The 64,569-nt window shown below is 34.2% G+C and overlaps 5 protein-coding genes across 7 annotated transcripts; 1 reads left to right on the top strand and 4 right to left on the bottom strand.

Moving 5' to 3' along the window:
• Positions 1 to 2,520: 2,520 nt before the first annotated feature.
• On the top strand, positions 2,521 to 7,131 carry LOC123913887 (putative disease resistance protein At3g14460). Of its 3 annotated transcripts, none has more exons than XM_045964786.1 (3): positions 2,521 to 2,781; positions 2,978 to 3,034; positions 3,485 to 7,131. In XM_045964786.1, the coding sequence occupies exon 3, from the start codon at positions 3,521 to 3,523 to the stop codon at positions 7,091 to 7,093; it is 3,573 nt and encodes a 1,190-aa protein (XP_045820742.1). In that variant the 5' UTR covers positions 2,521 to 2,781; positions 2,978 to 3,034; positions 3,485 to 3,520; the 3' UTR covers positions 7,094 to 7,131. The 3 variants fall into 3 exon arrangements, with proteins under 3 accessions (XP_045820742.1, XP_045820743.1, XP_045820744.1); XM_045964788.1 differs by having other exon boundaries at positions 2,590 to 2,867; positions 2,981 to 3,034; XM_045964787.1 differs by lacking the exon at positions 2,978 to 3,034.
• A 1,283-nt stretch (positions 7,132 to 8,414) lies between these two features.
• On the bottom strand, positions 8,415 to 10,047 carry LOC123913888 (blue copper protein-like). Its single transcript, XM_045964789.1, has 2 exons — positions 9,543 to 10,047; positions 8,415 to 9,060 (listed from the first exon to the last, which is right to left on the bottom strand). Exons 1-2 carry the CDS (start codon positions 9,712 to 9,714, stop codon positions 8,636 to 8,638), a joined length of 597 nt encoding a protein of 198 aa, XP_045820745.1. The 5' UTR covers positions 9,715 to 10,047; the 3' UTR covers positions 8,415 to 8,635.
• A 2,029-nt stretch (positions 10,048 to 12,076) lies between these two features.
• On the bottom strand, positions 12,077 to 14,573 carry LOC123916765 (28 kDa ribonucleoprotein, chloroplastic). The gene is made up of 5 exons (XM_045968295.1): positions 14,088 to 14,573; positions 13,898 to 13,996; positions 12,767 to 13,051; positions 12,435 to 12,609; positions 12,077 to 12,344 (listed from the first exon to the last, which is right to left on the bottom strand). The coding sequence occupies exons 1-4, from the start codon at positions 14,493 to 14,495 to the stop codon at positions 12,475 to 12,477; spliced, it is 927 nt and encodes a 308-aa protein (XP_045824251.1). The 5' UTR covers positions 14,496 to 14,573; the 3' UTR covers positions 12,077 to 12,344; positions 12,435 to 12,474.
• Positions 14,574 to 15,275: 702 nt separating this feature from the next.
• On the bottom strand, positions 15,276 to 18,762 carry LOC123916325. Its single transcript, XM_045967761.1, has 7 exons — positions 18,445 to 18,762; positions 18,084 to 18,353; positions 16,685 to 16,839; positions 16,397 to 16,502; positions 16,179 to 16,301; positions 15,867 to 15,971; positions 15,276 to 15,670 (listed from the first exon to the last, which is right to left on the bottom strand). The coding sequence occupies exons 1-7, from the start codon at positions 18,592 to 18,594 to the stop codon at positions 15,536 to 15,538; spliced, it is 1,044 nt and encodes a 347-aa protein (XP_045823717.1). The 5' UTR covers positions 18,595 to 18,762; the 3' UTR covers positions 15,276 to 15,535.
• An 18,475-nt stretch (positions 18,763 to 37,237) lies between these two features.
• Positions 37,238 to 40,037, bottom strand: LOC123919085 (transcription factor bHLH94-like). Its single transcript, XM_045971308.1, has 3 exons — positions 39,235 to 40,037; positions 38,115 to 38,513; positions 37,238 to 37,697 (listed from the first exon to the last, which is right to left on the bottom strand). The coding sequence occupies exons 1-3, from the start codon at positions 39,739 to 39,741 to the stop codon at positions 37,596 to 37,598; spliced, it is 1,008 nt and encodes a 335-aa protein (XP_045827264.1). The 5' UTR covers positions 39,742 to 40,037; the 3' UTR covers positions 37,238 to 37,595.
• Positions 40,038 to 64,569: the final 24,532 nt, after the last annotated feature.

Here is a 64,569-nt window from a genome sequence, read left to right on the forward strand (position 1 = left end):
TGCCAGAGTTTGCTTTATATGATTTTTAATTAATATTATATGATTGTGAATGCGGTCGATAATATTATTATTATTATCATGTTCTTATTGATAGTAATTGATGCTCGGAGATCTTTTATTTTGTTTTTTTCCTTATTGTTATTAGTGTTTAGGGTTTCGTTTCGTTCTTATAGCATAGTACTTTCACTCTCTGAGTCTTATTATTAAATATTATTACTATTACTATCATTCTTATTGTTAAATTAATTAATGTTGCTATGAATCATTACGGATCGATTATTCTGCTTTTCGGTTTTTTTTTTATTTCAACCTTGTTTAATGATTTTCCTCTATTATTTGGTAGTATATGTTTTATTTTGATGCAACATAAGATTCGTTTTTAATTTTATTCTAATTTTTTAATGGTTAGTTTGACTTGATTCAGTTCTAGATTCAATTTTTTCTCGTCAACTTTATCCATTAAAAATTCATAGATTCACAAATTATATGTCAACTATACATAAATGCTGAAATTGCTGGATTGAAATTTTTTTTACATCAACATCACTGTGATTGAGGTTTAAACTCTAACGATGATTTTAAAATCTAACGATAGTTGTCATTCTGTCTATCTAAGAAATATTCATTAACAAACAAATTGTTACTCTTACTTTTGATTTTTAAGTAATGTAAATGCTATTTTGAGTATGTGGTACACTGAGATGCATAACACCATTTTTTGGCGTCTTTTATGTCTATATAAGCATGTGTTAATTGAATATTTATAGTTTAAGATTAAATTATTGGCCGTCATAAAAAAGAAAAAAGATTAAATTATTGGTCATTTAATTTAAAATACTAGTAATAATTTACGATTATTTCTTTGGCTTTTCTAAAGCAAAAGAATGGATAGAGATACCTTTTGGCATTGTTGTCAAATTAGTGGGGAAGAGAGGTGGGGGTTGTCTTTTCAACAGGTGTCACAAGTCACAAGTAAAGACATGTTTTGTGGTCCTTTACATGTCACTAACGCATGTTTTTTTTTTTTTTGCTAGAATGTCACTAACGCATGTGATTCGCGACACATACTAGGAAAACATTATCTGCGTGTCTACTTTTTTTGCTACACAAAGCCAAAACACAAATCGTTTCTTATTCTCGAAGCTTTTTATTTTAGGTTTTTTTATTTCCTTTATGTAAATATCCCGTTTAGTACAATAAAAAGAAAGTGGAAGGAAAAATAATTACGCAAACCAATATATGAATTTAGACTAACTTTCGTCTAAATTTATGCATTGGTTTGCGTAATTTTCTTTCCTTCCATTTTCTTTCCATTATACCAAACGGAGGGTCCGTTTATTTGGAAGGAAAGAAAGTGGGAGGAAAAAAAAATTACGAAAATCGATGAAAGAACTTTGTATCCTAAAGCTGGTTAAGTTTAGTTGTTTATAAATCAATTTTACTTACAATGTTGTTTTCTATGAAATGTAATTGAGAATTTGAGATTAGGAAATATAACACTTGACTCATTCCAAGTTACTGGTGGTTATTATATTATGTATTTATTTTCTGAAATAGAATGCTATTGAGTTCACTTATACTTTGATGCACCTTGATTTAAATATAAATGAAAATGGTCTGATTTTGTTTGTGACTGCCCAGAAAACATGAGACTTGAGAAAAGAAGCAAATGGATAACTTGCATCCAACCAATTCTTATGCCGATTTCATGGTTTTGTTTTTTAGGCCATAATTTTTGTTTTTCCTGTTTCTCTTTTATTTTCGTTCCACACTGTACCAGAAAAGGGAAGTCCAGAGAACACCGTATTTTGCACAGCATTAACATCCGGAGAAGAAATCTTAGAAACATACTCAAGAGGATCAAGTCATATATCTGCATTTTGAATTTCCAGATGTAACACATAACCATTCTGCATTATTTTTTGAGAATAAGTTTGTTAATGATCATTGAATCAAAACGAGACATATTTGCAAGTACCAAAATCATATTTAAGCCTAAATTTTATTGATAACAACATTTCGATGCACAAAACTTCGAAGCTTTTTTGTGTTATGTGTCAAAATGAAGGACTGAAATGATAGGAATTTGATATTACATGGACAAATTGTAAGGATTTAATTTTTTAAGGACGAAAATCCAAAATCACTCACAATACAGGAATGAAAATCACATTTTTCCCTTAAAAATATCACTCTTACTCATATTTTTTTAGAAATTTGTGAAATAGTCAAATAAATCATTTGTTTTAGACTTGAGAAAGACTTGCCTCCATATTTTTTTGGTTTATAATGGAACTGTGGATCGAACTCACAACCTCTAACATATTTGCCACCATATTATATTTGCATATGATGTACTCTGTTCTGTCGATTATTTGAATTTGTCTTTCTTTTGATGTAACGGACTAATAATAATGCAATCAATAGGTATAAAGAAGTCTTACACACTTTCTACCAAAAAAAAAAAAAAAAGTCTTACACACTGCTAGCTGTGTTGTTAGTCAATGGTTTTTCTGGAAGGTTGATTTTTCAAACTTGGATGCTGGTTGTATGATAGAAAAGTTTTGACATATATCCATTCATTTATGTGGTGAAAAATAAAATTCCTGTTAATACTCGTTTAACAAATATCCACACGAATATATCATTCATTTTCAACTTCTTAATTCACTCAACTTCATCTTTGATATATATGTTGTTTTGTTTCCTCTAAGTCGTTCTTTGGAAGATCTATCTACAGCTTCAGTTTGTTTCTTTGTTTGTTCCACACAATATATTCAAGTAATTTTCCTCTCTACATATTAGTAAACCCATTTTACTCATATAGAGCTTCCTCTTTTCTGTTTTTAGTGGTTGGTACTCAAATTTCATATTTGACATTTTATATACTGCCTCTAAATCTTTAATTCTCTAATTTTTATAGTCTCTCTCTCTCTCTCTCTCTCTCTCTCTCTCTCTCTCTCTCTTTCTTTTACAGATATCAGTTTGTGTTTTTCTAACAAAGATCTCAGTTTGTTTGTTCTCATACTTTCAGGTAATCTCTTCTCTTCCTTTGTTAACAAAAGTTAATCTTTCAAATTATACTATTTGTATCAACCCAAAATTTATATCTTCTACTTCAAATTTATGATAACGATGAACACAAAAAGTTAATTGTAGGTAAAATAAATAGAATAGAGTTATGAAGAAACATAAAAGTCACATGATTTACAATTTTAGATATATAGGATTAGGTACAATGATATTCTTTTTTTTTTTTTTGACAAGTAGCCTAGTGGCTAGAAAATCCATCTTAAAGGTGAATAAGTGGAGTGTCCGGGGTTCGAACCCCGGCTCCTGCATATATAGTGCGATATTCCTACCAACTCAGCTAAGCTCACGGGGACGGAACACTGATATTCATTAGATGTTACTATTAAAGTTTATAATTCTTGTTGTTTCATTTAATGTTACTTGACAGAAAGAACACATTTCCATCTTGCAGAGACGCTTTAAGACTTGTGGCTTTAGATTCAATATCATGGCAGCAGAGTTGGTTGCTGGGGCATTTTTTTCTACTTGCTTTCAAGTGATTTTTGAAAAGTTGGGAGAATTGTGCTTCAGAGATTACTTAGGTGGTAATAAACTTGACGAGCTGAAGAAAAAACTTGATATTAAACTCAACACTATCAACCATGTCTTGGAAGAAGCAGAGATAAAGCAGTATGAAAGCACACATGTGAAGAACTGGGTTGATGAACTTAAACATGTTGTTTATGAGGCAGACCAAATTTTGGATGAGATTCATACTGATGCAATGCTGAATAAGATGAAAGCTGAATCTGAACCTGTTGTTACCACTAATGTATTGGGCTTCTTTTCATCTACAATGACAAATCCATATGAATATAGGATCAATGAACTACTGGAGAAACTTGAATTACTTGCAGATCAAACGAAAATGTTGGGATTGGAAGATGCACGTCTTTGTGGTAGTAAAGATGGCCTAGTCAGTTGGAAACCATCAAAAAGACCGTCAACTACAGCTCTTGTGGATGAGTCAAGGATATATGGTAGAGATGTTCATGAGGAAGAGCTTATCAAATTTTTACTTGAAGGCGGCGATGACAGTGGCAACCAAGTTCCAATAATCAGCATAGTTGGTTTAGGAGGGATGGGGAAAACCACCCTTGCTAAGCTTGTGTACAATGACAACAAGATAAAGGAGCATTTTGATCTTAAAGCATGGGTCTATGTTTCAGAATCTTTTAATGATGTTGGAGTCACCAAAGCAATTCTCGAATCATTTGAGTTTTCAGCAAATGGTGAAAACTTGAATCTACTTCAACATCAACTGCAACACAAACTAACAGGCAAAAAATACTTGCTTGTTTTAGACGATATTTGGAACGGGAATGCTGCATGTTGGGAGGACTTACTACGTCCATTTAATCATGGATCTTCTGGAAGTAGGATTATTGTGACAACACGTGAAAAAGAGGTAGCAAATGTCCTGAATTCAAAGTTATTTGATTTACCACAATTGGACAAAAGTGATTGTTGGAGTTTATTTGAGACACACGCATTTCAAGGCAGGAATAAGTGCGAATATCCAGAACTTGAATTAATTGGAAAGAAAATAGTGAACAAGTGTGGAGGGTTGCCTTTAGCTGTAAAAACATTGGGCCAACTCTTGCGAAGAAAATTCTCTGAATATGAATGGAGGAAGATGTTAGCGACTGATATGGGGCGATTATCAGATAAGAACAACAAAGTTAATGCAGTGTTGAGATTGAGTTACCACAGTCTCCCTTCCATTCAAAAGCGTTGTTTTGCTTATTGTTCTATATTTCCCAAAGGTTGGTGGTTTGACAAAGGTGAATTAATCAATTTTTGGATGGCAGAAGGTTTGTTGGACTGTGGAGAAGCAGACAAAAGTGAAGAAGAGTTGGGCAGTGAAATTTTCAACGATCTTGAGTCAATTTCATTTTTGCAACAATCACTTCGTCGTACAAAAGGTTTTACACATGCGCACTACTTTGTCATGCATGATCTTGTCATTGATTTAGCAAAATCAGTGTCAGGAGAATTTTGTAAGGAATTAGAGGGTGATAGGGTGGAAGGTAGCCTTGAAAGGACACGTCACATTTGGTGCTCTCTTCAATTAAATTGTGGTGATAAATTACTAGAGCCAATATGTGAAGTTAAGGGACTACGCAGTCTGATACTAAATGGCAACAGGACTATGTTGATAAGCAGCAAAGTGCAACATGATCTGTTTTCAAGTCTAACATGTTTGCGGATGTTATCATTTGCCTATTGTCATCTCTCAGAGCTAGTTGATGAGATAGGCAATTTAAAACTTTTGCGCTATCTAGACCTTTCTGACACGAAGATTACAAGCCTACCTGATACAATCTTTACGTTGTATAATTTGCAAACCCTCTTGTTGCAAGGGTGTGAGTTGACAGAGCTCCCTTCAAATTTTTCCAAGCTCATTAATTTACGTCATCTTGAACTCCCTTATTTAATGAAGATGCCAACGAATATGGGAAAGCTAAACAATTTTCAAACATTGACTTATTTTATTGTGGAGAAAATTGTTCTTAAAGGCTGGGGTAATGTCAATGATCATGTAGATGCTGCTGCAAAATCCAATTTGAAAGATAAGAAGTACTTAGAAGAATCATATATGATGTTTGATGGTAGAAGAGAAGAGATGGTTGATTCAATAGTTGAATTTGAAAGATATGTGTCTGCGTTGGAGGCTCTTCAACCAAATAGCAACTTCAAGAGGCTCACTGTTGAATACTACAAAGAGAATCATAAATCTTGTCCAAATTGGCTAGGGAGTTGTCCTTTACCCAACATAGTATTTCTTAAACTACAGAGCTGTGGACTAAGTTTTCATTTGCCGCCACTTGGTCAGCTTCCTTGGCTAAAAGATCTTTACATTTCTGGTTGTGATGGAATAAAGATCATTGGCGAAGAGTTTGTTTATGACAATAATAATAATAATTCAACAAGTCTTTCGTTCAGGTCTCTTGAAGTTTTGAGATTTGAGCAGATGGGCAATTGGGAGGAATGGTTATGTCTTGAAGGGTTTCCTTTACTTAAAGAGCTTTATATAAGTGAATGTCCCAAACTGAAAAGGGTTTCGCCTCAACACCATCCTTCTTTACAAATATTGGAGATAAGGGACTGCAACAAGTTGGAGGAATTTTTATGTCTTGAAGGATCTCCTTTGCTTAAACAGATTTCTATAAGTGAATGTGGCAAATTGAAAAGGGCTCCCTTGCCTCAACACCTTCCTTCTTTACAAGAGTTGAAGATTAGATTTTGTGAAATGCTGGAGGTATCAATTCCCAAGGGTGATAGTATCATAGAGTTAGATCTACAGAAATGTGATCGGATTTTGGTAAATGATCAATTGCCGACCAGCTTGAAAAGGCTTGTCCTTTGGGAAAATCAGTACACCGAGTTTGTCGTGGAGCAAAATTTAGGGAACAATACCATTCTTGAAGAGTTGAGGTTTAATTTTAAAGGCTTTGTAAACTGTCCCTCTTTGGATTTGCGTTGCCATAATTCTCTTCGTGGACTTGTAATAAAAGGCTGGTGCTCCTCCTCTCTTCTCTTTGAACTACATTTATTCACCAATCTTCAGTATCTATGGTTGTACGATTCCCCGCAGCTGGAATCACTTCCAAGGGGAGGTTTGCCTTCCAACTTGAGCGAACTTGTAATAAGCAATTGCCCTAAACTTATTGCTTCCAGAGAGGAGTGGGGTTTGTTCAAACTCAATTCTTTGAAAACATTGAGATTCAGTGATGAGTTTGAAAACGTGGAGTCCTTCCCAGAGGAGAATCTGCTGCCACCAACTCTTGAGTGTCTTCATATAAGAAATGGTTCAAAGCTAAGAATAATAAACTACAAGAGTTTTCTCCACCTCAATTCTCTCTACCAGCTATTTATTTGGAACTGCCCTAGTCTTGAGAGCTTGCCAAAGGAGGGTCTACCCAGCTCCCTTTATTTCTTGTGGATTAAAAATTGTCCATTAATAAAGGACAAGTACCAAAATGAGTATGGTCACATCCCTCATGTGACCATAGAATGATGAAATTGAGCTGCATAACTGAGATGTTGCCGCCGCAGGCAAGTACAACACATATGTTTATTTTTTGGCCATAATAAGACCGTGAATAGTAGCACGCGTTGATATGTGATCCTCATCACAAGTTTTGCAGCCAGAAAATACTAACAATAATTAGTATGCATATATTTTTTACAGCATGCTATTATATCTAATATGTTTGTCTGTGATTTTGTTTTTGTGTCTGCCCAGAAAACATGAGACTTGAGAAAAGAAGCAGCTGGATAACTTGCATTCAACCAATTCTTATGCCGATTTCATGGATAAAATAGGAGCAGCTCAAGATGAGAAGAGGGAGAATTTTGTGTCCAGGGAACACGTATTTTGCACAGCATTAACATCCGGAGAAGAAATCCTAGAAACATACTCAAGAGGATCAAGTTACATATCTGCATTTTTTGAGCTTCCAGATGTAACACATAACCATTCTGCATCATTTTTTGAGAACAAGTTTGTTAATGATCATTGAATCAAGGAATGTGTTAATTAGAGTGAATTACTTTTTCTGAGTTTGTGAAAAGATTTATCTATCTGCAGTCACTGTGCCAACATGAGTATATAATAAGTTCATATATAAATCATTGCAATTTGATTATTCAGATCAGAATTTCATCTCATGAATATATGAAGAATTGATTTACAGTTCTCTCATTTCTAGTAGATAAATTTCATCCAGGATAGTTTCCGATGTTTGTGATTTGTCCTAATTGACATGATAATTGTAGGATTCCATAACACAAGCAGGCTTCCTGTGATTTGTCTTAATTTGGCTGTTGGTAAAAACATAATTAGTTTTTGGTGTAAACAATAATTAAGTGATAATTTCTCAATTCTTTCTTGTGATGCAAGTGGAAATACTAATAATAATGGGGTCAATAAACTATATTGTATATGACAGATGCAATTACTTGGTCATGGGGTCCTTGATAAACTATACTCCAATAATTTGCTCAAAACTCTTTGTGGTCCATTACTTTGAGCTTTCTTGGAACTTGGAAGGTTGATTTTTTAAACTGATGCTCAGTTGTTTGATAGAAAAGATTGGACATAAACTCATAGATTTACTGTTGTCACTCTATCAGCTAAATTAAGAGTTAAAAAGATAAGAGATACTTTTAAAAAGATAATTGTGAAGAAAAAAAGATAACCGTATAAAAACGAAAAGATAACTTTAAGCTTGTACGAATTAAAACGAATTTTAACATTGTCTAAACTAGATAAATGAATTCCCTCCTCAAAGTAATTAAAACAATAATAACTTAACCAAAATTGAAGAAGAAAAATCTCAGTAACCAATAAAAATCATTATATAGATTAAGCAAAAAATAACAGAAAAACACCGCAAGATTTCCTAGATTACTAGTTAATAACAATATTACAAGAACCTTAATAAATCTGAATAGATCAAACAAGAATTCATATTAAAGAGATAATAATATGAAGAAAAAAAAAAATTTAAAACCATGGAAGCACTGCCTCTGTCCTGGCTATATATCTCAGGGAAACTCATCCCAAAATATAACTAAAGATCATCCATGAAACAGTAAAAAACATAGCAACAATTGGTGAGAGACTAGTAGCTGAAGATTCATTTTGATGAGTAGTAGGGGTTGTAGTAGTGGTAGTGGAGGGTGTGGTGGGGGTTGCAGTTGCGGCCGGGGTGCCGTCGGAAGGTGAAGGTTTCCCTGGTGTTGCAGAAGGGGCAGCAGAAGCAGCAGAAGCAGCAGAAGAGGCCTTAACCTTAACAGCAAGTTTCATGCCACCTATGCAATGTCCAGGAACAGCACATATGAAGTAATGTTTGCCTGCTTTCTTGAGAGGAATGGTTGTGGCACCAGTGCTGTCTGTACTAATTGAATTTCCAGTTGTGCATGATTTGTAGTCACTTTCTTTCACTTCATCCACTGTGTGCCCAGCTCCATAGTTGAAAACTGTCATATTAATGTTACAAACATTAGCTATGTAAATAGTGAGAAATGAGAATCACCTCAACAGCTGTTCTATCCTGATTTTGATATTGCGGAGAATCGCGGCCATTGCAGCCGCGTTGCGATTTCGACGATATAAAAAACTGATATGCTTGCAGATCTTTATTTAAAGGGTCGTGCTAAACAGTGCCCCGGGCGGGCGGGGCACTTGATAAGCTTACTTAAAAAGGAAATTAAAGGATAAAGTTAATGCTAGAAAGATAACTTTTTGTGCTTGTTTAAATGAACAGTGTATGGTTTAAATGCAATTATAATTGCAGTTGGCACAACATCAAACTATGAAATTGATAAATTTCAACCTATTTATTTTTCAGGCATTGATTATAATTTCATATTTTCTTCACATTATGGAGAAAATGCAATGCAAGTATTGAGTTATAATAATTGAAATAAAAAAGTTTCTAGTTCCTACTTTTGTTACTTACCAAGGGTATCACCAACTGCAAAGGTTTTGTCACTAGCCCATGTGGTATAATCAACTGCAATTGCCCAACCTGTAGTATCTCCAACAGTGTGGACAGTTGCAAGAGTTGGAAGTGCCATGTTGATTGCTACTAAAAAGAAGCACAAAACCATAGCAATATTAGAGAATGCCATTTGATGAGGTAGTGAGTGAAGGGAAAGAAGAAAAACAGAACAAACAAACTATAGAGGAAGGACTAATTAAGGTGGTTGTGATGTTGGAATAATGGGTTTGTTTGCTTTATATTGTTGCAAGCAAGAAGGGGATGGATGGGAGTTGTTAGAGATAGGACCATGTTTGTCAATTTTTTGCATGAGGATGACTTAAGTTATACTTCTTACCTAATACAACATGGCCATAAGCTTTTTGTGTTGTTGCTAACTTTCATTATGAGATACTATGTATGTAAATTGTGGTTGAGTGAGAGGAAATGAATTATTGTGTTTTGCAATTATAATTTTATTGACAAAACCTTCCAATAGGAATTGACATATAATAGTCCACGATTATATTGTAATGTTATTAAGTTTCTTTTATGTACGAGTACGACCTACATGCATGTTCCGTAGGGAAGTTTATGTGTTGATGTGTCGAGGCCTCGAAGGAACATTTATGTTTTGTTGGATGAGGGTCCCTCAACAATGTGCAAAGTTACGTAAGAATGATCCATCGTTTGAAAATGAATTCTTGCTTAGAATATACTCATTAGCAACGTAACAACTCCTAACTATATATATATATATTTCCATGCTTAACAAAAGGTATAATTGAATATATATATATATATATAATAATCCATAGTTATATAGTTTCAAACATCAACATGTTAATGAAAGAAATCATCATTGCGTAGTCCTTTGTTATCATTATTAAGGAATCAATACCATACATTTTATTGAACATGTATATATAATAAAGTTTATACTCTCTTAAAACTTTACAGATGATTTGAAACATTTTCTTAAAATTAAATAAAAAAATAGCAGAAAGATTGTGGTTACAAACAAAATATGGGTTGGGGAAGAATGTGATGTGACATCTAAAATCTTGATCCTAACTGCTTACCATACACAATAACTATTTCGTGGGTTCTCATTAAGGATGCCTCTAGGCGATGAAATCATCATGACTTTGTCTTGGGCATTAATTTGAGCTTTTAGTAAAGTATCATTAGAGCTCAATTAAACCATTAAATTTGAGAACACATTAGATGTAGGAATAGGTTACAAGTTAGGTTTTGCAAGATCCAAGTTTAATCTGTCAAAAAAAATTTAATCTTCAAGTCTGACTTGTAGTATACTATAGACTTACTATATTTTTTAAGCATGAGTTTGACTTTTGATTGATATGACTTATTAGAATTACTATTTGTCCTTTTAGTAAAGTATCATTAGAGCAAGCAATACCTAGAATGTAAAATCAGCATGGTATTAATATTAATAAGGTCAAGGAAAGTAATATTCACATTTATGTGATAAAAATATTGTAAAGAAAAAATATTCATGTATTTTACACATTATATTTTAGGGTAAATTCTAATGTGGACCAGTCATGAATAATATTATAACGAATACGAATTTTATAAAATCCACCGTTGGATTGAAAGTTTATATCATATAGATCATCCATAGAAAAATTTAGAAAAATTTAAAATCATTTGATATGTTATCGAGACACATCAAGATTAACGGTTTATTAAATAACGTAAATCTTGATGGGTCTCAATAATATATCAAATGATTTTCAAAAAATTTTAAAAAATTTATGAATGACCTATACGATATAAATTTTCAATCAAATAATGAATTTCATAAAATTCATATTCGGTATATCACTTGTCCACACACAAGTGGTCCACCGTAGCATTGGCCTTTATTTTAGGTGAAGATGTGGGTTCATCTTCCTTCATTGTGATATGTTGTTGCTAAGACCCATTTGCCACCTAAAAAGTTTTGAATTGACCAGAAAACCCTTGTAATTTAACAAGAAAAGAAAAAGTAGTAGGGAAAGAAAAAGCTCATGATTTCCAAAATGTTTTAGCATATTGAATCATTAGAATACCCTTTTTGGAGCAGCTAGACTGATCACAGAACTTTGGCTATTAGACTAAATTATATCTTATTATGACATCCAAGGTCAAGTTAGGGGACCTGACTCCTGCGTTAGTTAGCTAACATGCTTTATATAGGACTTAAAAGTAAATGTAAGGTCTACTGATAATGCATAAAGAAAAAGTTATTGTTTGTGATCGATCACTTGGGTGGTTGTGACACAGTTTTTTGCGGTAGCAAATTTCATCCATTTATTTGAGATTAGATGGTTCAGATCACAAACACATTTTCACACAATAAGATAATCTCTACCGTCAATTTGAAATCGGACGGTCTAAATCTGTTAAAGTAGGATCCTGTAACAATGTGAAATCTAATTTTCACAGACTTGGGGGCTTGGGGCTATATGAACAAGCAATCACTTAAATAATGCATTCCGGATAAGTTATCAGATAGGCTGCAGTCACATTTCATTATGAAGTAACCAATGAAGATGCAAACATCATTAATAATGTTGATACATTTCTTGCTTTCTTATGATACAGTATCAGGCTAACCATTTCAAATTATGCAAGGAATATATATTGATTTTATGGAGATGTCATCAATTCATTAACAAAGAATATTCGTTTTTGAATCACAGAAATGCTTGTGCTTACAACTATCCATTTCTTTTATCCGTTCAATCGCAAGTTCACAATGGTGCAAACTACCTGTAAAAAACACATAATTTAAACCAATTAAACTTTGAATTATTGATAAGAATAGATTAAACAATCAAAACATACTAAGCAAGGACATACAGCATCTATAATATTGATATGCGGCAAGAAAATAATGATATCAATCAGCTTTGTTAACTTCTGCCTCCTCATTGACGCTCGACTCAAAAGATGTATTTTCAGATCCTGCACTCTCCTCTACCGGTTGAACAAATCGCCTACCAGGTGCAACCCTAATTGGCCTTCCCATTAAAGTCTGTAGAAAATCAATTTTGCCAATGTCACAATATCAATTAAATATGTTTTTTTTCTGAACTCCAGGAACTTGCAAAGTAAATTTGTGAGAATGATGTTACACATACAAATGAACCTGAATTCAAAAAAATAAATTGGTGTGAGAAACCATGAGTTACCTTTCCTTGAAACTCGGAAAGAGCTTCAGTAGCTTCTTTCTTGGACTTGAAGGCCACAAATCCATAACCAGCTGGCCTTCTAGGATTCTCGCGAAATACAACATCTGCAGAAACAACTTTACTAGTTCCCGAATCAAAAAACTCTCTGAGATCTTTAGCCCTTGTTTCATAGGACAAATTTGCAACAAACAATTTAAATGTTATCGGATTTCGTCCCACTGGTGGCGGTGTTTTCTCCTTTTTAGGCCGAGCATATTTGACATTTATTACACGGCCCTCAAACTCCTACACAACATTAAAAGAACAAACAAATAAACATATCAAATCAAGGTCCCTTCCTAAAGACGCCAAGTAAATTCAACAAGAGAAGACACATAAAAATCAAAATGACACGAGGTTGACAGTCTGTGTTATCCTATCCCCTAACGGGAGTGAATATTTCAGTGATGAGCTTGACACGCAAAATTATATGAAAAATAATCTACAATGTAGTAAATCACTGATCGCAGAAAATGGATTTATTCAAATTCCACTATACCACAGTGCTATAGCGCCGCTATAGCCACTACTTGACAACAATTTGTACTAAATATTGTATGACAGTCACGGAATAACAACGATTTGTTCAAATTCAGCTAATGCTGTTTTAGCTGCTATTTGACAACACCGACAATCTATTAACTGTTCTATAATTTTATCTCATTTCAAATTAAGATATATCAAATCGAAATACAAGACCGGAGTTTCTTCACTTGTGGGATTGAGGATTGAAAATTTTACTATGAGACAGGTGGCCCTCAAAACCGCTTCAAGCAAAGTGGTCAAACATGAGAAAACATGTTCTGACAATCATCATGCTTTTATATCATTTGCGTTTGACACTTTTGGCTTCCTAGCACAAGAGGTTGTGGAACTTCTAAAAAGGGTTTAGCAAGTCATGCACAACAACAATATTGTGTTTCCTAAGTCTCTAAATGTAGTTTCAAAGTGGATTCATTTTGCATCCAGAAAGGGTTAGCAGCACAGTTTGTTGCCCGTTTATCATTAATTCATGTCTAATTATATTGAATATACATAAAAAAAATTGAATACAAGACAAATGAAAAAAAGGTTAAAAATGGGCTTACATACATACGATTGAAGACTATTGAAAGCAGCAAGAGCATCTTCAGGGGAACCCATTTCCACAAAAGCTAAACCCCTGTTTCTGTACTTATTATACATAGAAAGCTTAAACCCATAAACAAAAACAAAACTTGTCAGACAAATAGAAACCTCAAATAAATAAAACAAAACAATGAAGAAGAAGAAAATAAACAACCTCAACATCAACAACTTTTCCGTATTTTCCAAACAAAGTACGAACATCTTCAGCAGTACTTGTCCATGGAAAATTCTGAGCAAGCAACCTAGTAGGAGACACTTCTTCTTCTTGTTCTTGTTCTTGTTTTTGTTCTTTTTCTGTGTCTTGTTGTTGTTGTTCTTCGGTGGTTACTTGAATTTGTTGTTCTGAAGTAGAGGTGAATCTGAGAGTAGAATTAGAGTGTTGTTTTGTTCTGATAAGGGTTGTTGTTGAGGTATGAGAAATGGATAGACGAAGATGAGAGTGAAAGGAAGAAGAAGAAAAGAAGGGATTTGTAGAAGAATGTTTCTTGTTGTTGTTTTCAAAGTCGAAGTGTTGTTTTGTGGATAATTGAGTTGAACATGGAATAGTACGTAGTAGCGCCATTGCTGCTTACTCTGTTCTCAATCAATTCTTGTGAGGATGATGAATCAATGGATAAGGGATGATGAACATAAAACGACATCGTTGGGTTCAAATGACAAATAAGTCCATTTTATAATTTCTCTTAAAAAAAATTGACCAGATTTAAAAATTAATTTGTAAAAATAAAATAAAATAAATTATAAATTATCCAGTATTATTCGTATTTAATTAATTTATATACACTAAACATCAATTATAATCGTCCCATCATAAAAAATAGGAGTATCTTTTAGAGTATTGTTTTGTATAGTAAAATAAATATATAAAGAAAGAATAAAGTAAATTTTCCTAAAGAGAAATGAGTCAATTATTTTAATACTTCTTAGTTCTTACTCTTTTCCTTCTTTTCAAGCTTTGCTCTTACCAGATAAAATCTTTCTTATGGCTAGACAACTTAAACACAACGCTCTGATCTCCGACCTCCAAGGACCCAAAGCTTGACTGAAATCAATATTATAACAAAACTTGAATATATTATAACAAAATTGGAAAGGTTTATGCCAACCCTTCAATTTTTTTTTGAGAGGTACACAAAAGTGAAAGTTTTGTATTGAAAACTGTAATATTTTCAACTTTTAAGACTATTATTTTTATATTGAGTTTTTTATCATGTGTTCTTAGGGCACATATTAGCATTTTCCTTAAGAAAACAATGTAAAATAAGTAGCGGTGTTTTGTTTAAAATAACAATGCTATTATAAATATAAAATTAGTCTATTAAAAGGGAAAAGAAAGTTCTTATCGAGAAAATATTGAAAAGGACAAAAAAAAATTGTTCACGTGCAAGTGCCATCATTGAGCCGTAAATGCTTCTTGTTCAAGTTAAACAAAAAATAACTTCAATGAAATAGACATGTTATTTGTAGGACAGAGTTGCTCCCATTCCATAAAAGCTTGATCAATGTAGATTCTTAGGAGCAACAGATATGTAAACTAGGATTAATAAACTCAAATGTTAATCGGAAACACTGTGCTACTATTAGAACATTAGTCTCACATTATTATTTCTGTATTCTACAGTCTGAGGAGTTACATGGTAAGGGTGATAATGGTTGTCTTGCTGAATCTATATCGTCAAAATCAATCTTCCTCTCCAGTGCGCTACTTGTTCTGGGACTAGACGTTCTCTTGTTTGACTGCAAAAGTCGAATAAAATGAGATATAGAAGCAGTCACAAAATATACATATAATAACTATTAGGCAACTTTGATAGGTATATACTACATCATCAACAGCAGGAAAATGAATTGCAACTTGCAATGCAACCCTGGAATTAGCATATTCTGCATGAGTACATCACATTTTTACTTTTAGTTTAAAAATCTAACTCGCCTTTGCAGATGGGCTGGTGGTATGTTTCTCGCCCGAATTGGGGTGGTTCCTTTCCTTCTGCTCCACTGGGCTACTTGTTTTGGGACTAGACTTTCTCTTGTTTGACTGCAAAATTCAAATAAAATTAGATATATGGTAACACTCACAAAAGATACATATGACATAACCATTACGCAGCTTTAGACGGGTATATATGATCAGCGATGATATGAAATAAATTTGAACTTTTTAATACAAAACATTTTTCTTTTCAAGTTACACATTGTACATGAGTACATGCATATTTCTTTTGAAGTTAGAAATCTAACTTGCCTTAGAAGACAGGCGACTAGTATGTTTCTCGCCCGAACTGGAATGGTTCTTTTCCTTGCATTTCTTCGATAGCCTTCTGTTCTCCATGTCTAATGTGCTGTTTTCATCAAACAGCAATTTAACCTAGGCATACCATGGTAAGTTAGATAAGGGATCAACAATCAAACCAACCAAAGAAATGAAATTTTCAAAAATTAGAGGATCAATCAAAACTATACCTCCTCCTCAGCCTTGTGAAGGTTAATTCTAAGATGCTCCTTATCTTTCTGAAGTAACTTGATTTTGGCAACTAGAGATAAAACTCTCCGAATTGATGGCTCTAAGCTACAAATTCATAATTAAAAATTAGGCTTGTCAATGTGAATTTACAAAAACTGAAATTGAAATATTAAATACAAATAGAAGGCGACTCTAATGGTTATAAAAGCTATATTATGACAATGAGAATAGTCCCTAAAGATTAATGGCAAGAAGAAGAAAACAGGTGAATGAGGTTGCAGGCTTACCAGTTCCACATACTTAGCAGCCTTTTACATGACTCATTTTCAGTATTTGCTTCCAAAAATGCATATGTAGAATCATCATCTTTGCTAGTAAGTGATGCCAAAAGAGAGTCAAGTAAGTTCTTTTCCCCAACTGCGCCTGTAGTAGAAGAATCAACCTTCACAGGAAAAACAAATATTTCGGGTCAATTGACAACCAAAAAGAACTATAATTTGCAAAAGATGTTACCATGTCATAAGTAAAGGTAAAGAAATACTGAAACTTTTTTTTTAACAAAGAAATACTGAAACTGTGACAAAGGACATTACCCATTAATATTACATATATCAGCAGTAGAACTTCATTAACTTTACAAAGCACATCAAATTGTTAATTTAACAGCTCACAAAAGTCAATCCATACTTCTTGAATTAGTAAAAACATCCAATGAGTAATCACACAATTTCGCGTGTTACCATTCGAAACCAAAATAGATTATAATCACAGGGATGGAACACCTTTGCCTTTAATACATTGCTTCAATTGATTTGATTTATTGAAGGAAAAAAGTATCAGCCACTCTAACCTATGGCAAGTGAACTAAGTTCCAAAATACTCCTTTCTATCATCATTTTTGAAGAAAATGGGAGGTGTCTCTCTTACATTTTTCTAGTTTATATTCACATAAGATAATGAAATTTCAACCAATCCACACATCAAACAACTTCATTCTCTTAATTACTAAAACATTAAATAAGTGAGTCCTTACAGTTACATTGAAACCCCTTCATACCAAAACATTGAAACCCCTTCATACCCCATTAACAATCACTGCAATATCTTCAACAACATAATGCACTAATTAACTCAGATCATTAGAGTTTATTTGGGAGGTGGATTTTTCCATTGGTTTCTTTTTCAACTCTACAGTTTAGGGATTTACCATCCCTTCTAAACATATTTTGATAGCTTGGACTCCTTTCAAACAAAAATGATGGATTACACTTGTTTCTCCCTCCATTTCCTCAATTCCCTTCCCTCCACTCCAAACTCCTAAGCTATCTATACCGACACTTCAAATTGAAGATGTAACAGATGTTCGACACATTAAACCAATGATTTATAGTTTTTTTCTTTCTTTTTCAAGTTATTAATTCTTTGTGCGAGTGTGTGTACATGTCTTTTCATAGAATTGAGAGTTTGGTCTAACTCAACCCTACAAAACCGGCTTGTAAGGTGAGGATTGCCTCTACTTATAAACCCATGTAGAGACCATCTCACATCTGTGTGGGACTTCTTAACATATGGCCTAAAGATATATTTATAAGTCGAGCTGGTTTTGTAGGGATGAGTTAGGTTTAACCCAATTCTAAGAGAAATATTCAAACAAAATTCAAGATAAAAAGGAAAAAATTTTGTTACCATCAAATCATTTTGATGCTTGTGTTTCTTCAATTCATCCACCAACAAGAGCAAATTCTGTTCCAATTCAACAACCCGTGATTGTGCCTCTCGTTCTCGTCCATCAGCTTCATTCCCAAATTCCATCAACGCTTCCCTATCATGTTCATACAACGCAATTTGCTTTTCCAAATTTTGCCCTTGATCCAACAATTGTTGACACGCGGAAGCAAGTTTCTGATTCTCCGAATCGAATTTCTTCAAAGCTCGTGCATTCATATCCGCTTCAGACTAATCCAAAAAAACAACAAAAATAATCAGAAACTTTCAATTATCACAAAATGAATAATCATCAAATAAAAAAAAGTGATAGAATAAAAACCTTGTGGCGTTGAAGGAGTTGATCTTTCTGATTCAATTCGAGGAGTAACGAAAGATTCTGTTCGCGAAGGTATCTTTGTGATTCATCGGATTCACGAAGCTTGTGTTGTTTGAAAGTGTAATCGTCGTTGTCGCGAGGAGGATCTTCCATTGTTGTGGATGCTGAATTTCAAATTCAGTGTTTCGATTTGGGATTCTAGGGTTTTTTGGAAGTGAAGTGGAAAATGAAAGAGTTGAATTGGGAATTTGGTATCAGTTCGAGTTGGAAGCGATGTGAGTTACTTTTTGTACGAAAAATGAATCGTGTGTTGTTTTTGGCTTTTTGCCTCCTTCATTCAAATTTAATGGTGTAGCCGTTGGAACGAATTTAAAGTTGCGAATTTGGTGTAATAAAGATGTGTTGGGGGTGTTAATAAACATTTTTTTCTTTACAAGTGCTGAATTTGTTCAAGTTTTCTAAGGCCCAAACCAAATCACAAAACCGTTATTCATATGTGGCTCTCAAACTTCATATAAGTACAATAAAATAATATTTACTAAGGACACCACCATCTAGTCTCGAAGCCCCAAGCCCCCAACAATTTTCATAAATCTTTATTTTGCATCTCATATTTTTCACAATAAATATCCGGAATATAAACTGTTAGATGTTTTCCTTTCCAACCCCGTGTTTCTTTTATACCCTCTGAATTTCCAATTTTACCCTTGCAAAAAACTTCGGTTTGTAGAAACCAAAGTTTTTTTCTTTGCCTTGAAAACAAATTTCGGTTTCTGAATTTACTCTGAATTTGCACTAAAAAAAATTCGGTTTTTGCGAACCGAATTTTTCTGCAAGGGCAAAATTGAAATATTGAGGATATAAAAGAATCACGGAGGATCAGGAGAGAAAACATCAAACCGTTATTTCAGCGACTTTATTTTATTAATGGATAAACTCTTATCATCTTAAAGTGAACTAATGGAGTGTTTGGGTTTGAATTCGGCTTCGACATATATAATGTGATATCTTACCAATTGAGCTAAGCTCACGGGACAGACTCACGTATTATAAGTATGGAGAAATGAATAATTTGAAGTACGAACTCCGATGCCTTCAATAAACTAGAAATTTTAAGTTTTTAAGTTTTCGCATTTTCAAAAAGTAAAAGCATCAATTTCTTGTCTCCCAACCATTTTTTACTTCCCTTCAATATTTAAAGTTCGGATTTTTTTTACTTCAACTGAAACTAGTGCATCCACTCACAAAGAGTATGATATTTTACTCGATCAATTATTTTATTTTTTGTCTTCCTTTTCTCTTCAACAATCGTAAATTTGTCGAAATAGATTTTTGTTTGTTTAGTGTTTTATTAAAAAAAAATAGTAGATATTTAATTAGTTTTGTTAGCAAAATAAATCAAGTATTATATAGAAAGATTAGGAGTTTTAATTTTTGTCACTATAATTGTGAATGAGCTAAGAGAGATTCAAACACGGCAGGTTGTTAGATCAAATGGTATTGAGTTTCACGTTGATGATGTATGATGCAGGTTGTTTGTAATTCCTGGATCCGCCACTGCACACCACATCTCCACCCAAAACTTAAGACATTGGGTTAATGGACCACCTCTCTTTTAAATCTGATATTTTTCTCATTTATAGTCGATGTAAGATTTAACCACTCATATTTAAAACCCAACAATCTTCCACAAGTGTGAGTTCTCACATCCTATAGTTGATCCAATACTAGAATCCACTCTCGCTCCCCAACCAAATTGAACCACGGCTCTGATACCACTTGTTGGGGAGTTTGAGAGAGCTCGAGAGAAACATTGGGTCAAATGCTTCAAGACTACAATAGAAGAAGACTCTACATCTCCATCCAAAACCTTAAGAGTGTGTTTGGATGAGGGAATTTTTTGAGGTAAAGTAATGTTTTGAGGGAATTCAAATGATTTGAAATGAATTCCATTGTTTGGATGAAAATTTGAAGAATTTTCAAAATGATGGAAATTTATGAAGTATTTTGTTCAAGTTTAATTTAGAGAATTTCAAAATGACACCTAAAACCAAAGAATTTGAAATTCCTTCTTCTCCATAAACTTTTAAAAATTACTAATTGATCGTAAAACCTAAAATTAGCCGAAAAACTTAAAATCTACGATAAACGCTAAATCGGCCGAAAATCCAAAAAATCGGCAGAAAAACCCTAAAATCGGCCAAAAGCCCAAAAATCGACTATAAACACTAAAATCGGCCGAAAACTCAAAAATTCGGCAGAAAAACCTAAAATCAGCCAAAATTTTAAAAATCGTCTATAAACCCTAAAATCGGCTGAAAATCCAAAAAATCGACCGAAAAACCAAAAATCGACCGAAAACCCAAAAAATCGGCCAAAAACATAAAAGCGGGCAAAATCAAAAAAATCAACTATAAACCCTAAAATCGGCCGGAAACCCGAAAAATTGGCCGAAAAACCAAAAATCGGCCAACATTCAAAAAATCGGCCGAAGAATCTAAAATCGTCCCTAAACCCAAAAAACTCGGCGGAAAACCTAAAATCGACCAAAAATCCTGAAATCGGCTATAAACCCCAAAACCGGCCGAAAAACCTAAAATCGACTATAAACCCATTTTTCAGCCGATATTAGGGTTTTAATCGATTTTTGAATTTTTCGCCGATTTTAGATTTTTCGGTCGATTTTTTGGGTTTACGGTCGATTTTTGGGTTTTCGATTAATTTTTTGGGTTTTCAGCCGATTTTAGAGTTTATAGTCGATTTTAGGGCTTTTGGTCGATTTTAGGTTTTTCAGCCGATTTTGTGTTTACTGTCAATTTTAGGGTTTTTGGCCGATTTTAGGTTTTTCGGCCAATTTTTTCGGATTATCGGCTGATTTTATGGTTTTCGACCGATTTTAGGTTTTTCGGCCGATTTTATGGTTTATAGTCGATTTTAGGTTTTCAGCCGATTTATGGTTTTTGACCGATTTTTTCGGTTTTTCGGCCAATTTTTGGGTTTAGGGTCAATTTTATTAAAATAAATAAAATTAAATGAAGGAAATTCAATTACATTACCCAAACAAAGAATTTTACAATTGATGGAATTTTAACACTTTATCCAAACACTGGAATTTGAAAATCAAAGGAATTCAATTGAATCAATTGAATTGCTTAGTATTTAAAATCCCTTGAATTTCTAGAATTCTTCATCCAAACACACTCTAAAGACACATGTTAAGAAACCAGCGATAAAAATAATATCTTAAAATTTGTGTTGACAAGAGAGAAAAATTAAGATTCAAAGAATAAAATACATAATTTTAGAATGGGTGAAATGAGTAGTTCAACTGATTGAACTAATTAAACTAAAAGATAAAAGAATTGAATGTCAATGTTCAAGTTCTAACAAAGGAGTAACAATTTGCCACATGTAATTTTAGAATACTTTGTTAGTAATACTGCTATATAAGAACACCGTTGATCATAATTAAGCTGAGACGTACATGTCGACTTGAATTGGAATAAGGATCTTATACATTTTTCAATTCAAATGGATAAATAATTAGTTAGATGTGATCAAAATCGGCCCTTGGAAAGTTTCTTAAGGCAACCTAGGTTTGCCTTTATAGCTCTTTCCTTTTATCCTAAAGTAACAACAAAATATAATGCATCTTTCATGACTTGGATTTGAAAGTGTTATATTAATTTGGCTAAGACCATGTGTAGTGGTGTTGAATGAGGGGTGTTGAATGAAGGTTTTGATGTTGAAATCATTGGAGTGAAGGTGTTTAATGTGATGTGGAGGAGGGAGGTGATGAATGAATTCAACATGTTGAATCTGCATAAAGGGGGACGTGTGTCGCTTCTTCATTTGCGCAGCCAGGCGCGTGCGTCACACGCGCGGACAGGGCGCGCGTGTGCGCAGAGGGCTAGAGCCGTAAAACGGGCCTTAAGGGGCCGGCCCTTTAAGGGGCGGACCCACTTATTCCTGATTATTAATTTTATTTAAATTTTAAACACAGTTTTTTTAGGGTGCCAATCGTGGACAGTGCTGATTGAAGAAAACGAGAATAAGTTCACGACACTAGAAAAATTGTTTAAAATTTAAATAAAATTAATAATCAGGAATAAGTGGGTTCGCCCCTTAAAGGGCCGGCCCCTTAAGGCCCTTTTTACAGCTCTACAGAGGGCGGAGAGAGAATTGGTTTTTAAGATAAAAAAGGGTGCCACTTGTCAGCTGTTGATTGGTTCGCTGGATTTTTATGATTTTTATCCTTTGAATTCAATTATCTGATTGCAAATTTATTTTTTATTTTTTTATTTTTTCACCAAAATTCGTGATTTTTTTTCTCTACAAATAGAGACTTGGTTCATTTCATTTGGACACAGAAAAAAAAAACACTAAGTTTTTCACTATCTTAATCTATTATTATCTTTCTAATTAGTCTTTCTTTTGAAGTTTTAATCTTTTTTTAGTGAAATGGATCCCAACAATTCTTCTAAATATTCCAACAATTCTCAAAATCTCAACAATTATCAAAACTCCAACAATTATCAAAACCCCAACAATTATCAAAATCCCAACAATTATCAAAATTCAAATCAATTTTTCAACCAACATCCTCAAAACATACCTAATTTTGGTTTTAACACCAAATTTCAACCAATCATCCTTTTTATTTGTATCGTACTAATTATGTTGCTTGTGTATTGTATTGCATTTCAAAATATTTGTATCGTACTAATTACGTTACTTGTGTGTTGTATTTTAAATTAAGTTAAGATGATTTGTATCGTATAATTTCATTAAATAAATTTTGTTTTTATTATAAAAAAACTAAAAAATAAATCGTTAAGTGTTAATTATTTTAATTTAATTTTAATCGATAATTGTAATTTTATGTAATCATAAAAACAAAAATATAAATATAAATAAGAATATGAAATAAAAAGTAGTGGGGTAGAGAAAGTGGTGGGGTAGAGTATTGAATGAAAAAACTATTGGAGAGGGTAAAAGTTGAATAAGTGTTGAATGATTATGTGGAAGAAAGAGAAAATGATGTGGAGTGTTGGGAAGTGAAAAAGTGGTGTTGAATTTGGTTTTCCATTGTATATGGTCTTAGAAGACCATCATTGCCAACTTGTGTGGTTTTTTATTAGATAAATAAACCATATATACATTCCTAATGGTGTACATAGCCGGAGAGGTCAAGTTGATCTAATTAGTAAGGATTCAACTAAAATTTCATTAAAAATATAGGCTCAAATTTTACCGTCGATGTGAAAATTTCATCATCGGTGCGTAAATATATATTAGCACTTTTTGAATCTTTGGAATTTTCTCTGATTTTTTTTTTGTTGTCAAGTAGCCTGGTAAAGTATTCAACTCATATTTATGAATATAAAAATGACTATAGTATCGGATGCATATAATATAATGTATATACATAGAAATAATAAATAAAAATTGTATATATTTGTGTATATATATAAATCCCCTTTCAATCGTAATCTTGACCATGATTTGTCTACATTTATACCCGAATAGGCCGAAGCAGCAATCAATGTTATTCTCATGTCACTCTAGCATTAGCATTACATACATATTATGTACAGTAACATATATTCTAGATTTCTAGCTATATGGTATGTAGCACATTTTTGTATATTATTATGATGACTATGATATATATTGAAAATGAAAGAAAACGATCTAAAATCTTGATTTGTGGAGATGGACGTATACCGACACGTTCTATCCTTATTAGCAAAACATGAAAGTATACGAATCTGCCAATGGCACGTTTGAGAAACGATCATGATTGCCCATATATTACGTAAGAAATCTTATATTTTTTCTATTATATATTGATGGCATATTTTTCGGATTGGGCACAGTCGTGCTGTCATAGATTTTTATCAGACGATCTATAATAAAAAAATATTATAATTTTTATAAAATATGAAGTTCCAATCACAAAATTTTAGACTGTTTAATCAAAATTAAATGGTCAACAAGCCGTAACTGCACGAATGCATGCATGTAGTTAGTGACAATACATAATCCGATTCCATATTATTCATGAAAAGTGATCACTAGATATAGCCTTTAACATCCTCAATGTACCTAATAGGAGATGGATGGGTACATAATTGTAAGTTTGCAACCAAAAGTACTGTTCCAATGACGTATTTAGTTTTTGGCTCTAAATATTTGAATGATGTGTGTTTTGTGTGATGTGTCTGTGTGCATGTACCCATGGGAATCTCAAATGAATTCCTTATTGTTTCTACATCATGCAATCAAGGCTATGTGTATAGACTTTCTCCATGGCCTTAGGTAGTCTATATTGTATAATAATGTTTCCATGAAAGAAATATGGTTGAGATTAGGGTTTGTTGAGTTTGAAGTGTGACTAGTATAGTCTCACATATTGACTATGAATTGATCGATAAAATATTGGATATGTAATAGAGATGACTTATATATATATATATATATATATATATATATAATGTTTTAAGGTTTTAGGTAGAGATATGACATCTCTCTTATGATCTAGGAATATTAATAACTCGTTGTTTTTCCTGACGCTCTCCAAACTCCCTAAGGGTAATTTTGTAACTTTGAGATTAAAAATGTTGTCTTCTGCTTATATTTTGGGACATCAAAGAGAGATTTTTTTTTGCTTATATTACCGGACGGAAAGAGTACGTAATTTTTGCTTGTATATATGTAGTAATTTTCTTTTGTTGGTTAACAACAACAATTATTGATGCCTAAAGTGTGAGTTACAAGTTTCACACATGAATAAAAGTAGATGAGTTATACTGCGTGAAGATTGGTATATTTAACGTCTTAATTAATTTGGATAAAAATATAATGTTTAGATTTACTTGTATATTATTTTTAACTCAAGTTTCATAACCACCATAATATTTTAAGACCCAACAAATTTTTTTGCCAATACTCGTGAAGCCTAATTACTATATATACAAAGGCACCCCCCACATATATGAGAGACCCTCCCATTATGTTTTCACAATTCCAAACCGAGGCATCATTATACATTATGCAAATTGTGAAGCAGACAAAGAAAAAACAAGATTGTGGAAGAATATTTACACGTGAAAGACAATAAGGAAATTGTACATATGATGATAATTTCATTTAATGAATCACTACGAAATTTGAATTTATATCTCAATTATATGTGATGATTCTGTAGGGGTACTTGATTGCTTACAAAATCACAGCCTAATATAGATCTGAATATTCTTTGTGTACCCATTTTATTCTCGTCCTTTTCAAGTAAAAGGCACAAAGAAAGTTCGGAAATGACCCATCTCGGAGTTTGGAAGATTAAAAATAAGGGTGTGAGAATTTAATTTTTACGTCAAATAAGTAAAATTAAAGTATAGATTTAATTCGTAAACTTGTAAAGTATATTTTATATTAAATTAAATATATTTTTTTTACAAGAATTAAACTAAATATATATATATATATATATATATATATATATATATATATATATATATATATATATATATATATATATATATATATATATATATATATATATATATATATATATATATATATATTTTAACTAATTTCATTTTGAACGTAATATGAAATTAATAATTTTATTTTTAATTTAGAAATTTAAATGTTATGAATATTAAATAAATATGATCAAATTAATATTTTATTAATCTTATTAAAAAGTAAATTTAAAATATTAGATAATTCACACTTATTTGATTTTCTCTCATTCTCATTAATTAAATATGAATATTGTCATGTATTTCAATGTCAAATAACACAACAACTATATCTCTATCAATATAGTATCTCACTATCTTGTAAAGAAATAATATCTCTTTCATTTTTTTTTTTCACGTATTAAATAAGACTCTTTGAATCATGCATGTCGTGAGATTGAATATTATATATAATTCAATACAAAGTAGTTGTATATTTTTAACACTTATTATTTTATTTTTATCAAACCCCTATTATATATATATATATATATATATATATATATATATATATATTATGTATCCTTTTGTTTGATATTATCTATTATTTATAAAATAACTTATTATATTTAAATATCCATAAATATTAGCTCAACTGACAGAAATGTCGAAATTGCTAGGTCGGATGCAATTTCATCTATCTACAAAAAAAAATTATATTTAAATAATTGCATAAATTTTTTAAATATTATATTATTTTACCAAAATATAATTACTTATTTGTTTTGTTTCTCACTTGTTTTCATTTATTCTTTTTGTAGTGTTTTATTTATTTTAATTTTTTTTCGCACAAGTGCACAAAAATATAAGTTATTGTTGGAAACACACGAGTACTAAAAATTACTATTTGTCTAACTCTTAATGCACGAGTGAAGGATGATTTGGATTCAAAACCTGGTTGGACCCTCTTAGCAGTTAAAAAAAAAAGGGTTTAAGAGTGTTTTAGATTTTGGATTTTGGAATTTGGGTTACAAGAGTGTTTTTAGATTTTGGATTTGGAATTTGCGGTTAATTTTTGTTTCTAAATTTGGAATCTACAATTCTTTTTTGAACTGTCAAATCTTATACACACACAGAGGCCTTGGTTTCGGAGAGTGTTGTGCGGTTTTAAAAACATGAGGCAGTACGATTGCTCACATTCCCTCCATCTGATAATGGTCGTTCAGAAAGGTTAGTAGCTAATCTAGAAAATATAAAGTCCAGTGAATTGTATCAAAAGTTCAAAGTTCAGTTGGAAAATTTTAAACCAATGGAGAAAAGCAAATGATATTTTTTAAAGCAAGGGGAAAATTCAATCAAAGATCAAAGGAAACAAAAAAACATCGACAGCTAGAAGTTCAATTCAAGCAGAAGGATCATAGGAAGCAATCACATATTAGGTTTGAACCGAAATCGGTGTATATACATATCAAGACCTTTTGTCATTAGTCACGGTATGATCATATTTTTGAGTTAAAAGCAAAAATTAACAACAAGCATTACAACATCATTTTGAACATTAAAAACTTCTCACACAATCATACACCGACTGTATCAACAAGCACGAACACCACCTTCAACCAACTTCAAAGCTTAAAAAATTCGCATAAGAGGGATAACTTGCACCACTGATGGATAGAATAGTAGTCTGGGTCCGAACCCCTTGTAAAAACTTTTAAAGCCATTTTTCTTAAACAAATATTTAGCAATCTCCTTCATTGTTTGTTTCCTAATATGATTGACCTGAATTTTTTTAAATTGTAATTATGTTTCAAAAATTTGATTTTTTTTTATAGATTTAACGATGGTGATGAATCTGGTGTTGTTGGTGATGGATAGTGTTGTTGATGATGGTGAAGAAAGAAGGGTTTTTTTTAATTGATTTTGAATATTTCAATTTATAAATAAAATAAATAATAAGATTAATAATAATAATAATAATAATAATAATAATAATAATGACATGGAAAAAAGTTCCAATTCATCATTGCCAAGTCATCAATTGCAGTGCCACGTCATCAATTGCAGTGCCATGTCATCAATTATAGTGCCACATCAGTAAAATGAGAGGGAAACTAAAAAAATGTTGACTTTTAAAATAGGGGACCAAAAAACTGAGTTTTAAATAGTGAGACCAAAAGTTTAAAAATATTAAAATATGAGGACCAAAAGTGCATAATCACAAGTGTAAATAATTGTTACTCCTATAATTATTAACATATACTATTATAATAAAAAATCAAGGGTCTCTCTAGATATATAATATTGTATTTATTACTAATATGGTCAAATTGAACTTTTGAATTGACTAAAAAAAGTTTTTGAATCGTTAGGTGAAAACATGGGAATTTAAGTGGTTTTATAGGAAGTTAAATCGTGTAAAATTGTATTGACTTCCGATTTTACTCAATAATTTAGCAAGTTGGCTTGGAGTAGCGATGAATTATTTCTAAAACTCAATTGTCATTTATAAAAGATAGATTGTTGATGTATAATGTGATAGTGGTGAATGAGGTGATTGATTTTGCAAAGAGATGAAAGAAAAGATTCTTCATATTCAAAGGTGACTTTAAAAAAGCGTATAACTCGATTATATGCTAGAGAAATTTGATTTTTGTACAAAATGGAGGAGGTGGGTGAATGAGTATGGTAGAATTGTTGGTGCGTTGAGCAGAAAGTATGTGGTGTCAATAGATTTTTAATTTTGGTCTCTAATTACTTTTTTCGTCTCTAATTCCATTTCTATTAGAGAAAAAATAAATTTCGTGTGTCTCTAAATTATGTCGGTATTTAAACTTTTTCTAGCTGTGGGAGTCAATGTTAAAGGTGGATTTTTCTAAGAATGCGGAGTTTCTTAATTGCAAAGTCCGAAAAAGTTCCTTTTATTTAAACTAGGAATAAACCCGTGCGTTGCACGGGTTCGATTAAAATATATAATTAAAATATTTTTATAAATAAAAAAATAATGATTGTGATAACTATAATCATATATAATTAAATAATATATATTATTTTAAAATATGATTATGTTTAATATTAGTATATGAGTAAAAAAAAGGTTGTTTAGAAATATTAGATTTTTTATATTATATCGTAGTTTGTTTATATTTTAATGTAATAAATCTCTTATAATATTTCATAAGTTTGAAAGGATGTATCATTTTTTATTTTATTAGTGTAATCATATAAGATTTTAGTTTTCTTTATATGAGTTGCAATTTTATAGTCAAATGTCACTTTGTTTTTTATATTTGATGTATTCCTTATTTTATTATTTTCAATAAGAGTTGGAGGCATACCTAATTATACTTGTAGACAATATTGCTCATGAGAAATGTTAAAATAAGTTTTGATTATAGAATATGATTCATATATGGTGGCTTTGCCTATTTGTTCCGCGTGATCTCATTTTTTGAAAATTATGTATCAAATAGTGTATTTGCTTACTACGTTCTATGCAATTTAAGGTTCCAAATAGCTTATCTACTTACTCATCTCTCGTTCTCTTGGAGTTTATTCTCACTATTCACTTGGTGAAATTTTATTCCAACTTTATTAGTCCCAATTTTTTAGTCTATTATTTGGTTCACATTTTTTTTTGCTTGGTCCTTTTGTTTTTGGTTTGTTTTTCTTTTTCTTGGCGAGGTTTGTGTCTCTTCAAAATTATTGTTAGTTTTTGTCCCTCTTATTTAATATTTTCTTGAACATTTATTTTATTTTTCTTATTATATTATATAAACTCGAATATTTGTTGTTGTTAATATATAAGTTTGGACGAAGATTTTATATATTTAAATTTAGGTTTAGTTATTTGGTTAAGGTAAAGAAAGTCTTATAGATGAATTTAAGATTTAACATGTGTCATATTCTTATTTGCTTAAAGAAATGTCATCTTATTCTTATAAATATTCCACTATTTTATTTTCAGCCGTAACGTAAACAATCTTTTAGAATATGTACTTAATTTATCCAAAAAATTATATTATTGTGTAAATTAAATTAATAATTTTTGAATTATTGGTGAATTTTAGTTGTGTGTAAATATGTTTAAATATATGTGTGATTATATTTTCTAAATATATGTAAATATTTTTTAACATCTACGGTTTTAATAATTTCTAAAATTTATTTTGACAAATGAGCATCAACAATTTAATAATTTTTGTCTTTTTTTGTTTCTATATTTCTCTTGATCAAGATCAAGTAGATCACCTACACATTGTAGACAATATAATATTTAAAAATGAGACACATATTTATATTTCTAAATTATTTGGATTGTCCTTTTTTAATTGAATGCCTCCAACATCAATATACCCTCGATCTATATAAATTTTAAGGCACTTCAAAATCAATAAATAGAAGTCTCTTTTATCCTCTTCAACTTATTCACATGAAAAAAATAATTATATTCCTATTAATCAACAATTTTTTATACAAATCTTCTACCTTATATGAAATAATAAATGAAAAAGAAAATAAGAAACAAATAAGCTAAAACATTAGACTAATAAAATAATAAATGAAAAAGAAAAGTTGTCTAATTACAAACATTATATCAATAAAAAAAATGATGGTTTACAAACTCCCATTAGAGTTAAATACACATCCTTACATGAGGTGTCATTTCATAGGCTTTATAAGGAGCAATGATGCAACGTAAGCAAAAATAGAAGTATGTTTTATCCTGTTCTCCTCCTTCACATGAAAAATAGTCATATTCATATTAATCGATTCAACTCAAAGTTTAATTAATCATCGAACAAAACACCGGTTGATATTTAAAAAAATATCCAACCTAAAAAAGAAATATAAAAAATTATTAGAGATGTTCTAAACTCAGAGTAGTAGAAAAATTCCAATTTACAAACATATTAATAGGCAACTATCACATATATGTATATCAATTTCTTAATCAATCACATGTAGACATACCTGATATTCTAAGAGGTTAGACACCATCACCTACCAAGGACAAAAACTAATATACTTATGATGTAACTATATATATGCACACGATAGCTTTTAAATCAATTCAAGAGACTATAATGTGTAACTTTAACATATGAAAGGTGAAGATGCATAACTTTTTCTCATGGAGATGTCAGACAAAGAAACCATAGAGTTTTTGCCATGAGATAGATAAATTAAAATTTTGTTAAAACATAGAAGCTAGACTTCAATGTAAATTTACATATTCAATATGGTGGTGATAATTAGCTTTTGGGTTAACTTTATATAGAGCTTGTGTTTGATAATTAACTAAATTTACATATTCAATATTAGTGTCTCCAAGAATTCTTTGTTTTCAATTGCATTAATAGGGAATTGTAACATACAATATATATTTTAATAATATATTGCAATGCAATTAATAAAACAATAACATAATGCATCGTTCCACCTTTCATTGCTTGCAATTCATTTTTGTCTCAATTCAACAATAATAAATTGTGTTAGTTTTTTTTTAATATATTATTATTGTTTATTATATATTATTAGAGTAACTCTATTATATGAAATATGAAAAGGTTTTAATAGAGATTGTAAACTTTTTTTACAGAGTGCCACATCCAATTTCTTTTGAAAATCCATCCAATTTTTGATAATTCTAATGGATATGTATAAATCGATATCGATAGTTGGTCCCTTTTAATTAGATTTTTCATTTGTCATTTAGGGACCAATTAACTATGAAATGAAGAGAATTCCAATAGTCTTAGACACTTTTTTTTTTCTTTCTTAATATTGAAAGAATATATTTTGTGGTTATATTGATCCCTTTTAATTAAATTTTTCATTTAGGAACCAATTAACTATGCAATGAAGAGAGACACACGTTTTTTTTTTTATTAGTATTGAAAGAATTTCAATAGTCATGAATATTTTGTGGTTATATAAATCTTATATATTAGTTGGTCCCTTTTAATTTAATTTTTCATTTTAGTTAGTTGGTCCCTTGTGTAAGAAGTTATATAGTGATAATTTGATATATTGATAATTAAAATTAAAATGATTTAATTTAATTAAAAGAGATGATGAAAAGGTTTTTTAATAGAGATTGTAAACTTTTCTTATAGTATAAAGGTGATAAAAAAAATTTGGGGCCTAAATCCTTTACCAAAAAAATTATTTTTGGGGGTCTAAATCTAGGGCTTCAACACCCTCCACCTGTTCGAAAGTACAAAGATTAAGAAATAATATTCTTCTTTTTTTAGTTTGCATGATATTATAAGAATTTAACATTCAACATGTCATCTTATTCTTAAGACTATCTCACTATGTACTCACTCATAACTATAATATCTTATCTCCTAAATACTATTATGCTTAGAGAGTAATTTAAATAATAAAATAGATAAATATAATATAACATTTTATATTACTTATTAAGATTTCTTTGCCTTTTATTTGTCAGAATTATTTAGCTAGTGGTTTAGTTTATCATTTTCACCATATGCTTAATTCTTTTTCTTTTCTATTTTGGTTTAATTTTATTTTTCTTAGTGAGGTTTATGCCACTATCCTCTCTTTAATTTGTTTGCATCTTTAATTTTATGTGTCTTTTTAAGCAATGGAATATCAAAATTAGTAGTTAAAATGTTGGTGTAATAAAAAAGTATAAATTGTAAAGTAGTGACTAAATTGCTACGCCACTTTTCCTTCATCAATCAAACAAAATATTTGTCTTAAAAACTAAATGGAATCTTACGATTTTTCTTAGTGACTTAAATGAGTTTATTCTAAAAGTAATAAAGAAATTAAAATACAACTTAGCTCAATTGCAAACTTGAAAACCTTCGTACCAGCCCATGAAGGTGTGAAAACACAAGAAGGGGGGGGGGGGGTTGAATTGTGTTTTAGTCAAGTTAAAACTTTTTCAAGTTCTTAACTCAACTAAGTTAGCAGCGGATAAATAACACAAATAATAACAAGAGAGAGAGAGAGAGATCACACAAGCAATTTATACTGGTTCCTCTCACAAAACGAGAGTAGTCCAGTCCCCTTGCACTTCTAAGGGATTTCACTATAATCACACAAGATTACACCTGCTCAAGCACACAAGCAAGAGACTTCTCAACAATGCTCAAGCACACAAGCTTAAGACTTCACACTTAAGCACACAAGCTTAAGTTTCACACTTAAGCACACAAGCTTAAGTTTCCTCAAGTAATAGTAAAGTATATGAAAATATACAAATGCTCTTAGATGAACCTAAAGAGAGCAAATACAAATAATACAGAGTATTTGACTAAAGTGCAAAAACACTTAACAAAGAGGTTCAGAGCTTGTATATCACAGAGTTCAGAGTTTGTTCAGCGCACATTCAATTCTTGATAATTGTTATATATGTTGTAGCTGAATCTTCTAGTATATATACCACCAGAAAAGAGTCGTTGCAAAAGAACCGTTGGAGTTGATAACCTTTTGTCTTCAAGCAGTCTGTCTTGATGCAGTTTGGTTGTATCCAAAACTAAGAAAGAGTTTCAGTTACTTTGACTACTGCAGAGAAGACTTTCCTTATTCAGCTAACAAAACTGAAGACCCACGTTCTCAAGTTAGGACAGACAGAACAGAGGTAGCTGAACTGATCAGACTTGAAAGGTCCTTTTCTTCATTGGTAGAAGAGTTGACTTGTAAAGAGAATCTTCACAGCTTACAAAGAGATCTTCAGAGTTTGATGAAGCTTGTAGACAGACAAGAAGTTCTGAAGACTTCATCCTCTGAACGTTGTAACTTCTGAAGTCCAACATCTTCTGAGCGCTTGTGAACTTCTGAATTCACATCCTCTGAACTTCACTCAGAGCTTATATGATGCTTATATCTGCGCACTTTAAATAAATTTTTAGTCCTTCCAATTGTTTATTAATACTTTGTTATCATCAAAACCTTTATAGATTTAGGGGCAAACATTTTCAAATCAATTTTGTTCCAACAGCCCAATCCACTTATTTGAATCCTAACCAAGATGATTAAGCATATGAAAACACCTCTAACCAAGTAGAGATTAAATTCTTCCAAATTTGCTTCATACGACCAACTTGTATTACATTTTCAAATCTTCTCTATTAAAACCAAGTACCACTAAAAAAAAGTTAAGAAATTGCAGTTATATATATTTTTCATTGTCGCAATGTTATTCTTGAATATACATTTCATTGCTATATTTGAAAGAAAAAAAGAACCTATCCCAAAAACAATGAGGAAAATACATTTGAAAATAGAATTACATTTTTCCTTGAAACAATAAGATAGTGTAGTTGATTTACTCAAGAGTAGACATGACTTGATGAAATTACTACAAAGAAGGTTAAAAAACACAAAAAAGAAAAAAATAAGATTACAAAATATGAGACCATGGGCAAGTAGTGATGTGCGAGTATCAATATTTATAAAGACCATTGTGGTAAAACATACAGTTTTTTTTTATATATAATTATTGAAAGGAACTCCAACAATCATGAGGGTTAATTGTATAATATAATAATAATAATTTTGCAGTTATAGTTGCATCATATGAATACCTAAGGGTCAATCATAATTGTTTTTATCCCTTGTAATTAATCGTTTGATTGTTTTTTTTTTTTTTTGATAAGCTAATCGTTTGATTGTTGATTTAACCTCTTGCAATGTGTAATAATATATTAATATGATTTATCTTGGTTTTTTTAGAAAATTAGATTATATATATTTAATAACAATACTAAAAATTATATATACATATAATTTTTATGTACATATTTTAGTGACATATGGATATATTTTTTTGATTTTTACGTATGAATGTTTTATTGATCCATATATACGAATTAAGTTTTTTATTTGGGCAAGTATATGGATATTTAGGTTACTCTTAATTATTTAGTCATTTACGTTTTCTATTAATCCATATTTATCATTTTATATATGCCAAAATATAGTCTTTTGGAATTATGGGGGTTTCTTTTTCTATTCATGTATTAATCATTAGACATGAAATTTAATTTGTGGAGGATAAATTTTATTTTAGATATCTTTAATAATAATTAAGAGAAGTTGGTAAATTTTATCATTTTATATATGCCAAAATATAGTCTTTTGGAATTATGGGGGTTTCTTTTTCTATTCATGTATTAATCATTAGACATGAAATTTAATTTGTGGAGGATAAATTTTATTTTAGATATTTTTAATAATAATTAAGAGAAGTTGGTAAATTTTCAATAAAAATATGGAGTTTTTTTAGAGGTGTCACATCATCACAATGAAGGCCTATGAGCAATTCAATCTTCCTTTTACTAGTAAAAGATTGGTCTCCTTGTGGATGTGAATCCAAAATTAGCATGGACGTGGGTTTCTAGTGCTGGAAACAATTAAAAGAATCTTGGAGGAAAAAATATGTAAATTTGGGTGGTAGAGTGGTGTTGATAAATTTGGTCCCCGACTCAATTACAATATTTTATAGGGTAAATAGTGTTATACCCCCTGCAAAATAGGCGAGTTTTGCGTTACCCCCCTGCAAAATATTTTTTTGAGATTACCCCCTGCAATGTCAAGATTCTTTGCGTTACCCCCCTGGCTCAACAAGTGGGCATATGACATGGAAGAATCTTGACGTGGCATGACAAGTAGAAATTAATTTATTTTTTATTTATTTTTAATTGTCAACTCATTAATTAATGTGGGTTTTTAATTAAAAAAATGAAAAAAAACTTAAAAGTTGTTATATTTTTATGAACTTACTTAAAAGAATTATTTTTTTTTTTGACTAAAAGTTGTTATTATATATATAAAAAAAAATTCTTATATATATATAATAACTAATAATAGAGTAACAAAAAAAAAAACGAAGATGAAAAAAAACTAATAATAATAGTAACCAAAAAACTAATAATAACTAATAATAATAGAGTAACCAAAAAAAAAAAAAAAATGCAATCACATAGTAACGCAAGAACAATCGCTTTGCCCTAACCCCCAAATTGAAATTGAAAACGAATAACAATCGCTGCATATGAACGGAACGAAAAAAAAAGTTTCTTTAAATAAAAAAATTTCTTTAAATAAAAAAGTTTCTTTAAAAAAAAGTTTCTTTAAAAAAAAGTTTTTTTTAAAAAAAAAAGTTTCTTTATAAAAAAAAGATTTCTCTAAAAAAAAGTTTCTTTAAAAAAAAAGTTTTTTTCATTTTTTTTTAATTAAAAAATAAATAATTACTAAGTTGGCAATTAAAAATAAATAAAAAATAAATTAATTTCCACGTGTCATGCCACGTCAAGATTCGCCCATGTCATATGCCCACTTGTTGAGCCAGGGGTAACGCAAGGAATCTTGACATTGCAGGGGGGTAATCTCAAAAAAATATTTTGCAGGGGGTAACGCAAAACTCGCCTATTTTGCAAGGGGGTATGACACTATTTACCCTATTTTATATGTATTTCTTCAAAAGGAGGGGGAGGTTTTGGTGCGACAAAAATTTTGTTGGTTAAATGGAAGGAGAAAGATTTAATTTATCTCATTTAATTGTAATCAGCCTCAACAAGCACCATTGTGATGGAAGGAGATATTTAATTTTGATGAAAATGATTTGATGGAAGAAATTCTAATAAAAAATAATTGAGGAATAATGGTAATAATAAATTTTGGCATGAAAAGTGGATTGTTTTAGAGCATCATTGCAGAGAAATCACCAATGTTTTAAGTATGTGTGGGATTGTTATGTATGAATAGGGACCAAAACCATTCACATAGATATATTATTACTAATTTTACCACATTTTAGAAGTCATCATGTTTAAAATATTTGTTTGTCTCCAATTATGTAGCACCACTAGTAGTATTTTAACCTACACTTTGTTAATGAGTTCTTCCAGCAACTCCTACTACATTAGCAACGTTTCAATCAAAAGTTAAATGGATATAACTAACTAATGATTTCCTTATGATTTTATACGTATACTCCCTACGTCCCAATATATAAGCAAAAATAGGTCAACAAAAGTGAATGTATTTGGTCCAAAATTTTAACCAAATACATCAAGTTTCTTTGACTCATATTTACTTATATTTTGGGAGAGAGAGAATACGTTAAATGAGCTAGGCAGAGTTAATAATACATGTTTGAAAAATTAACCTAGTATTGCTATATAGTATCAAATTAAATGACCACATTACTACTATTAAACACACAGAGTGCATATCACGGATTTATAGCCTAAGGTATGTATAGAGCCATATGTAGACCGTCAAGAAGTCAATATAATTTTGAATGAAAGAAGAAAATCATGATAACCACGAGATTATCATCATCATCATAATCATAATAATAATGTAAATGTCAACTTTGATCGATCAAGCATAGCATAGCCTATTTGTAGCTTATTACTATTGAAATGGACTTTGTAATTCACATAGACTTATTGTGAGGTACAGTTGGTTACATTCACCCTAATTAACACATTTCAACTAGGTATTAGAAAAAATGATTAGGACAAAATAAAGTGCTAAGTACACACATTATCGTCGTCTCTAATATTCTCAATAGACACAGTCACATTTATATATCCCAAATTACTGAACTTTAGAGAAGGTGTTCATAGACAAATTTTAAAATAAATTAAGCAAGAAAATTAAATTAATGTTGTCAAGTTGATTCATTCATTCATTCATTCAATTTAGTTGATAATCCAGTTCTTGTTGGACCGTCCTTAATAGTTGATTCACAGCAGCCGCAATTTCATCCACACTATTCAGCTGACTCCCCTCCTCTACCTGCTCCAATCAATTCATACCCAAAATCCATTAATTAAAATAATTAATTAATTAAAATTCAAGAAAAAAAATTAAAGGTTAAATCGTATATTTGGCTTCTTACGTTTATTTTAGGTTTTAAAAAATTTCAAGTTGGTATTACGTGACAATAAGTTAGTTTCTTTAGTCAAATTTCCATTTAAATCGACCACATAGCTAACAGAGTCGCATACATGGATAACTCATAGGGTGCCGCGTGGAAGCTTTAGACGGAATTAACGAAAAATTTGACGAAAAATACAACCTTATTATGACACCAACAACGTAAAGGACCAACTTAATTAAAACTTTAGAAACATAGAAGACCAACTTAAAACTTAAAATAAACGTAAGGGACAAAAGATGCGATTAAGTAAAAATTAAAATAAATAAACCAACCTTGACACTAATTGAGTAAAGGACCATATCATCCAAAGTGGTAACATTTAGGTGAAGAATTGTAAGCCTAAGATTTTGTAACCCAACAACAATCTTCATAAGTTGTCCTGTTTTTTTCTTGGACATAATTTTCATATTGGCATGACTATCTACCATTGTAACTTCAATGTCTGCAACAGCCCATTGTTTTTGTTCCATTGTGACCATGTTGGTGTTATGAGTTGTTGTTGTTGTTGCACTTGTTGTGTATTGAGGAAAAGTGAAGAACTCAGAAAAAGGTGGTCCATTATTTAAGCCAATATTCTCTTGTGTTTTCTTTTGGCCCCCCATGGATTGTAAAAGTTGTTCTAACTCTTTCACAAAGTTTATTGCTCCACCAATAATTGAAGCTTGGTCACCCTGTTTTTGGATCAAACATACATAGTATTATGTATTGTTCCTTTCACTAAATTAACCATTTCAAGCTATACGACATAATAAATATTATGGGAAATTTTGGAAATACATTATTTAAAAGGATTTAATATTATTTATTTTTCTAAAAAAAATCATTGTTTCGAAAAAGAATTATTTCTGAAAGTACTGTGGATATGATAAAAAAAAAATTTGGAGACAATTGATGCGTTGGAGAGCAGTTCAAACTCGAAATATCCCTATTCTCCAAATTTAGTGTGTTACTTACTTTTCGATGTTGAACTCCGTATTATTAAGACCCTCTTCCTTTAAAAATTAGTGAGTTAAGACCAAAATAAAATTCTCTCAGAGTAGTTTTCAAAAAATAAAAAATTAGTGTGTGTGAGTTTGCTTTTAAACTTGTTAAAAAAAATCTTTAGATAATTTCCAATTTTATACTATGATGTTAAAAAAGAAAATTGATAATAAAAAGTAATTTGAGCTACCAAAATACATACAAACTAAAAATTAAAAATGTTGTTAAAAAGTTAAACTTTTAGTTAAGTAGAGTTAAAATAAAATAAAATAAAATAAATACAATTGTGATTAGTTGAGAACTCATCTCAAGTCATGTCATATTATGTCATGCTCTTAATTTAAAATTTCTAACTAAACAATTAATTAGTAAAAGCAAATTAATTATAGTTAAATTATGATTGAAACTGACCCTTTGAACATATGAAGAAGGCATCAAAGATCGAAGAACATTCAAGTATTCATTCATTTGTTTCCTTCGATTTCTTTCAACAGTAATGTGAGTCATCCTTTGATTTTCAATCTCTTCTTTGTTCTTTGCACTCTTGATTCGACGTCGTTTTCTTCGACAAGTGGCAGTTGTTGTAGCTTCTTCCATGGTGGTAGAAGAAGAAGGAGGAATAAGCAATGAAGGTGCTGTTATAGTTTGATCAACGGTGCAGATTTCAGGAGATGAAGAGTGTGAATATTCTAGCCATTGATCTTTAACAGAACAAGAATCCCAATTTGCATGGAAATTTTGTTGTTGTTGTTGTTGTTCAACGTTGTTGTTGATGATTCCTAGGAGAACATTCTCTTGTTCTTCAGCTTCAAGATTAGTAGTAACACTAACATAATCACTGCTCAATGAGTTGAAGTAATTATCTTTGTAACTATAATTAAATGGATCTTGTGGGTAAACAACAGTTTCAAGTGCCATAATTTTGTGACTAATTAATTAATCACTAATCAACTAAAAATTATTGAAGAGTGAAAGAGGTGAAAGAAATGAACATTACATATACCCAAAAGAGAAAACAAAGAGAGCCTTTTGATTATGTTTGTGAGAAGAAAAGGTTTGTGGGATTTAAATAGGATAGGATTGTTTTCAAAGTTTCAATCAATAAACATAAAAGACAAAAAATTACAGCTTATTGCACGTGAGGTTTCATTGTGTTGTAGACTAGACCAATTCCTTGACCACACCCAAAGGGAAATGAAATATACACCAACGTTAGTATAGAGATAGCTGACAGATAGATTCTTTTGCCACTTATTTATTCCTTAAACTAAACTAATTCCTAATGGTAATAATTGTTCTCATAATTAACTTGGTTTTCCTTCAATTCCTTCCAAGAATAATTTTCATTTCATCTTATCTGATCAGAATCGATGTAGTTGACGGTGGTTCTATGCTGCACAGTTGTTTCGAAGGACGATTGTACCTATAGATATTCTGACGCTCAAATCAGTATTTGCGTGAAACGATGATTGATCCTTATATGGGAGAAAGTTTATAGTCCCCAACGCAGAGCCAAGACCATTAATAGAAGAATGGATACGACGTCCTCGCCGTGAACCAAAGATCAACTTCCTTGACTGTTGTACAGGATGATACGACCTTTGGCTTATGTCCAATTGGGCTAAGTTCGGTGCAAAAGGGGAGGACATCCTCGAGGATTGGGTCGTAGGCCCAGTTCATTAGCTATGTATCAATTATTCGCGGTTGTTTATTAACCTTGTGGTTTTTCAGAAGAACAAGATGATGATAATTTGATGTTCAATTTATGTATTTGACTAATAATTATCAAGCAGTTCATTTAAACGTACAAGATGAATTCTCTTCGCAACCAAATTTTCTATATAAAGAAGAGTCAACAAACTTTGCATGTTTTGTTGTATAGCAAGTGTGACTAATAAAAATACATATAAGTGAGAGTACTAAGGGGGGAAAATGAATGAAATTGTGAACCATCCAATATTGTATTGGATGGATCCAGGGGAGTTTTGGAGGGTTTATATAAATTCTTCAAATTCATTTACGTTGTTATAATATTTTCAAAATTAAAACTATATTAATCATCATAAACATTTATTTATCATTTTTTCTAAAAACATCTCTAAAAAAAAGTGAAACATTTAGCTATTTTGTTCTTTGTATTCCTCCTTCCAAATTCCCTTTCTTCTTCTCCAAACCCACAAACAAGGTATTAAAATTTTGGTTAAGATATGATGTCCAATTTGCTTATATATGATTGTTCTCATTCTGATGTCATGATCCTCGAATTCCCCGGCCTCAAGACCAATAGTAGTATTAGAGTCAATTGTTACTAAAAGGACAATGATAGTGTGTCTCATTGATACAGCGGCAACAACGATAGAAGAATATTTGAATGAAAAAGTTTCTACGTTGATCAATAAACAAATGAAATTATTCGTAAACTTTATATCTTAAAATTTTAGTTAAGATGTAACGATTATGTTTGAATCTCTAACCATTAGTCCAACCACGACATTTAGATCCGTGTTGGTCAAGTTAGTATTGAAATGTGTTATTTTAAACATATTGTGTTTAATCATGTTATATATTATTCACAAAGAGTAACATATTCTTTTCGTTCTCCAACAAAACAATTCCCTATATTCTCGTTTTATGCATCATATGCTTTGTAGATGAATGATTGTCATTTTTAATGTATCATTAGTATAAAATATCAAATTTGATCTCGTTCGTGAAGACATTTTCCTCAATTCCACCATATTATATTGTACATGGAAAAGAATAATCAAACTATATATAGCTGAAATTAAACAATTCAATAACGTAATCATAGTTGTGCAACAACAAAAAATGGATGGTTGGCATTGCCAATTTATAATAAACCTATCTATACTCCACGTCTACACTATACTATGTAAAGCTACTTAGATTAGAATCCAAAATGAATCTTTTCTCCTTACTTTAGCAAAGGAAATAAAATATAATAAATAATGGATAGAGAATATGTGAAATAAGAGAGAAAATAAAGGATAAGTTGAACAAAATTTCCACCCCAAGGAAGGTCATGACTATCATGTAGCTCACTTCTTATTTTGTTTAAAATATATGAAGTTCCTCTATTTGGCATGCAATTTGGGATAATCCAATACAATGTTCGTTGGACATTAACTCTAATACTTTATAATTTCTTATTTCGTAATGTTGGAAAAACAGACATAGAAAAAAATAAAATAACACAATCACACAACACAAGAATATAACGTGGATATATTTGATATCCCTATAGATATATATGTCAAAAATTTGTACATTGTCACTTGGCATAAATGTATTCTACTAATAAACTGTTAGTACAATTGAATATACTAGCTATATATGTATACTAACAAATCTCATTATTGTATCTTAAGCACAAATGTACGTATTCTACTACTAATAAAATGTTAGTACAACCTTCTACCAAAAAAAAATATGTTAGTACAACCAACGTAGTGTGACACAAGTGGTAGATACTTGGGTCTCTTAACCAGTTGGTCATGGGTTCGATCTTCGGCCGGTGCATATGGAGAAGCATTTGTTGGGAGAGGTCAATCCCTTCAATGGATCTCAGTTATCTCGAGGGGATTAGTCTTCGCAGTTGTGCGCGGAGGATACATTTGGTTTACAAAAAAAATATGTTAGTACAATTGAATACTAGTAATTTATTTATAAGTTTGGATGTATGTGCCTCGATCAGCTGGGATGATTTATTTAGTAATACACTACTAGTAATAATTAAAATGGTGGTATACTATAGGACATGAAAAAGAGAAAGAAGACGAAAATGTGGTGGATGAATCAGAGATTGAGAGAAGGATCCTTTAACAGAAGAAAAGTTGGAGGTAAGAAGAAGAGAAAAAAAAAATACTATATAGACAATAATAGAAAATAGGTGTAAGAGAACAGGCGTTGGACAAAAAGTTTCAGAGGAATCCATGTGACCATATACAGGGGCCATTGTAGTGAACACGATGCTGTGTTTCCCTTCCCGAGGATCTTGTGCAATGTCTTTCTCTTTTTCTCAATTTCAATTCAAGGCGAGTATGTATGTAGTAGGCTTTTGTTTCTGAATGGACCGTGATGAGTTGAGTCATTCAGTTGACTCAATGAGAAGTCTCTACCCTCAACCATTTGGCTATATAATTGTCATTCTACCAGACGTTTTCATTAATATATGGTGAAAACCAACATGTGACATGCTAAATGGAATATGGAATGAGAATGGTTATCACTCTCTTCTTGTTTCTGCTCATGATGCTATTTGCTCTAAAACCCTAAAAGTGCGTAATTCCTTTTATTGATCTATTTCATTAAAGTAGATATACTATAATTTTGTGTCTACGATTCATGGCTTATTTTGTTAATTTTCCAACATTATATACTTGAGAGTTGAGACTAGAGAAATTATAGATAAATATTTTTTTTTTCTTTCAAAAAAACTCATTGGTACGAATGTACTATAATCTCCCATTTCATTTTTATATTTCTTCCAATGACATGTTATATATGTTATACTGCATGGAAAATAAATTAACAATTTGAGCACATCTCGAAAAGACATTCTCTAGGTTTTTTTCCCCTTATTTCTTGGGTCTCACCCCTCTTGCTGAATAACGCTAATTAACACCATAGTGGTACTTGTTTATTACTCCCATTCTAATCACATTTTGAGTTATTCCATCAATGTAAGTACAAAATTATTTGTAATCTTTGAGTCATTCCACACGCAATCCCTTCAAGGTATCATAAAAAATAAGTTAGATTAAAGTAATTTGACTACTTAATTCTTAATTAGAACAACTAGGCTGATTAAGATCTGATGCCAGTATATATTTGTATACAATTATTAATTTATTACTAATTGTTTTATTAACTACTATTATTACTATTATTTATTTGTTGTTGATTAGATCAGAAAATTATTGTTAATATATAGTGTACTTAATTAGTATCATATATATTATCAAGTGGGTATTATATCAAGATATGGCCACAATATCATTGCAATATATATAAATTGAATTTTTACTCCTTTCTTCATTGTTTAGGATGTTATAAAAGGATTGCATCAAGATCCTTAGCAATCTTTTATATTATAAGCTTGTATACACAAGTAAATTCTAAACCCTAATTTGTTTTCCCTGTTTTCCCTCCATTTTATCTTACAATTTTTATTAAAAAATAATACAATTTTGTCTTGACTTGAATTCGAACCCGCAACCCTTCAGTGCAAGGCAATATTTCCAACCACTATGGCAAGTATACTAATTGTGGTTAAAATTATGTGCAATAATTGATAAGCACCATCAATTTTAAAAGTATATCGTATCAAAATTATTGTTGACTATATTATTCATCACGAAATATTTTTATTTTTTTTCTGATAAATGATTTTTTTTCTACCGGATCATAAATTTAGAGAATAATTATCATGTGAGATTTGGAAAGTTATTATCATGTGTGATTTGGAAAGTTATATATATGTTCTCATACTATAACACCTTCAACAATATTGAAATCTATTAAAAAAAAAACATCTTTCACATTTCAATGTCTCTTGTAACCTTGCTTATATCACTTTTTAAATTATTTATTATGCATTTTATTAAATTGTAGTTTTTAAAAATTGGAAAAAGAATTTTGTCAAAAAAAAATGGAAAAAAATTGATATTTTTTATAAATAACCCTTTATTTTTACGTTAATGTATCCAAACATAAATCAATTTTGTTTAACTCACTTTTAACTAAAATTAAATCTATCAAACTCAATTCTGCTAAATCAATTTTTTTTGCAATACAACCAAACACAACCATAGTCATGTCACTAATCACATTTATTATTTTGATTTTAACATTGCAGATTTAATATTAACCGATGATCAATTGATACAATATGCACTAGCAGATATTGAGATGATGTTACGTGTTTGTGGGAAGAGTGTAAAAGATTATCCTCCAATGCCTATAGCAGACACATCATTAGTTCCTGATATACAAAATAGTTTAATACACAACGAATTGAATTATAACAGACAATCATTAGATGAGGAAGATGTTAGATTGATGTCACCTATGACTTCAGAGCAACGTAAAGTATATGACACAATTATTACAAGAGTTAACGAAAACAAACCTGGTTTGTTTTTTCTTTATGGTTATGGCGGTACAGGGAAGACATTTATCTGGAGGGCCACGTCAGCCGCATTACGCTCAAAAGGTGAGATAGTTTTAACAGTTGCCTCAAGTGGGATCGCTGCATTGCTTATACCTGGCGGTAGAACAGCACATTCAAGCTTTTGTATTCCTCTAAATGTTGACGAGTTTTCAACGTGAACCATAGTTCCTAAAAGCCCTTTGGCGCTATTAATACAAAAAGCAAAACTCATTATATGGGATGAAGCACCAATGATGCACAAACACTGTTTCAAAGCTGTTGATCGAACTTTAAAAGATATTCTCAAGTCTGTTGATGAAAAAAATAAACAAATTTCCTTCGGTGGAAAAGTTGTTGTTTTTAGCGGAGATTTTAGACAAATTCTACCAGTAATACCCAAATGTACAAGGCCAGAAATTGTTCATGCTACTATTAATTCTTCGGTTCTTTGGAATTTTTGTGAAGTTTTAACATTGAGTAAAAACATGAGGCTTCTCGGTGGTGCTTCGAGTGCAGACGTTGAACAAAGAAGATTATTTTCTGAATGGGTTTTGGGTGTTGGCGATGGAGAAATTGGAGATGACAACGACGATGATTTATTGATTCCAAATTCAGGTGATCCTCTTGCTTCTATCCCCAACTTTTACAAAACATGAACGATATAACGTATTTCCAAAATAGAGCTATACTAGCTCCTAAAAATTCAATAGTCGACACAATAAATGATTATATGTTGGATTTAATTCCTGGTGAAGAAAAAACATATTTGAGTTATCATACTCCACTCACACAAAATGGATATGGTCAAACAGTGGATGATGTTCATACTCCCGAATTTTTGAACACGATTTCTACGTCGGGACTTCCAATTCACAAGTTGAGACTTAAATTTGGAGTTCCAGTTATGCTATTAAGGAATTTGAATAAAAAATTAGGATTATACAATGGAACAATACTTATTATTACGAGATTGGGAACACGTGCTCTTGAAGGAAAAATTATTTCATGAAGTAATATTGGTGATCAGGTTTTCATACCTAGATTTTCTCTGACACCATCTGACGTGAGAATTCCTTTTACATTTCAACGGGGACAATTTCCTATAATGATTTCTTTTGCGATGACTATTAATATGAGTCACGGACAATCTTTAAAGCATGTTGGGATATATCTTCCGTCGCCAGTGTTTTCATATGGCCAGTTGTATGTTGCAATTTCAAGAGTTACTTCTAAAAAATGATTAAAAATTTTGATCATCAATGACGACAGTGAAGATAGACTAAGACTTCGAATGTGGTCTATAAGGAAGTCTTCCGTAATATAACATAATTTTCTTTGTATGAATATTTATTCAAAATTATTGTTGAACTATCGTTTAATGTTACTCAACTTTTTTCATATACCTTACATTATTGGAATTATCATATCTTATTTAATCATTATATATCTTACAGCTAATCAGACCCGTGCATCGCACGAGTCGATGTTCTAGTTAGAGTATATTTTAAACTGCAACATCCACAATCTCTTGAATTTTTATAGGAAAAAATCCTCTCAATTAAGTATTTAAATCAAACATTGTTTAATATTTCTAAAGTTTATATGATAGTAATCATACATTCTTTTTTTTTTTCCTTTTTCTGCAACACATTGTACATTCTTTTTTTTTTGGTAGAATACATTCTTTTTTTTTTGGTAGAACACATTGTACATTCTTTGCTCTCTCTTGTTATAGACTCAATTTTTGATTAATATGTGTCATTAATGTAGACGACTAGTCTATTATATGAATGAGTTTTATTTTTCATCTATTCAATTGTACTTATTGTTTTAAGAGTTAACATTTACGGTGACTTTTCACTCTATCAAGTATAGACAATGATATGATAAGTAGTACTTTTTTTTTTTTTTTTTGCATTTTTACTTACCTATTAACATTCAGCGGAGCGCTTTAAATTTAATCTAACTTATACATGAGAGAGGATTCTCTCATGTCACATGAGGATAAATGTTTTTTTTAACCATTAATTTGGGTGGAGAGAGAAAAGAAAAAGTGAATTGAAAGGTGGATATTGAATAAATTGAGGAAAAAGAAATAGAGAGAATCCATTCTCCTTATACATAGCACTTTTTGTGGTTCATCTCTTAATGAAAAGCCATTGATATGACTTTTACAAATAAGGAGAGTCTAACACAAAATATTAGTTCAATAGATAGAATGGGACTTAAGTGTCACATTGAACCTTTTTATTTACTTCATGTGAGACTCCTAATAGACAAGTAGTGATTGAGGCGAGGGGACGTGTGGGGTTTTTAGATTACCAATATATTAAGACTTAAGTACATATGGAGAGTCTAACACAAAATTGATTCATTAGGTGAGAGAATCTTATGACTTAAGTGTCACATTATGCATTTTTATCTACTTAATATCGAGCTCTTAATGATCAATCTGTGATTGAGGCGGGTATGATTCCTAATAATGAGGATTTTAGATTAAAATGTGTAAATTTCTCATGTACAAGTGTCTTTTTATAGATAGAATTTCATGAAGAGAGTGTAAAAACAGGTTGAGGGATATCCAACAAAATTTCCAAATCATCGTCTAATCTTGATCATAGAGTGGTAGGATGATAGTTGGTTTTGCTTGTGATGTTAGTGCAATTCCATAACATATACCTCTATGATCTAGTTCATTATAAAGTGAGCCACAAGCAATTTATATATTTAAAAATTATAATTATAAAAAATAAAATACTTTAAATAGTACAATATTATTAAGCACTCCAACTTTGATTAAACATGCTGGCCTAATCTTAGGCTATACATAGATTAATATGTGGTGTATTTGAGTTTAAAATAAGTTAAATTAATTAATTAAGTGTTATGAATTTGGACACGTATAACTCCGGGTATTATATTGTGATTATGACATATTTCTCCCCTGTTTTGTAACACACACACAGCTGCACCTATGGGCGTCACACCCACACCTAATGAAAAAATAATCAAGATTTGTACTAAGTAAATAACTGATTATGTTAATTTCCCTCCTTAATTGCATGTGCTTGAACCATAAAACACGGTACCTGCAAGTCTCCAACCGCAACATCCGGTCACAAGGTACATATAATTATAATTTATTTGTATTTGTATGATAGTAATAATAATGTATTAATTAAGCAAAATCGTGTTTGGGTCAGAGATTTGGTTTTATTAATTTGCTACAATGTTCTGTTTGTTTCATAGACTTGTTGACTTGTTTATGAAATAAAACCATTTAGGGTACCTCAAATTCTGGAAACCTGCGTTTTGTTTTTTATGTTGTTGTGTTGCTGCACAGATTCTCCATCTAAGTCTTCTAGTACTAATTCATTTCCTAATCAATAAACTAATTTTGGCACAACTAAGATATTGAATTCAAGTGGTTAATGAGCTCATTTCAAAACATATTGTTTAACAGAACCCAAGTTCGATCCCTGATAAAAACAATACTTGATTAGACTTTCCTAACATCGCAGTTAAACTCTGAATTACCGATGTTAAAAATCAGAAGATTAAGGACAAAAAATAATAATAATAATAATAATAATTAATTTTGGCGCCATCACCGTCTAACCGAAGCATTAGCAGCCACCAATTTTCATTTACGGCATCTTGCCACTTCAAGGTTGTTGTTTGTCGGTCCTTAATACTTCAGCTAATCTCAATATTAATTTGGTTAAGAGAGATTACTATAAGTTACCGAATTTGTCCTTTTATATAAATAAACATTATTGAATAACCAAATTACATTTGTTCTAATGGAACAAGACAAGGGGGGGTTGTATTTTGGTTTGATTTTCCAACTGCATGTGTGCAACTATCTCTCCTACTTAAGAGGCTTTTGTTATGCTTTTGGTTGTTTTTCCTGTTTTTTAAGCTTTATTGAAACCAGTTTTTTCATCAGGTTTTTTGTAAATTTTCCTTGTATATTTTCCTGTGATGTCTGTTGCACATCTTGTGCATAGATTTTCACCTTTCAATAATATTTTGCCTATTAAAAAAAAATGGAACAAGACAAGATTTAAATATTAAAAACTGAAAGAAATTGTTTTTATCTTTCATAGAAAATGGAAAAATAATATTTATTTTTATAAAATATTAAAAATTGAAAAGAAAAAACTATCAGCCCAATCCAATATTGAATGGAGAATATTTAATTACATTTTTCTTCATTTTTTAATATTTTAAAAAATAATAATAATCAATTTATTATTTGAAAATACTGAACATAAAGTTGACAGAGTTCGTCGCAGAGTTGTCGGATCTCAATTGTGGATTTGTTGGAGCTTTGTCGTCATTTATTGTGAGTGTTTCCGAATAGCCAATGTTGATCAGCTGATTGCCATAGCTCTGCCATTGGGTCTGAAAATCTCCGATGTTGCTGCTGCCTTCTTATATAATTTTTTTCAAAATTTGAAAAATAAGTTAACTAGGGATATTAAAAGATGTTTTCTCTTCCCCCCTCCCATGAATCTTTTATACCCCCAATATTCCAATTTTGCCCTTGTAGAAAAATTCGGTTCGCAGAAACCGAATTTTTTCTAGTGCAAATTCAGAGTAAATTTCGGTTTTTAGAAACCGAAATTTGTTTTCAAGGCAAAAAAAAACTTCGGTTTCTACGAACCGAAGTTTTTTCAAGGGCAAAATTGGAAACTCAGGGGGGATAAAAGATTCACAGGGGGTGGGGAGAGAAAACATCATATTAAAAAATAACAGGGAATAGGGCTCAATTTTAAGGCCCATTTTGATGAAAATGATAATGAAAACTGGGCCTTGCTGAAAAGGAAAAAAGTAAATGAGAATTTTTCTCTTCTCACCCCATGTTTATTTGGTAAAGTCTAACTTTTTTTTTATGCAAGTAAGAGTATAACTTTTAGTTCAGAGAAAATTGTTTATGATATATCATTTTTTTTCCTAATGAGTTTTTTTGTCTGATTATGGATGAAAGGCTGATATTTGTCTCTTGATGAATTCTCTCCCGACCCCTCGTCTTTCTTTTATACCCCCTAAACTGACTTTTTTGCCCTTGTGGGTAATTCGGTTTTTATGAACCGAATTAATTTCCATGCTCAAAAATTTCAGTTAATAAAATCCCAAATTTTGTGTTCGAAATTTTGCATTCCTCTCACCTTTGCATCGTTGTTTCGTCTGCACTGTCGAACGAACTCTTCCTCTGCACTGCACCGTCAAACGATTTCGATTTGCATCACAACACTAGGAATCGATTTGCATCACAACACCAGGAATCGATTTGCATCTTCCTCTGCACCGTAGAACATACTCTTCTATTCTTCCTCTTCGCCGTTGTTTTGTCTCGATGCGTCATCCTCCTCTAATGCATATAGAAGAAAAAAGGAACTCAAGCGATTATTGAGATTGAAAATCCTAACTTGGTAAAAGGGAAATAATGAAACTGTTCTGGGCCGAGCATCGAGCTCGAGCATCAGAGGGTGTCGAACATACATACCATCCGAGCACGTCCTAACGGTCAGATACCCTTGCGTATTGTAACGGCCGTAAACCGGAATGATGAGCATTTACTGCACATCAAGGCCTCCAAGCCGTTTTCCGGCAGCCACTTGATGGCCATTAATGCCATCAAGGGCCTTAGCCCAGCGCTGGGGGCTATATATATGCATCTCCACTTCATTTGCAAGGTACGCATTCTATAGCTAAGAAAACCTTACACACATACTGACTTGAGCGTCGGAGTGCCTGCAGGTACACAACCCCCCTCCGCTCCAACAGGGGTCGCAAACGCTCTCAACCACCGCAAACGCCGGCGAAGTCGCATCATTCTGGTCAACACGATCAGTGGCGCCGTCTGTGGGAACTATAGTTTCCCTGTTTATTCAAACCAAAAACTAAAAAACTTCCTCAAAACACCCTTTCACGACCAATGGCTGGCGTTAACAACCACCAAATCCCGGAGCACGTGGCGGAGAACCATGGATCACCGATGGACTACGCGGCGTACCACCCAGGGGACGGCCAATTCGCCTCCGTAACGGAAGATGGCCAGGGAGAGCAAAACGCGCATTACGAGCCCTACAACCCAGAAGAACCGCAGATCCCTGTGGCTACCCCGCCACAGGCGACTCCGGCAGCGGCTATCCCTCCGGGCGTTCCCATGCAAGAAATGATGGCTGCGCTGGTCAATGCAATCAACCGCCAGTCGGACTTACTGCTGCAACAGAACCAGCGATTCGAGCAGCAGAATCAAAGGCTCGAGCAACAAAGCCGTCGCATCGACGCAATTGCCGAGTCGAGGATCACGGCGCAAGCTCGCCCAGCTCGCCGTTCACCCACACCAGTGAGGAGCAGAACCTACTCCAGGTCTCGCTCACCACCTCGCCACAGAAGCGAAAGGAGAAACGAGGCTATATCTCGAAACTCCACCCCGCCGAGGAGACATTCCCCTAGAAGGGACAACCCTCCTCGTCGCCAAAGGAACCGATCCCCGGAAGAGAGAGACAATCACCAAGGCCCCCTCTCCCGAAGGATCCGGGAACTCCCCCTACCTGTCGGACTCGAAAAACCACCGGCAATGGATACCTACGATGGCTCGACAGACCCGGACGAGCACATCGAAAATCTTGAAGCTCTCCTCGAGTACAGAAATGTACGAGGCTCTATCAAGTGTAAGCTCTTTCCCACAACTCTGAGGAAAGGCGCTATGGCTTGGTACAAGAGCTTGGCGCCAGGATCCATAGACTCTTGGTCGGACCTGTGCGCCCGCTTCCGGGCTCACTTCACCTCCTCGAGGCGTCACCCGAAAACTGAAGCAACCCTCGAGGCCATCATCCAAGGCGAGAACGAGCCTCTAAGGGCCTACCTCGAACGGTTCAACAAGGCAGCCGTTGAAGTGAAGGTCGATGAGAGCATGAAGCTGTATCTCCTCGACAGGGGATTACATCCAGACAGCGACTTTGCTAAAGCTGTCGGTATCGAAGAGCCGAAAACGCTGGATGCGTTCTTCGAAAAAGCAAAGAAGTACATTACCTACGAGGAGAAACAAAGGGCCAAAGATATAAGAAGGCCTAAAAGTCAAGAAAAAACCAGGAACCATGAAAAGGACGAAGCTGGAACCTCGCGAAGAGGCAACGAAAAGCAAAGGGAGGAAAGGATTAAAGATTCTAAACCTCCTCGGGGAAAATTCACAACATATACTCCGCTGAATGCGTCAAGAGACCGCATTTTCGCCGAAGTCTCCGCTGCGGACTTCAAAAAGGCTGGGATCCACTTCCCGAGACAGCAGCCCATGAAGGCAAATACTGATAGGACAAAATTTTGTCGCTATCATAAAAGCCATGGACACGTCACTGAGGACTGTGTCCACTTAAAAGATGCCATCGAGATTCTGATACAGAAGGGTTATGCCCGAAGATATGTTCAGAACGACGAACAAGCACAACAACAACAACAACAACAAAGGCGGGAGCCTCAAGAGGTCGCAATGGCCATCGATGTTCCCGAGCAGGAAAACAGAGGCATCGTCCCTCAGGCGCTTGCCATCTCAGCACCTGAAATTCCACTCCCATCTCCGGGGTCAGACGAGGGAGCGCTCCTAAGGCATTTCAACGCCCACCTGAATGGCTCATGGGAAAATTTCCCAAAAGCACTGGTGATAACAGGTGGAGGGCTAAACAAAATCACCCTCGGATCGGTAAAAAGGAAATTTGAGGAGCTGGAAAACGTTTGCTCGGTGACCCCCATCACCGTCACCAAACCTGAGGGAGACTCCGACCCGCTGGCCTTCTACAAATCAGAAGTTCCTGGGGGCTCACCAAACTATCAGATACCACTGTTGGTGAGGGCTCGCATGGCAAACTTCGACGTCCACCGCATCCTCGTAGATCAGGGGAGCTCGTGCGATGTAATGTACTCGGGGCTATTCAAAACTCTACAGCTGTCGGAGAAGAACTTGGTTCCATATGTAGGACCCGACCTTCAGGGGTTCAATGGGTCGACTACCAAACCTTGGGGATACGTGGACCTCATCGTTACCTTCGGCGAGGAAAAGGCTATGAAATCCGTAAGGACGCAATTCATGGTCGTTGACTGTCCCTCGCTGTACAACTGCATCATCGGCAGAACTACTCTAGCGGAGCTGTTTGCTGTGTCATCCACTGTTCACTTGAAGCTGAAATACTACACACTGGACGGCCAGGTCGCCACCATCAACGGCGACATAGCCGCTGCAAGGAGATGCTTCGAGGCTGCAGCGAAGAATCTGAGCACTGTGGCAACCCCCAAGAAAACTGAAAAGAAAAATCCGGGGGTAAACACTGTTGGAGGTTCCGTCGACATCGATGCTCGACTCACAAAAAAGGAGCATCAAGAAGAAAAACAGAAGGACCTCGCTGATGCTGAAAAGAAAATCTACCGCCCCATCCCGGACGGAGATTTCGAACTGGTGCCCTTGGGCGAAGACCCCCTCAAAGGGATCAAGATTGGAACTGGACTCCCCGACTTGGTCAAAAAGCAGCTGATCGCCTGCCTTAAGGACAATGCTGAACTGTTCGCCTGGAGCGCTGCAGAGATGCCTGGTATCGACCCTGAGGTCGCTTGTCACCAGCTGACTTTAGATCCTAGGGCTAGTGCCGTTGTTCAGCGGCGTAGGAAGCAGTCTCCCGAAAAAGCGGAGGCTACCGAAAAAGCTGTAAAAGACCTCCTCGAGGCAAATTTCATTTCGGAAGCTAGGTATACCACCTGGCTATCCAATGTTGTACTTGTTAAGAAATCGAATGGAAAATGGCGCATGTGTGTTGACTATACCGATCTTAATAGGGCTTGCCCTAAAGACGCTTACCCTTTACCTAACATAGACAAATTAGTAGATAATTCATCAGGATTTAAATTACTATCGTTTATGGATGCGTACTCGGGTTATAATCAAATAAAAATGGCTGAAATCGATAAAAAGAAAACAGCGTTTATGACCGAATCCGGTAATTATTATTACAACGTAATGCCTTTCGGGCTTAAAAACGCAGGCGCCACATACCAAAGGATGATGAACAAAGTCTTCAATAATGAAATCGGTGACATGCTCGAAGTCTACATGGATGATATGATCGTCAAATCCGAAGAGGAAGTCGATCATACAGCCCATCTAAAAAGAGTGTTCGACCAAGCGAGAAAGTATAACATGAGATTCAATCCTGAAAAATGCACGTTCGGCGTAAAAGCTGGGAAATTCCTCGGGTTTTACTTAACTGAAAGAGGAATCGAAGCTAACCCCGATAAATGCAGAGCATTCTTTGAATTCCCTACGCCGGACTCAAAGAAATCTATCCAATCATTAAACGGGATGCTCACCGCCTTATCTCGTTTTGTCGCAAAATCCGCTCAACACGCGCTACCTTTATTCAAATTACTTCGAAAAGAATCCGCATTCGAATGGACAAAGGAATGCGAGGACGCGCTACAACATTTAAAACGAGCACTATCCGAACCTCCAGTCCTAACACGACCCGACGAAGGGGAAACATTATATCTTTATCTCGCCGTAGCATCGGAGGCCATCAGCGCCGTTCTCATAAGAGAAACCGAGCAAGGGCAAAAACCCGTCTATTTCGTGAGTAAGGCTCTGCAAGGACCAGAACTCCGGTACTTACAGATTGAAAAAACGGCCTTAGCAGTAGTCATGGCCGCGAGGAAGCTAAGACACTATTTCTTAGCTCACTCCATCGTGGTTCGAACTGATCAACCGATCAAGCAACTCCTTGCGAGGCCGGATATGACAGGACGAATGCTAAAATGGTCGCTCGAGTTGTCCGAATTCGAAATCTTTTTCGAAAGCAGAAAGGCTTTAAAAGCCCAAGTGCTAGCAGACTTCATAGCCGAGATGACCACACCATCTACCCCGGACAAAAACAAATGGACCATCTTCGTAGATGGATCCTCGAATCCTCAAGGTAGTGGTGCGGGTATCATACTCGAAAGCGGTGAAGGAGCGCTCATAGAAGTTTCACTCGAGCTCGCCTTTCCAACCACAAACAACCAAGCCGAATACGAAGCTTTCTTGGCAGGATTAAGGTTGGCTCAGGATATGGAAGCTGAGGAAATTAAAATATTCACGGACTCACAGCTCGTCGCATCACAAATAACCGGGGAATACCAAACAAAAGACGAGCGACTCACAGAATATTTAAACTTGATCAAAGAAAGACTAACCAAATTCAGACAAACCGAAATCAAGCACGTTCCTCGCGAACATAATGCAAGAGCAGATATTTTATCAAAGCTCGCAAGCACTAAGAAAAAGAAAGGTGGGAATCAATCACTTATTCAGGAAACGCTATCCAAACCAAGCATAGTAAAACCCACCGAGGTATTCCTGATATGCGAGATCGACGCCAACAGCTGGATGACACCCGTGTTCGAATTTCTGAACACTGGAAACCTCCCACTTGATAAAAAGGAGGCCGCAAAGGTAAAAAGGAGAGCCTGCGCATATGTAGTCCTGAATGGAAAAATGTACCGCCGAGGATTTTCCATCCCTCTACTAAGATGCGTCGAGGAAAGCGAGGTAGCCTCGATCCTCGGCGAAATCCACGAAGGAATAAACGGTCAGCACATTGGTGGACGCTCCTTGGCCAGAAAGGCCTTGCGAGCAGGATTCTATTGGCCTACCATGCAAGCAGACGCGAAAGAGCATGTCAAAAAATGCGACAAATGCCAACGTCACGGGGATATGCACTTAGCCCCTCCAAACGAGCTAAAAACGCTATCATCCCCGTGGCCGTTTTCTTGGTGGGGGATGGACCTCTTAGGACCGTTTCCAACGGCAGCAGGACAAAATAAATACTTAATAGTAGCTGTCGACTACTTCACGAAATGGATCGAAGCCGAACCTCTCGCCCACATCACAACATTCAACGTGTTGCGATTCTTCAAACGCAATATACTTGCGAGGTTTGGGATCCCTCAAGTTGTCGTTACAGATAACGGGACCCAATTCACGGACAAGAAAGTGCGAGAATTCATGGCAAAAATAGGTACAACCCAACACTTCACCTCTGTCGAACACCCTCAAACGAACGGTCAAGCCGAAGCTGCAAATAGGGTTATACTGCGAGGACTCAAAAGAAGGTTGGATGAAGCAAAAGGAAAATGGACAGAAGAACTACACAGCGTACTCTGGTCCTACCGAACCACTCCACATTCTACAACGGGAGAAACGCCTTTCCGACTGACGTACGGAACAGAGGCCGTAATTCCAGTAGAAACCGGAGCATCATCTTTCCGAACGGAAGTACCCCTCGAAGGGGAAGACAACCACGAAATGCTCAGAGAAGAGCTCGACCTCTTGGAAGAGCTCCGAGACGGCGCAGCCCTCCGAGAAGCTACTTTGAAACAAAAAATAGCAAAACGGCATGACAAAAAGGTCATCAAGCGAGAATTTGACGTTGGGACACTAGTACTCCGACGCAACCAAAAAGATTCTCGTGAAGGTAAACTCGCGGCAAATTGGGAGGGACCTTATCGTGTTCGAGCCAAAACCGAAAACGGTGCCTATTATTTGGAAGATCTTTACGGAAAAGAAATTCCTCGACCTTGGAATGCCGAAAAGCTCAAACAATACTACAGTTGAGAGAAATTCAAAACCATCCCTCAACGAAGGCTGTGTCTTCGCCCATGAGAAGCACGCCTATACAACGGAGGAATGCTTAGGTACGGGCATGAATCTTAAAACACAAAACAAAGTCGAGACGTTTTTGAGCTCGATGATGTTGGCGAGGAAAGCTCTAGACCACGGAGCACCATCGTCATAGTACACGCCCGGTAGAACCCCAGCTCGCGATGGGATGTTCACACCCCGAGGAGGAAAGCTTAACAACAGCCCCTCTCCTCGTTGTTAGTTTGGATTAACATCTCCAAACACTTAGAATGGTTCCCCGCACCTTCTAAGCCCGGCGTCTAATGGTACCAGCTACCACAACGATGACCACCATCCAAACACACACTAGCGCGAAGAAATGAATAGTTCGGCGTATAGAATGTTTGGAAAATTACCAAGTTAAAAACCTCAAAATTTGGTCGAGCGCAAAAGCATCAAGCATACAGGTCGTCATAACGAAAATATAATCAAAGCACGAGCCTAAAAGCGTTGAGCATACAAATGATCGATTCGACATTCGGAGGAAATTAAAAACATCGCCATACAAACCCTAAATCTAGACGAGATAAAGGCAAAAGAGCAGGTGGATAGATTAAAGTACTGATAGTTAAAAACCCCGAGGGGCCATAATTGTCAATTACATCAGAAGGGCAAACGCCCGGACAAAATAAAAGAAGAAAAACAAATTTACACTTCATCATCATCAGGAGGGGTGACAATGGCTCCATCTCTCACCTCTTTCTCCTCATCTAAACCCTCCTCGATCAAGCCGGGGTTGAGAACCCTGAGCTGAGCCACTGCATTGCTAAAACTAAAAGTCGCAGCAGCAACCATGTTGGACTCAAGCTCCTGGATCTTGGCGATCAAAACAGCACGAGAGGAGGAAGCATACTCCCCTTGGGGGTCGAGCTCCTTCTCCCCATCTTCAATAACCCCGGTGACTTGGAGCCTCCCCAACTTCCTTTCCAGCTCGCCTATCAGAACCTTCTGCTCATCAACCTTCTGCACCGCACTATCCCTCTCCTCCGAAACCGTCTTGAGCCTATCCTCCGCTTCCTTAAGGTTGGCCGAGAGGGTCTTGCGCTCCTCCCGGAACACCTCGCAGGAGGCTTCGGATTCTGCCAGCCTCCGCTGCAACGAGGGCAACTCCTTGCGAGCTTCGTCCCTCTCCTCCAAATACTTGCACTCCCGGCCATTCAAAAAAGTCGCCACCTCGACCAACTTGAGCAGAGCCATGGATTGAGCGGCTATCTCGGCACGGAGAGCCTCGGGACCCATATCCGATAGGATGGCTTCGTCCGCTGGGTTAATCTTCACTTTGGTAACTCCGGTCAGTAGCTCGCTATGAGCATAGAGTGGAGGGAGTACAAAATCGTCGGCAGGAACACCGGCAGTCAACCTGTGAGGACCAGGGAGGGGAGGATCATCTTGACCAGAAAGGTCCACGACCACATGCTCCTGACGAGAGGAGGTTTCCTCCTCCAGTCGCATCCTCTTCGAGCGGTCCATGTTGGAAGCTGTGGGAGACTGAGGGGCAGAAGAAGTTGTAGCAGCACTGCTCGCCTCCCTCTTGTTCTTGGCAGCACGAGCTTTGCGGAGAGCGGCAGATCCACTGGTCATTGTACCTAAACAAACCAGAGCATCAGTTAGCAAAACAAAACAGAAGGCGAGCAAATAGAAAAAGCAATAACAGTTGGTAAAAATAAATAAAAGAAAGCTATGAGCATACTCCAAAAAATGGTCAATTCCTCCGAGGTCTCGCAAGCGAGCAACTCTTTCGTAGCAATCACCTTCGGGCAGGTCAACCTTCGACCATCTTCCCCAAGCAAAGGCTCGCCGTTCGAGTCACTCAGAAGGAACGGAGGCAAGCCCTCCACAAACTCTAATAATTTTTTATAATCAGCTCTCTCCTCAGCTGACAACGCTCCCAGCGTAAAAACAAATTCTTTGGTCGACATGGAATAATGATCCCTGCGCCAATAGAACGGGAATCTAGCAAAATCCTCCTCTATAGGGAGACCCTGCTCATCAAGTACTTCCTGCCCAAGCTCATCAATGCGATGCCCTCTACGAACGAAATTGTTCCAACCTTTCGTCGTGATTGGCCTAACTCCATAAAACACGGACTTGAACCCTCGTACCGACTCGTCGAACATATCAAAGAGGCGTTTCCGTTGCCTCAAAGAAACCCATCCATGCTTGGTGCTCGGTACTGGGGCTCCCTTCGCGAGCTTCCCTTTCGCCTGTTCCCCCCGAGGACAGCTCCGTTGAAGGCCAAAATGGTAAAAGAATAAAGGCAAGGTGGGGCCCAGACCCAAATACTCTGCAGTTTTTTCGAAAGCCTTGATAAAGGCCAACGAGTTCGGGTGAAGTTGAGAAGGGGCTAACCGAAGATGCCGAAAGATGGACACTTCCAGATCTGTGAAGGGCAGTCGAATTCCCAGATGCTTAAACGCAATCTCGTACATGGGGATCGTCCCCCAAGCCCAATTGCCGCAGATCCTGTGGCGAGCAGTGGGAATCCGCACCTCGAAGTCTTCGGTAGGAGGAGTCTGAATATCCGTGCACATCGTCTTTGGGATGTCACTCACGCAACCCTGATAAACTGACTCCGTCTCTCGGGGTTCATCCGCAACCCACGAAACGTCAGCTCGGATGCGAATCGAGGAGGAAGGCTGTTGATCTATGAACGCGAAGTCACTTTGAGATCCCTCAGCCATCTAGAAAACCTGAAAAAGCAGAGGAAGGAAAAATGAATTCGACATTCAAATCCACCCTTCCACCGCCAAATCAAGCGAAAGGGCGAGGATCTCAAACAAAAGATTACGCGGAAACTAAAGGTGACAAATCATCTCTCCGAACGCGAAATTCATGTAAACAACCGAGCACGAAATGCATATGGTGCTCGACACTGTTCTAAGCTAAAACCCAACCGTCAGTTGGTGAAAACAAGCGATTTCTCGCCGGAAAACCGCGAAAAACCCCTCTTTTGGGGGGAAAAGGGTGCTAATCACCACCTACAACCATCAAAAGGGCTACCCAAACTACACAGGAAACCAAATTACAAAACCCCTACCGCGTGAACTACCTACAACAATCTAAAGTAAAATCCAAACAAAATCTTCAAAGATTAAAAGGATGAAACACTTACTTGTTGGTTAAATGAAGATAGGAGTAAGGAGTTTGTAGTAGAAAAACGCCGGAGGAGCAAAACCACCAGAGGAAGCTTGAAAAGGAAAGGCTAACGATGGAGAAAATGAGTAAGAAACTGTAAAGTTTCAAACGAAAAAACCTCCCTCCTATATATAGGCCAACGCATCCGTACAGGAAAATTCGCGCCGCTTCCATCTGAACCACAGGATCGATCTAACGGTCCGGATCAATCACGATCAAGTGGCCCGGATTTGATCTCAGGAGAAACGAAAAGGCGCGAAAATCCAACGGTCCAAAACGACCTCGAAGTTCAAATCTCAAAGAATAGCCACTCGAGTGCTATTTCATAGCCTTTACACGTGGCGAAAGGAAACGAAGCGACTCGTCCTTTCAAGTCACACCCGTCTGCTCGCGCAAATCTCGCGAAAACCAAGACACCACATCCCGAGAAAATCGCAACCAAAAAAGGTAATGCAAGATCCTCGGATTCCATTCCCTTTATTTCTTTGCTAAAAATACGGGGAAGGCCGCAGCAACCGAATAGGAACACCGTGATCCTCGACAAATTGGTAAAATCGAAAACATGCTCGAAAAGGGAGTACGGTTTTCGGTCGAAAAGTCTGCTCGGTGTCATTTAAATATGAGCTCAACATCATTTAAATTAAAGGCATATATAAAGCATGAGTGCAAACAAATAAACTATGCTCGGAAAATTCAAAGGAGAATTATTTTATTTAATGATAGTCCATTACAAAAGGAAGAGGATTACAAGGGGAACCGAGCACCTAATCCTCGTGCTCGGAACCTGAGCTAATTGCGGAATCCGAATCAGTCCACAGCACCTCCTCTGGCCATATCTTAGCCTCTTTCCCAACCTGGGACCCTCCTTCACCAGAGGCAGGGCCGGGAGGATAGAGGTGGGGAGATTGACGAGCCCTCAGGAACTCCTCGATTGCCCCAATGAAATCCGCCGATTCGTCGGAACTTGAGGTATCAGAAGTATCTGAGGAAGGGAACATCACCTTAGCTTCTTTCCCCTTTTGAGAACGAGCCGGTGCAGGCTTAGGAACTTCCACTCTCTTTTTCCCTCTTCGAGACTCAGAACCATCAGCAACAACCTTCTTGGAATCCCTATTATCCATCGCTAGCCTTCAAACTCAGGATATGGGAAGCCAAAGGATAAGCAAGTATTTATAGCAAAACTTGCCGCCCAAAGGACCAGTCACCACACCTGACATCCCATAAATGCGAGAGGCGGCTACAGATACTTAGGATTGACCACTTGGAATAAACGATTTTCCCTTTCCAAAGCTTGACTTTGACCACGGGAACACTGCGAAAATTCAGCTGTCCAACTCGGATCTGTTATGTTCGATAAATCGAGATGAATCGATAAAGCTTCAAGTCATTACCCTCGCCTACGAGCATAACGACTTGGGGGGCTCCTGTTCTGGGCCGAGCATCGAGCTCGAGCATCAGAGGGTGTCGAACATACATACCATCCGAGCACGTCCTAACGGTCAGATACCCTTGCGTATTGTAACGGCCGTAAACCGGAATGATGAGCATTTACTGCACATCAAGGCCTCCAAGCCGTTTTCCGGCAGCCACTTGATGGCCATTAATGCCATCAAGGGCCTTAGCCCAGCGCTGGGGGCTATATATATGCATCTCCACTTCATTTGCAAGGTACGCATTCTATAGCTAAGAAAACCTTACACACATACTGACTTGAGCGTCGGAGTGCCTGCAGGTACACAACCCCCCTCCGCTCCAACAGGGGTCGCAAACGCTCTCAACCACCGCAAACGCCGGCGAAGTCGCATCATTCTGGTCAACACGATCAGAAACTTTTATATCATCATGTTTTTGGAAATAATGCAGTGGGGGAGTGTTTGCAGGCCTTGCTCTTCTTCTTCTGGTGTGATTGGAATTTTATGCTTGTTTTTTTATTCTACTTGTCTGTCATGTTTTGCTATATTATTTTGTTCCTCTTTTATTGTTGTATTGGAACAAACTTTTTCGGTTCTGGTGGCTAAAGCTTCTCTTGGCTTTTGCGTTGTGAGGCTGCAAGAGCATGGAAAAAATGAGCAAAATCATGAAACTGGTTATTAAGTATCCATGTTTAAATATTTCGGTTTCTAAAAACCAAAGTTTGAAACCATCGGTTCTTAGAAACCAAAATTTTGTGGTCAATTTTTTCCAAATTACAAGGGAAAAAAAGAGATTTTAGGGGTATAAAAGAAAGGCTAGGGGTCGGAAGAGAAATCATCTTGTCTTTTTACAGCATTATTGGGCCCAATTTGGTGAAGCTTGCCCGTGCAATATTTGGGCTAGATACTGTTTATCCGAAAGCAATTAGTTTCCTTTCCGAACATATGGGGTGGAGTAATAGTTTTGTGAAGTGTTGACAGTAAAATTATTTATGAATTTTGTCAATAACAGAGTTTTCATAACCTTTTTTCCACCTCAAACTCAACTTGGTTGTAATTTACGAACAACTCAGATCAGCTCTCTATAGCTCATAAGATTTTCTTTTGCCGACCTACTTGGATGAGCTCAATAACCCAAATCAGATACACCACACGTATTTCTTCAACTTGTTTTAAAAAAAGTATTTCTTCAACTATAAATTGAAATATCAATAAAAAAAATTAACTAAGTGGTCTATGAGATTTACTTTTGCCACTCTACCAGTTATTCGCGTGCCGTACACATTTTTTATTTTATTCATCCGCTACTTAAATGAGAAATTGAGAAAAAACACCCTACATTAAAAAAAAAATTATAACATTCACTACTTAAGTAACGAATTCCAATATTTAAGTAGAGAATTGGTAAAAAAAACATAAATTCATTGTTTCTCATATCCTTAAGAAAAGAAATCATTGTGCCAATAAACTACTAAATCTAGGTCTCGTTATTAGTAACAGTGATAGTGTTTGTTTTGATTATTATCCTATTGTTGTTATTAGGGGTGATTTTGTTAGAAATATATTAGCCTTGTTTTCATTTTTCTTAATCCCCACCTTTCATTTTTGTTTAAAAAAGAGTATATATTTTTATCTATGGTACAAAGAACATATTATTTGAACAAATATATATGTTTTATTTGAGCATAATATCATAACTCAATATAGTGTAGTAGTACTTCTTTTGCATACCACCAAAAATAAAATTATATGAATTAATTAAAAAATAATTATATTAATTCATTTATGTACATAAATTTGTTTCATAAATCAAACGGGTGAAACTATTAATAGCTTAAATTTAACTCATTTATTTTATAAATCTAGTTTTGAATTCAAGTTCAATTCCGTTGATTAATAAATCAAATTTAACGAGTTAATTATTAAATAGAATGTCAAACTATTTTCTATCTGAGTTCAGATCCACTCCATTTTTTTATAGTCCATTTCCTCCGGTTTTTCAACAGATGAATGACACATGACAACTAAAAATTTCAATGGCTGAGATTAAAAACTCTATGAACTAGCAACAACAACGTCAACTAACAACAACAGTCGTGTTCTGTCTTGCTTCAGCTTCACCATCTCTCTTTGCCTTCTTGCCGTCGGTGTAGCGCCGCCATCCATCTTCCTGCAATGAAATCTCATCGCCACGAAATCTCGCCGCCATGAAATCTTGCTGCTTCCAAATTTGTCAATATTTGTTTAATTAAAAAAATAAAGATTCATGCTTCCAAATTTCCAATTCGTGAACATACTGTTTAACCACCGTCTTCATGAATACTGAAATTGAAGTTTTAATTAAACGTGCTTCTTTAATCACTAATTAGAAAACGAAGTCTAAAACAATGGCAGACTTGTTGAATCTATAATCGTATGCTTCATAAACACAACCATTGTAATTTATTAGCGTCGCGGTTTCGGAGATCTGGACTGGCTCCGACGTGGAGGTTTGAATCAAAGATGGTGTTCCGTCGTGGGAGGAGGAGAAGGTAACACGAATGGCAGACGGCAGTAACGCAACTGGTGATATGGCAGTAACACAGACGGTGTTAACTGTTAAGTGTGACAGCGAGAATACGGAGAAGGTTTGGACGAAGAAGATGAATCCTGAGTTTGCTATATTTATTAAAAACAAATTGATTTACAGATTTTTAATCATAGCCGTTGAAAGTCTTTATTGCCATGTGTCGTGGATCTATTAAGCAAACTGGATACACTGGAGGATAACACAATGGAGCAGACCCGGACTCTTTCTATATGGTTCGATTTATTGTTAATAATTAATGGTGGGTAAGTATATTCATCTCCATTGTTTTTTATTTGTCTTTAAGCTCATCAACTTAAGTTCTAACTACAACAACACAAAAAGACACGAATGTTGTGTCAAATGGGAAAGAGCAGGCTATAATGGCCCGTCACTACTCCGAAAGTCAGAAGACTCAAAACTCAAACTTTATATAGTAGTACTTCTTTGGAGCATTTATGAGAGAGCAAAGAGTATCATCATTTTTATTTTAGAATTAGGATATTTATAAGATATATCTTTCAAAATAAAGACAACCTTATTCTATTTTTAAACAATCTTATCCAATGGATTTGTTTGGATTCAACAGATAAGATAGGAGAAGACAATTTTAATAGAACTAGTTGTTTTCAACTGATGAGATCATGTATTTTTAGAATGTTGTGTTTGGTAGATGAGAGGTGTGATTTTTTATTTCTTTTGGTTCAATGAGATGTGATATTGTATATTTTAGGATTTTTTAAGTAAAGTT

This window comes from Trifolium pratense, linkage group LG3, assembly GCF_020283565.1.
Source record: "Trifolium pratense cultivar HEN17-A07 linkage group LG3, ARS_RC_1.1, whole genome shotgun sequence".
Lineage (NCBI taxonomy): Eukaryota > Viridiplantae > Streptophyta > Magnoliopsida > Fabales > Fabaceae > Trifolium > Trifolium pratense.

Coding starts and splice junctions, on each gene's coding strand:
- LOC123913887 (XM_045964786.1), top strand. CDS start 3,521: ATGGCAGCAGAGTTGGTTGCTGGGGCATTTTTTTCTACTTGCTTTCAA.
- LOC123913888 (XM_045964789.1), bottom strand. CDS start 9,714: ATGGCATTCTCTAATATTGCTATGGTTTTGTGCTTCTTTTTAGTAGCA. Junction 9,061..9,542: donor TGCAGTTGGTGATACCCTTG/GTAAGTAACAAA, acceptor TTAATATGACAG/TTTTCAACTATGGAGCTGGG.
- LOC123916765 (XM_045968295.1), bottom strand. CDS start 14,495: ATGGCGCTACTACGTACTATTCCATGTTCAACTCAATTATCCACAAAA. Junction 13,052..13,897: donor TCAATAGTCTTCAATCGTAT/GTATGTAAGCCC, acceptor AATGTTGTGTAG/GAGTTTGAGGGCCGTGTAAT. Junction 12,610..12,766: donor TTTCCGAGTTTCAAGGAAAG/GTAACTCATGGT, acceptor GATTTTCTACAG/ACTTTAATGGGAAGGCCAAT.
- LOC123916325 (XM_045967761.1), bottom strand. CDS start 18,594: ATGGAAGATCCTCCTCGCGACAACGACGATTACACTTTCAAACAACAC. Junction 16,840..18,083: donor AGCATCAAAATGATTTGATG/GTAACAAAATTT, acceptor TTTCCTGTGAAG/GTTGATTCTTCTACTACAGG. Junction 15,972..16,178: donor CTAGTCGCCTGTCTTCTAAG/GCAAGTTAGATT, acceptor TGAATTTTGCAG/TCAAACAAGAGAAAGTCTAG.
- LOC123919085 (XM_045971308.1), bottom strand. CDS start 39,741: ATGGCACTTGAAACTGTTGTTTACCCACAAGATCCATTTAATTATAGT. Junction 38,514..39,234: donor CTTCTTCATATGTTCAAAGG/GTCAGTTTCAAT, acceptor ATCCAAAAACAG/GGTGACCAAGCTTCAATTAT. Junction 37,698..38,114: donor TTTACTCAATTAGTGTCAAG/GTTGGTTTATTT, acceptor TGATTGGAGCAG/GTAGAGGAGGGGAGTCAGCT.